The sequence below is a fragment of the Nyctereutes procyonoides genome, unplaced genomic scaffold (assembly GCF_905146905.1).
Source record: "Nyctereutes procyonoides isolate TBG_1078 unplaced genomic scaffold, NYPRO_anot_genome, whole genome shotgun sequence".
Taxonomy (NCBI): domain Eukaryota; kingdom Metazoa; phylum Chordata; class Mammalia; order Carnivora; family Canidae; genus Nyctereutes; species Nyctereutes procyonoides.
In genome coordinates, this window is record NW_026575032.1 from 12,408,623 (window position 1) to 12,480,711 (window position 72,089).

A 72,089-nucleotide genomic window follows, 5' to 3' on the forward strand; every position below is an offset into this window, starting at 1 on the left:
CTGAAAGTCTAATGAGGAGCTACCACAAGGCTATTTCTCAACAGTTGATTGATTTTCAGAAGGTTCCTTAATTTGTAGGAGGCTGCCACACGGCAGTTAACCATCTGCTTTCATGGTTCCAGTGAGGTATCGGGTTTTTTAATTTTATACCCTTTTTTAATTTTCTTCTTATTGGAGTTCAATCTGCCAACATATAGCATAACACCCAGTGCTCACCCCATCAAGTGCCCCCCTCAGGGCCCATCACCCAGTTGGCCCACTTCCCTTTCCACCACCCCTTGTTCGTTTCCCAGAGTTAGGAGTCTCTCATGTGTTGTCACCCTCTCTGATATTTCCCACTCATTTTCTCTCCTTTCCCTTTGTTCCTTTTCACTATTTTATATATTCTCCAAATGAATGAGACCATATAATGTTTGTCCTTCTCTGATTGACTTATTTGAGTGTAAGTGGAGACTATAAAGTCACTTCTCTGAAGGTTAGAATCTATCCTCTGTGCCATCTGGCTTCCCCACTTTGATCATTTTATGAAACAAGGTACAAGAGGTGCTGAAAATATGCTGATCTTGCCTATGCTATCCATTGAACTAATAAACTATATAAATACACATGGACTCACTGTTCCCTCTGTGGCCGAATCTATGGAATTGTGACAAAACAACCTAGCAGTTAAGCAGTCACTCTTGCTTAGAGACCGCTTGACTGCTTGGCATTTCCTTTGTTTCTTATGCTCTGTTCTACATTTTTAAAAATTATTTTTTCTATTCTGCTTTTATTTTGTCTTCCTGGCCAACTTGGCAATCTTGTGCTATACGAAATCTACTGTTAAACACATCAAATTCTTATTTTAGATAACATTTGTTTTCATTTCTATAATAAACTTGATTGTTTTTCCAATCTAATCCTTGTTGGACCTTATCCATCTCATTCTCTATTTTGTCCAACTTTTCTTGGTTTTATTGAACATATTAATTAGAGGTATTTTAAATTATTTGTCTTATAACCCTGCCATTTGGATCATCCATGGTCAGTTTCTACTATGAGTTGTATTCCAAGCATTCGGTCATATATTTTTTTTCTTTTTTCTTTTGCAATGTTTAGTAATATCAGTTGCAATAGCAGACATTTGCCTAAAAATGCACATGTTCCCTACCATATTTAGCACTATAGATAGGGATATTCTATCCTCTGCTATGTGTGTATGAGTACAATTTACATATGTATATGACTTGAAACATCAATTTGTTTTATTAATTCCTCATATTATCATATTTATTTATTTATGATACTATGAGATGATAATAAATCGTATTATCATGTGATATCATATTAGTAGATTTGTTTTGTTTTGTTCTTTTAGATTTATTTATTTATTTATTTATTTATTTATTTATTTATTTATGAGAGAGAGAGAGAGGCAGAGACACAGGCAGGGGGAGAAGCAGGCTCCATGCAGGGAGCCCGATGTGGGACTCGATCCCAGGTCTCCAGGATCACGCCCTGGGCTGAAGGTGGTGCTAAACTGCTGAGCCACCCAGGTTGCCCATATTAGTAGTTAGATTGTTAATTTGACTCCATTTGCTTACCCTCACACCCAGTCCAGACACACATGTTATAATGATGTTTTCTGATTCCTTCCTTTCAGCAATATTAGATAGCTTATCACTTCAGTTACATAGCCAATGGTAGGTGTGGCTTGGTTCTTATCTACCACAGTATATCCTTGTGTCTTTTTCTTCCCACTTTACAAAGTCATAATTCCCAGACATCTAGTTAATGAGGAGATGTTTCTTTTACTTTTTCATGTGAGAGAGAAGACTTAATTTCACCTTAGTAATTGGATTTCAGGGATGAGCCACATGCTCCAGCAACGTAACTAATACTTCACTACTGGCAAACTAAAGTAGAGTTCATTTCCACTCTCCAGTTTGATTGAGTTTTTGTTTTCCAGTGGACACTGAGGTTGCATCCAGTTGGATAATCTCTTGAAAATTTGATTTCAACATGGTATCTATTTAAAAAAAAGACATTTTAAAGTGAAGTCTAATATGCCACTTTAACCTGATGTCCCTTAATTTTTATTTAATTTGAAACTTACATATTAAAAATGTATGTGTGGAGATGTTTCAATAATACCTTAAACTCAATACTTAAAATTTCTTTTGCATATTTTATAGTGAATGAACAAATAAGATTGCAAAATTCTATCAATAATTAATAATTAGACATTACTCTTATATAAACTTCTACTTGGCTGAAAAATCATAGTGTGAAAATAGATACAGCAAATACCCAGCCAGCATTCACAGTATGTATATTTTAAATAAGTTATAAGACTGTCTTTTCTGAATGGATAGATATCTAATCCTTTTGTTTAGTTCCAGTGTGCTGTGATAGAGAATAAATAATTTGGATAGTATCTTTGTAAACATTTATTTGTAATCAGGTTGTTTTAGTTAGTTCAGGTGCTTTATTATTCTTCTACTAACATATGTGTTGTGACTTATCAAACATAAATAAAACCTATTGTTTAATCTATTAGAATTTATATCCTAAATCTGTTTTGAGTTTTATATATTTTACATATTCCCTTTTACCTCAATATCCTTACTAATACTGTAGAATGGTTACTTTCGATTTGATTTTTTTCTCAAACTCATCTTTATTTTAACTTCCACTTTGAAGAGATCAAAACAGTTTTTTTATTTATTTAAATTCAAGTTAGTTAACATATCTGTACTATTGGTTTCTAGAGAGTTTAGTGATTCGTCACTTACATATAACACACAGTGATCTCCGAACAAATACCCTCCTTAATGCCCATCACCCATTTAACCCATCCCCCCACATACCTCTCCTCCAGTAATTCTCAGTTTGTTAGTTATGAGTCCCTTATGTTTTGCCTCCTCTCTGTTTTTATATTATTTTATTTTTCTTTCCCTTCCCCTGTGTTCATCTGTTTCTTAAATTCTATATGTGACTGAAATCATATGGTATTTGTCTTTCCCTGACTTATTTCGTGTTGTGTAATACACTCCAGTTCCACGCACATTGTTGCAAATGGCAAGATTTCATTCTCTTTTGATGGCTGAGTTAGTTTACTCTGGGTGTGTGTGTGTGTGTGTGTGTGTGTGTGTATACACCACCTCTTCTGATCAATGTCTGATGATATGGGACATTGATGGACATGTCTCAGTTTAGCTATCAACAATAACTAAATTTCCATAATTGCTATGAATATTGCAGTGCATGTGCCCCTGTGAATCAAGATTTTTGTATCCTTTGGATAAATACTTAGTAGTGAAATTGCCGGGTCTTAAGTAGTTCTATTTTTAACTTTTTGAGGAACTTCCATAATATTTTCCAGAGTGGCTGCTCCAGTTTTCATTCCTACCAACAGTGTAACAGGGTTCCTATTTCTCTGCATACTCACCAACATCTGTTGTTTCCTGAGTTGTTAATTTTAGCCATTCTGACAGGTGTGAAGCAGTATCTCACTGTGGTTTTGATTTGTATTTTCCTGATGAGGAGTGATGTTGAGCATTTTTCATTGTGTCTCTTAGCTATTTGTATGTCTTCTTTGAAGAAATGTCTATTGATGTCCCTGCCCATTTCTTAAATGGATTACTTACTTTTGGGGTGTTGATTTTTGACACGTTATTTATAGAATTTGGATACTAGCCCTTTACCAGACATGACATTTATAAATATCTTTTCCCATTCCATCAGTTGCCTTTTACTTGTGTTGATCATTTCCTTCACTGTACAGAAGCTTTTTATCTTGATGAGATCCCAATACTTCATTTTTGCTTTTGTTTTTCTTGCTTCCAGAGACTTGTCTAGTAAGAATTTGCTGAGCGTGAGGTCAAAGGGGCTGCTACCTGTTTTTTCCTGTCTTATATTTAGGTCTTTCATTCATTTTGAATTTATTTTTGTGTATGGTAAATAAATAATTACATATTTCTACCGACAGTAATGGCATTCTAGTTAATTTATATCAAACTTCTCAAAAAACAGAACTATAAGAGATGAATAAAATGTCTTTAAGATAATCTACATGAACAAATTGAAGAGATAACAAAACATGAAGAATTATGTGGCAATTTGGACCATTCTTATCCTTTTAATGTCTGGTGACTTTGAAAATGTTACTGAAAGGCCCACAAACTGAGGAGAAAAATTGAAACTCAGATGGAAGCTAGTGATAAAACATTGACTCTAGATTAGGGAAAGAATATGCTACATTTTTTAAGCAAGGGTAAAATAGAAGTAGTCCAGCGTTTTTTTCCATAACTGACACATTTTAAAATCATCTCCATAATAAAAACTGGATTAAGATTATCTTACATTGCTTCTACCTCCAACAACTTATGAAAAACAAAATTGTACTCTACATGCAGCAAATTACTATCATCCGTAGGCTCAAATTTTTCATATATAATATATACAATTTTTAAATATAATAAGATATCAGAGAAGATGAGGACAATTGACTAAAGATCTGGAGATCTACACATATTAAAACAAAATTTTAAAAGTTTAGATTGAGCAGCCCGGTGGCTCAGGGGTTTAGTGCCACCTTTGGCCCAGGGCATGATCCTGGAGACCTGGGATCAGGCTCCCTGCATGGAGCCTGCTTCTCCCTCTGCCTGTGTCTTCCCCTTTCTCTATCTCTCTCTCTCTCCCCCTCCCCTCATGTCTCTCATGAATAAATAAATAAAATCTTAAAAAAAAGTTTAAAGAAAAAAAGTTTAGATAAAAGAGTTTTCAGACACCTTTAAAATAACATATTATTGGATTCCAGTTAAAAAGGAACCCTATGGATATCCTAGAAGTAAAAAAGTACAGAATCCAAAAATAAACCTATGAAATTTGAAATTAGAAACACAACACCATTTATATTGATACCCCCAAAAAAATCCCCAAACACTAAAATAATATGTATATATATATACAAGATCTATATGAGGAAAATTACAAAATTGATGAAATAAATCAAAGAACTGAATAAATGAAAACACATTCCATGTTCAGAAAGAGAAAGTCAACATTGTCAAGATGTCAGTTGTCCAACTGATCAATGCAATCTCAACTAAAACCCCAGGGAACTATCTTGTGGATATCAACAAACTAATTCTAAAGTTTATATGGAAAGAGAAAAGACCCAGAAGAACCCACACAATATGGAAGGAGAAGAACAAAATCAGAGAAATTACACTACCTGACTTCAAGAATTACTACAAAGCTATACTAATTAAGATAGTGTGATATTGGTGAAAGAATAGACAAGTAGATAAATGAAATAGAATAGAGAGCCCAGACAGAGACCCACACAAACATAGCTAACTAAACTTTGACAAAGGAACAAAGATAATGCAATGAAGAAAAGATAGTCTTTTCAACAAATGGTGTTAGAATAACAGAATATTGAGCATTTAAAAAACAAGCAAACAAAAACCTTGCATTCTTTACAAAATTTGTCTAAAATGGGCTGTAGAAGGGCACCTGGGTGGTTCAGTGGTTGAGCACCTGCCTTCAGCTCAGGGCATGATCCTGGGGTCCTGGGATGGAGTGCCACATCAGGTTCCCCATAAGGAATCTGCATTTCCCTCTGCCTATGTCTCTCTCTCTCTGCACATCTCATGAATAAATAAATAAAATATTTAAAAAATGGACCATAGTACTAAATATAAAATGTGAAACTATAAAACTCCTAGAGGATAACAGAGGAAAACAATCTAGATTACCTTGGGTATAGTGATGAGTTTTAAAATACAATACCGAGAAACCAATCCCTGGGAGAAGTAATTGATAAGCTAGACTTCATTAAAATTAAAAACCTCTGCTCTAAAAAAAACAAAAACAAAAAACAACAAACTCTGCTCTGCTGAAGTCAATGTGGAAAGAATGAGAAGACTTCCACTAATTGGTAAAAAATATATGCAAGAGACATTTCCAATAAACAACTGTTATCTAAGATATATGGAGGATATTTAAAAGTTAATAAGAAAATAAACAACCAAGTTAAAAAAAATGGACAAGAGATATGAACAAACCACCAAAGAAGACGTACAGAAAACAAGTAAGCATATGATAAAATATTCACCATATGTCATCCAAGAAATGCAAATTAAAACAACAATGAAGTACCACTACTAACCTATGAGAATGCCCAAACCCATTACATTGACAAACCAAGACTGGAAAGAATGGGAAGGAACAGTCTTTCATTCTTTGCTGGTAGTGATGGAAAAATGTTACACCCAGTTAGAAAGACAATTTGAAAGTTTCCACAAAAATCAGACATACTCTTATTATATGATCAAGTGCATTATTGGTATTTACCCCAAATAATTGAAAATTTACATCCACAGAAAAACCTGCAGATGGATATGCATGTTTTATCCATAATGTCAAAGCTTGGACGTAATCAAGGTATCCTTCAGTAGATGAATGGATAAATAAATGGTACTATTTAATTTAGATTATTAAATAATATTTAACATTAAAAAGAACTTAGTTGTGGGGCATGTGGGTGGATCAGTGGTTTAGCATCTGCCTTTGGCCTGGGTCATGATCCCGGGGTCCTGGGATCAAGTCTAACATCAGGCTCCCCACACAGAGTCTGCTTCTCCCTCTGCCTATGTCTCTGCCTCTCTCTGTGTGTCTCTCATGAATAAATAAAAAAAATCTTTAAAAAATAAGATAAAATAACTTAGTTGTCAAACCATAAAAAGACATGGAAGAAACAAGTGCATTTTACTAAGTAAAAGCTGCTAATTTGAGAAAGTTATATACCGCATGATTCCAACTATAAGACACTATGGAAAAGGCAAAATTTTAGAGACAGTAGAAGACCAGTTATTAATAGAGGCTAGGAAGGTGGGATGAAGAAATGGGTTGTAAATCTTTGAAAGGAAAATCATACTATGAAAAAAAGAAAATAAATATAAAATATATAAACAATAAAATCACAAAAGTAATGACTAATACTATATACTATGCAATAATATGTAAATTATTTTCATGAACTTTGTATCAGAAACAATACATTGAATAAGAAACAAAGTCCCAGTCTAAGAAAGTAGTAATAAGCTGACCATAGTCTTCAATCTAGCCATCCCATATACCTTCAGACCTTCAAAAATTCATACAATCTGATGACTACCAAATATTGATCACTATCCCAGCAAGGTGTGACTAATAGCTTAGAGGTATCTACAAAAGAATGTCACATCCTCCCTACTGCTACTTTACACAAAATACAAGTAACAATCTCTAAGGCAGTGTTCTAAGTATTTCTTCATGGTGACCAGTAGTAGAGACAGTTTTGCTAGAATAGATTATGGCAGGACATCTAACTACATGTTTAGTAGATGTTTTAAGACTAGAAATTGGATAATAAGTAAGCTCTGGACATGTAGATGTGAGAATTATCCTCATAGAAGTAAAATAACCCATAAAAATAATGGGATTTTATGGAGAAACTATAGAGTTAAAAGGAAAAGAACAGAGGGAGGATGGGTGGGAGGACAGTAGCTAAGGACTGAGGATTATCTGTAATCTAGAAGTGTCTATTTTTTTTAGAAGTGTCTATTTTTTAGAAGTGTCTATTTTTAAAGATGTCCAAAACAAAAGAAGAAAATTTGAAGATATAATTGTTTTTTTTTCACTTTTTTTAAAAAACGATTTTATTTATTTATTCATGAGAGACACATACAGAGAGAGAGAGAGAGAGAGAGAGAGAGAGAGAGCAAGAGGCAGAGACACAGGCAGAGGGAGAAGCAGGCTCCATGCAGGGAGCCCAACATGAGACTCGATCCCAGGTCTCCAGGATCACACCCTGGGCCAAACGCAGCACTAAACCACTGGGCCACTAGGGTTGCCCCAATTTTTTCACTTTTCAATACTGTGGAGAAGTGAAGGAAAATGAGGGATTTATGAGATGCATACAATCTAAAACAGTGTTGTGTTATAAGCATAGTGGATTCAGAAGCACATTGAAAGGAATTATGATTAAAATGTAAAAAAACAAGCAACAACAACAATGTGTGGCCATCTTTTAAGGAGTAAAGCGATTAAAGCAAAGAACAAGTCTCCATAAAAAGTGTCACTTGAGGTGTGCATGAATTTAAAAATCAGTTCAAGAATAAGAACATGACATTTAGGGTGCAAAACTAATAGAAATGGCAGAAAACAAGACAATACAAATATAAGGGAGGCCTGGTGGGCGCATGACTGATAAAATGATTGTTTTAAAGGAGATGGGGGGAATAAATGGAGAAGGGATAGAGAAATCACAACTGAAGAAGCATAAAAAGTGCTTCTGGGCCTAGAGCGAAAGTGTAAAGAATTGCATTGTGCTTGCTCTAAGAGGTTTGCCTAAGATCAGACAAGGTTAAGAGATGTTTTCTAGGATACAGCATGTTGCTTTAAAAAAAAAATATATATATATATATATATATATATATATATATATATATATATATATATATATGTTGTTACTTAATTACTAAGGGAAAGTACTTTGACCTTTCTGTACCAAGCCTAAAGAGAACTTTATTAATTTTTCTAAAAGAAAGTACTACCATTTTTAAAAGGTGAGAAAACACAAGATTTTAAAGGAATCCTCAACATCAAGACCTATTATAATATTAATGCTTTAAAAAATTCAGTTAGATTATAAACTACTTCATTCCAAAAAGAGATTTGAGCATCAAGTAGATTCTATCATAAAAAAAAAAAAACTAAGTCTTTGAATCTGTCTTAACAGTCTCTAGGAAGATATAATCAATATAGAACACTTGCAAATATTCCCAGGAGGAAAAAAAATTTAAAAAACACACGATGTTTTGAAATAAAAGTATCTAGATTTCTCATTTACTGTCCAGTGTCACTGAAAATACATCAAGCTAGTTCAACCATAAAGCAGATAAATCTACCTACCCTGCTCATTCTTTTTTCTATCTCATACCATTTTGGAGAAGAAAGACATAAAATCATCTTTAAGAGAAATAATATTACTTCTGCAGCGAGCAATTCCCAATGATTATATTATACCATTTATTTGTGCTATAAAAATGTTCATATTTTTTCCAAAAGACAATCATAAGGTTGTCCTCTTTGTGCTAGTCAATTACAGACTGGGGATATACTTGGCAGTTATTTCATTGTATTTACAAATTAGAGAAGGGGAAGCATAGTTAAAAATGTGCATCATATAAATATTTCAACCAATTTAAATTAGTCACTGAATAGCTCTGTATCCAAGATAGGAACAGATGCTTAACAAGGAAGATACACGCATTAATAATGTCGCTCTTTGCCTACTAAGTTTGAGTCTGAATTCATAAGTATAAATTATTTGGATGAATTATTCAAATTTAGGGTTTTTTTTTCCTTTCAACTCAAGTAGGTAAGTCATAATAAAACAAACTCAGTTGCCACAAGGACATGCTAATTGACAAATATAATTAATAGCTTCATGGCTAAAATTTAGTATGATTTTATGTGGCAAAATGTTTAGATTTTGAGAGGGGGAAAGCATAATATTGTATTACCTTTTTATCTGATTTGCCAGAATTGAGATAATTTCAATACAATACATGTATTATACGGGGTCACATGATATATTAAATACACTCAGAGGAACACACTATATTGTACTCCTTTAAACCTTATGCAAGTTCTGGATCTGCTGACCACCACCATATGGATTAATAGGGCTCATTTGGCTTAGTGTCCATAACTGTGTATTTCTTTCTACTCTGCCCTTTTCTCTTATAGGTCCTTAAAACAAGGAGGAATGACCAGAGCTCATATTACTACACAGATATGGAAGACAATGAGACTGTTTGCAAAAGAATCCTAATAGAGCCATATTGGAGAGGTGTGAGAAAGATCCCAATAGAGGAACTATGTTCCTTCCAGTTATGGCCAATAATAAACATTATTTCCTAAACACATTCCTAGCATCTTCCCTCCTTCCTAAAAGTGGGATGAAGGTATTAGGGTATATAGCAACAAGACCTTGAGTAGCTTGACATGCTGCTAGAAAGATTAGGGCCTAAATTTGAACATTTAATGAGATATCATTGAATGAACCTATTTAAAAAATTATATGTTCTAAACATATTGCCAAAAATCTAAATCACAGAATCCAAGTAGTTAGCATAAATTCTGTGCTACATAGTTCACTGTGGCAATTGACCTTAATGATATCTAAAAAAAATATCTTGTAATAGCAATAACTTTTATTCTAATATTAATTGGATGGACTTTACATTGAGAAATTTCTGGCAAAATTACTAAAAAACAAAGTTACACATTTATTGGTGGGTGAAATATCCCATTATTTTCTTATTCATGAGACCACTGTTCATCTATGTATTAGGATTTTTAGTTGGCTGCTAACTCTTATAGTCATGATTATAATTGTAATTATTTTTAGACCAAGATTAATTTTATTTTTTTATTATTTCATATTTGCACATACTTTTTTCTTTCCAAAATTACTGTTACCTTTGCTGTGAAAAAGTTTTTTTTTTTTTTTATCTTGATGTAGCTTCAATGGTTCATTTTTGCCTTTATTTCCCTTGCCTTTGGAGATGTGTCTAATAAGATGTTGGTGTGGCTAAGATCACAAAGGTTGCTGCCTGTGTTTTCCTCTAGGACTTTGATGGATTCCTATCTCACATTTAGATCTTTCACCTATTTTGAGACTATTTTTGTGTATGATATAAGGAAATGATCTAATGTTAGTCTTCTGCATGTGCCTCTTCAATTTTCCCAACATCATTTGTTAAAGAGACTTCTTTTTCCATTGGATATTATTTTCTGCTTTGTTGAAGATTAGTTGACCATAAAGTTGAGGGTCCACTTCTGGGTTCTCCATTTTGTCCCATTGCCCTATGATTCTGTTTTTGTAGCAGTTCCATACCGTCTTGATGATCACAGCTTTGTAGTACAGCTTGAAGTCTGGGTATGAGATGCCTCCAGTTTTGGTTTTCTTTTTCAACATTTATTTGGCTATTCAGAGTCTTCAGTGGTTCCATGCAAATTTTAGGATTATTTGTTCCAGCTCTGTGAAAAAAAAAAAGTTAATGGTATTTTTATAGAGATTGCATTAAATGCATAGATTTCTCTAGGTAGCATAGACATTTTAACAATATTTGTTCTTCAATCCATGAGCATGCAATGTTTTTCCATTTGTGTGTGTGTGTGTGTGTGTGTGTGTGTGTGTGTGTCTTCCTCAATTTCTTTAATGAGTGTTCTACAATTTTCTGAGTACAGATCCTTTGCCTCTTTGGTTTGGTTTATTCCTAAGAATCGTATGGTTTGGGGTGCAATTGTAAATGTGATTGATTCCTTAATTCCTCTTTCTTCTGTATTATTGTTAATGTATAGAAATGTAACTGTTGGGCAGCCCGAGTGGCTCAGTAGTTTAGCGCTACCTTCATCCCAGGGTGTGATCCTGGAGACCCGGGATTGAGTTCCATATCAGGCTCCCTGCATGGAGCCTACTTCTCCCTCGGCCTATGTCTCTGCTTCTCTCTCTCTCTGTGTCGCTCATGAATAAATAAATAAAATGTTAAAAAAAAAAGAAATGCAACTGTTTTCTGTACATTCCATATCCTGCCACTTTGCTGAATTCCTATATGAGTTCTAATAATTTGAGGTGGAGTCTTTTGGATTTTCCACAGAGTATCATGTTATCTGCAAAGAGAGAGAGGGTTTGATTTCTTCTGCCGAATCAGATGTCTTTTATTTATTTTTGTTATCTGATTGCTGAGACTAGGACTTCTGGTACTAGGTTGAACAACATCCTTGTCATGTTCATGACCTTAGGTGAAAATCTCTCAGTTTTCCCCATTGAGAATGATATTCACTGTGGGGTTTTCATAGATGGCTTTTATGATATTGAAGTATGTTCCACTCTCCCTACACTGTGAGAAGGAAAATATATATAGATAGATAGATAGATAGATAGATAGATAGATAGATAGATTTATATTAAAAATCAAGAAAGGATGCTGTACTTTGTTAAATACTTCCTTCTGCATCTATTGAGAGGATCATACAGTTCTTGTCCTTTCTTTTATTAATGTAGTGTATAACAATGGTTGATTTGCAGATGTTGAATTACCCTTGCAGCCCAGGAATAATCCCACTTGGTCATGGTGAATAATCCTTTTAATGTACTATTGGATCCTATTGGCTAGTATCTCGATAAGAATTTTGACACCCAGGGCAGCCTCCCTGGCCCAGCGTGTGCTCCTGGGGTCCCAGAATTGAGTTCCATGTCGGGCTCCCTGCATGGAGCCTGCTTCTCCCTCTGCCTGTGTCTCTACCTCTCTCTCTCTCTGTGTGTCTGTCATGAATAAATAAATAAAATCTAAAAAAAAAAAAGAATTTTGACTTCCATGTTCATCAGGGTTATTGGTCTGTAATTCTTTTTGATGGGGTCTTTATCTGATTTTGGGATCAAGGGAATGAATGCTGGCCTCATAGAAAGAGTTTGGAAGTTTTCCTCCCATTTCTATTTCTTGAAAAAGCTTCAGGAGAATAGTTATTAATTCTTCTTTAGATATTCGGTAGACTTTCCCTGAGAAGTTATCTGGCCATGGACTCTTGTTTGTTGGGAGATTTTGGAATACTGCTTCAATTTCTTTGCTGGCTACAGGTCTGTTCAAGTTTTCTATTTATTCCTGTTTCAGTTTTGGTAGCTTATACATCTCAAGGAATGCATCCATTTCTTCCAGATTGCCCAATTTGTTGGCATATAGATGCCCATATGTTCTCAGAATTTTTTGAATTTCTTTGATATTGGTTGTGATCTTTCCTCTATCATTCATGATTTTATTTATTTGGGTCCTTTCTCTTTTCTTTTTGATGAGTCTGCTTAGATAATCTGTCCATTGCTGTGAGTGGGGTGTTAAAGTCCCCTACCATTATTGTATTATTATCAATGTGTTTCTTTAATTTTGTTATTAATTGGCTGCTTACATGTTAGGGGCATAAATATTGCATGTTAGGGGCAATATAATTGTTAAATCTTGTTGGATATACCCTTTAATTATGATATAGTATCCTCCAAACCCATCTCTTATTACAGCCTTTGGTTTAAAATCTAATTTGTCAGATATCAGGATTGCCACCCAGCTTTCTTTTGATGTCCATTACCATGATAAATGGTTTCCCATTCCCTCACTTTAAATCTAGAGGTGTCTTTGGGTCTAAAATGAGTCCCTTGCAGACAGCATATTGATGGATCTTGTGTTTTTATCTAATCTGATATCCTGTGTCTTTTGACTGGGGCATTTAACCCATTTACACTCAGAATAACTATTGAAGAATATGGATTTAATGCCATTGTATTACCTATAAAGTCATTGTTTCTGTATACTTTCTCTGTTCCTGTCTGGTTTATGTTACTGTTGGGCTTTGTCTTCATTTAAAGGATCTCTTTTAATATATATTGAAGGGCCATTTTAATTATCACATTTTTTTTTATTTTCTGTTTGTCCTGAAAGCTTTTTATCTCTCCTATTTTTTTAAAGATTTTATTTATTTATTCATGAGATACAGAGAGAGACAGAGAGAGAGAGAGAAGCAGAGACACAGGCAGAGGGAGAAGCAGGCTCCATGCAGGGAGCCTGACGTGGGACTTGATCTTGATCCTGGATCTCCAGGATCAGGTCCTGGGCTGAAGGCGGCACTAAACCTCTGAGCCACCCAGGCTGCATTTTTTTCTCATTTAACACCCTGAATATATCATGCCAGTCCTTCCTGGCCTGCCAGGTCTCTCTGGATAGGTTCACTGCCAGTCTAATATTTCTATCCTTTTAGGTATGGACTTCTTGTTCTGAGCTGCCATCAGAATTTTCTCTTTGTCTCTGAGATTTGTAAGTTTCCTTATTATATGTCAGGGTGTTGACCTATTTTTACTGATTTTTTTTTATAAATTAATTTTTATTGGTGTTCAATTTACCAACATACAGAATAACACCCAGTGCTCATCCCGTCAAGTGTACCCCTCAGTGCCCGTCACCCATTCACCCCCCCACCCTCCTCCCCCTCCACCACCCCTAGTTCATTTCCCAGAGTTAGAAGTCTTTATGTTCTGTCTCCCTTTCTGATATTTCTCACACATTTCTTCTCCCTTCCCTTATATTCCCTTTCGCTATTATTCATATTCCCCAAATGAATGAGAACATACACTGTTTGTCCTTCTCCGGTTACTGTGGCCAAGTTCAAAAAGGGTGTTGCCTGAGTTCTCCTCTGGGATTTTGATGGAATCTTGTCTCACATTTAGATCTTTCATCTATTTTGAGTTTATCTTTGTGTATGGTGCAAGAGAGCGGTCCAGTTTCATTCTTCTGCATGTGGATGTCCAATTTTCCCAGCACCATTTATTGAAGAGACTGTCTTTCTTCTAGTGGATCGTCTTTCCTCCTTTATCGTATATTAGTTGAGCATAAAGTTCAGGGTCCACTTCTGGGTTCTCTGTTCTGTTCCATTGATCTATATGTCTGTTTTTGTGCCAGTACCACACTGTCTTGATGAACACAGCTTTGTAGTACAACCTGAAATCTGGCATTGTGATGCCCCCAGATATGGTTTTCTTTTTTTAAAATTCCCCTGGCTGTTTGGGGTCTTTTCTGATTCCACACAAATCTTAAAATAATTTGTTCTAAGTCTCTGAAGAAAGTCCATGGTATTTTGATAGGGATTGCATTATACGTGTAAATTGCCCTGGGTAACATTGACATTTTCACAATATTAATTCTGCCAATCCATGAGCATGGAATATTTTTCCATCTCTTTGTGTCTTCCTCAATTTCTTTCAGAAGTGTTCTGTAGTTTTTAGGGTATATTTTGAGAACCATTTGAATGGTAAATGGTTCTCCAACCTTTTATTTTCAGGTTGTAGGTGTCCTTCTGTCTAAAATGAGTCTCTTGTAGACAGCAAATAGATGGGTCCTGTTTTTTTATCCAGTCTGAAACTCTGCGCCTTTTGATGGGGTCATTAAGCCCATTCACGTTCAGAGTTACTTGAACTTCTTCTTAAAGGGGAGTTTTAAGAGTCCCCCTTAAAATTTCTTGCAGAGCTGGTTTGGAGGTCACATATTCTTTCAGTTCCTGCCTGTCTTGGAAGCTCTTTATCTCTCCTTCCATTTTGAATGAGAGCCTTGCTGGATAAAGTATTCTTGGTTGCATGTTCTTCTCATTTAGGACCCTGAATATATCCTGCCAGCCCTTTCTGGCCTGCCAGGTCTCCGTGGAGAGGTCTGCTGTTACCCTAATATTCCTCCCCATGAAAGTCAGGGACTTCTTGTCTCTTGCTGCTTTAAGGATCTTCTCTTTATCTTTGGAATTTGCAAGCTTCACTATTAGATGTCGAGGTGTTGAATGGTTTTTATTGATTTTAGGGGGGGATCTCTCTATTTCCTGGATCTGAATGCCAGTTTCCCTTCCCAGATTGGGAAAGTTTTCAGCTAGGATTTGTTCAAATACATATTCTGGCCCTCTGTCCCTTTCGGCGCCCTTGGGAACCCCAATTAAACGTAGGTTTTTCTTCCTCAGAGTGTCATTTATTTGCCTTAATCTGTCTTCATGGTCCTTCAATTGTTTATCTCTTTTTTCCTCAGTTTCCCTCTTTGCCATTAACTTGTCTTCTATGTCACTCACTCGTTCTTCCACCTCGTTAACCCTCGTCGTTAGGACTTCTAGTTTGGATTGCATCTCATTCAGTTGATTTTTAATTTCTGCCTGATTGGATCTAAATTCTGCAGTCATGAAGTCTCGTGAGGCCTTAATGCTTTTTTCTAGAGCCACCAGTAGCTGTAGAATGGTGCTTCTGAATTGGCTTTCTGACATTGAAGTGTAATCCAGATTTTGTAACTCTGTGGGAGAGAGGACTGTTTCTGATTCTTTCTTTTGAAGTGAGGTTTTCCTTCTAGTCATTTTGCTCAGTGCAGAGTGGCCAAAAACAAGTTGTATTGGAACACGGGGGAGTATCACTGGTCCGTCCAGCTGGTCTTCTGGGGGAGGGGCCTGCTGTGCTGATTTTCAGGTGTTAGCACTTGGGGGAGCTGCTCTGCCCCTGCCTGCTGCCGGGCTCAGCGGGGGTTGTTTACCCCGTGGGGCCCCAGGGAGGAACAGCCGCAGTTGCTATGGCAACTCTGGAAGCCTGGATTCAGCCTCCGCAGGAACTACGGGGCTCGGGGCTCTCGGCTCTCCGTCCGCAGGGCCTGGAGGCTCCGGGGCGGGGCCGCTGATCTGCTCAGCTCGGGGCAGGAGCGTCCTCGCTGTCCTGGGCCCTCCCGGCCTCTGCCTGTCCCGGGGGAGGCCGGATCCTGGGCTGTGTCCCGGCGCCCTGTGCTCCGGGGCCTGCGCTGGTGGATTCGCGCTCCCGCCCTGCAGCCCCCTCCGCGGAGCCGCCGCCTGAGCCCCTCCGAGCTGCTCCGGTCGGTCCCGCCGTGCGCGCTGCAGCCCTTAGGGAGCTCGGAGCACTCCCCTGCGCTTGCAGGTGCCTGTTAGTGTCCCCGGGAGCCCGATGGCATCCCCGCCCTCCTGGGTCCTGCTCCAACTCCCTGCGAGCCCCTTTCCGCCCGCCCGGGAAGGTTGGTGCAGCTCCTGCTCCTCCGGGACGGGGCTCTCCTGTCCTGGGGACACTCGCCCCGGCCTCAGCCCGGCTCCTCGCGGGGCCCCTCCCCCTCGGAGGCCTTTTGTTCCTTTATTTCTTTTTCCCCGTCTTCCTACCTGGATAGAAGCGCGGACTCTTCTCACTGTAGCGTTCCAGCTGGTCTCTCTTTACATCTCAGGCTGAATTCGTAGATTTTCAGGATGGTTTGAAGGTTATCTAGGTAACTTGGTGGGGACAGGTGATTTGGGGACCCTGCTCTTCCACCATCTTGCCCCTCCCCCCTCTTTTACTGATTTTGAGTGGGGTTCTCTGTGCCTTCTAGACTTGGATGCCTAATTCCTTTCCCAGTTTAGGGAAATTCTCTAGATAATTTGCTCAAATATATTTTCTGCTCCCCTATCTCTTTCCTCTTTTTCTGGGATCCCAATTATTTTATTATTAATTATTATTATTATTATTATTATTAATTATTATTTGCTTAACAGTATCACTTATCTCTCAAATTCTCCCCTTGTGTTATAGTAGTCGTTTACCTCTCTTTTTCTCAGCCTCTTATTCTCCATCGTTTTTTCTCTATATCCCTAATTCTCTCTTTTGCTTCATTATCTTTGCAGTTAGAGCCTTCCATTTTTATTGCATCTCATTAATAGCCTTTTTTATTTTGACATCATTAGATTTTAGTTTTTTTATTTCTCCAGAAAGGGATTCTTTAGTGTCTTCTATGCTTTTCTCAGGCCCAGATCATATTATTATAATCCTTATTCTAAACTTTAGTTCCCACATTTTACTTCTGTTCATGCTGATTAGGTCCCTGGCAGACAGAACTGCTTGTTCTCTTTTTCAAGGTGTTTTCTGTCCTGCCATTCTTGCAGAATGTGGTCGCTTTTCCATTTGTAGAGTTGCAGCTATTTTTTTCTTAAATCTTAGTTTGAGTTTGCAAGTGCTCATAATGATTTGATAGCTATGTAGCTGAATTCTTGGGACCAGATGGAACTAAGGTCTCCTACTCTTCTGCCATCTTGGATCGTATTATGTAATTCTAATTCAAGTCTTTTATTTAAATGAGAATTAAGATATTCTTCATTTTTAAAATCTACTTTCTGATTATCAAATGAAGATTAAAATTAGTGGAGCCAAAGAGTATAGAAGAGAAACATAATATATCAAAGGTTTTTACTGCACACACAAAAAATCCATAAACATGCTGATTCAATTTAATTTTAGAAGAGCCTTTTCCTTTCACCCCATCAGTGTGTTATTATCAAATGGAAAATAATTAAATTAAGTTCAACATTAAAAATATTTGGGAAATATTCTCCATATGCAAAAATAAAAACCAACAATCAAGATAAATCTAGAGACATATTTTCTTAACTATAGTTTGGGCAAGAAATATTCTAAAACATTCCAATCAGTTAAGGACTGACAAACTAGTATTTTATAGGATGATCTTATATTTTCAAGGATATCCTTCTTAAAGTTAGTATATTAGCTTTCTTCTTGTTTGTTTTTTTTATTTTTACTCTATAATATTTCTCTACTCAGTTAATTGATTTGAAAGTCTTAACCTACATGGTGAAGATTTTCTGACACAAACACTGTTTAAAATGTATTTTAGTCATCTAACTTGTGGCCTCTGATCTTTGAGAATTAGTTAATCCTAATTAACTCAATGGGTGGGATCCCATGCAGATGAACTCAGAGTACAATTTATTTCACAATCAGAAAGGAACATAAAGCTATTAGTTTGTGTGACATGTAGGCTAAACATTTTGCTACTTTCTGCCTCACTAAATCTCAGACTGGCATTTCTCAGACCAACATTCCATACCAAACAAACAAATAAACAAACAAAAAACAGACTTTAGTCATAGTTTCTTCACTGTTTTTTCTTTTAAGATTTTATTTATTTATTCATGAGAGACAGAGAGAAGGAGGCAGAGACACAGGCAGAGGGAGAAGCAAGCTCCATGCAGGAAGCCCAATGTGAGACTTGATCCTGGGACTCCAGGTTCATGCCCTGGCTGAGGTCAGGCAATAAACCACTGGGCCATCCAGGGATCCCCAATTTCTTCACTGTTAAGCACTACATATTATATAACATAAATATGTTTCTAAAGATTTCTAAATATTATATATTTTAGCATTCACTGATCCTTAGTTGGTCTTTGTTTCTTTTTTTAGCACAGGTTGTGTATTATATTTGTGACTAAACTCATTAATAGGATGGTAGGGGAACCAAAAAATGACTAGTACTTCATATCTGTTCAATAATATTTTTGAATAAGTAGCACAGCAAGTAGCATGGGAATCACATAGCAAATTATGAGGTTGAAGCTCCTTATAGAAAGCTCTAGAGATGTAACTGAAAATAGACTGAGGACAAGAAGTAAAGAGTGTCTAATCACTAATTGATTATTACCCTATAGATACTAGAAAATAATTGAAAGATTTTATGAAAATAATAACATTTTCAAATTTATCTTTTCAGTTACTAGAACCAGTAAAAACAGGACATTGCTTAAAAACAATAGGTTTTTTTTTTTTTAAAGATTTCATTTATTGAGAGAAACAGAGATAGAGAGAGTGAGCACATAATCAGTAAGAGAGACAGAGGGAATTGGAGATAGAGAAACTCAAGCAGACTCCATGCTGAGCAGAGAGCCCAATTCAGGTCTCAATTCCATGATCCTGAGATCATGACCTACGCCAAAATCAAGAGTCAGACACTCAACTGACGGAGCCACCCAGATGCCCCCAAAATAATACGATTTTACATAATTCATAATTGTCACATGAGGATTTGTGGAACATCTACATAAACATTTTCAATATTTGGTTATATATATATGTTCATATGGAGTTTAAAGGATTAATTATATTTGGAAAAACAAATGTATGAGCCGTATGCGTGGTAATACTTGAAATATTGTAAGTAGAAAATTTTTCTGGAGATAACTATTAGAGTAAAGAGATGAAGTAGTAGGAACAAATTCATAATAATTAAAGAGAAAAAATAGCAATAAAACGAACGAAAAAGAGATACATAAAGGATGGAAGAGGAAATCTGTCAATGGCTGTGATGACTAATTTGATGTGCCAACTTGAATGGACTATGGTGATCAGTTGTTTGGTTGAATCTAGTCTATATGTTGCTGTGAGGTTACTTTTGGGATCACATCCAAAAATTAACCAGATATTGCTAAAAGATAAACTGAGGCATAAGAATTATAGAATATAGGACTATTTTGGGCAAGAGTAATTTTGAATCAGAACAGCATCCAATCTAGCAGATAAAAAGGAACTCCAAAGAGCTGTACAAAATGAACAACTTTAATAAGTAGAGGAAAGTAGAAACAAGGAAGTTATATTGACAAAAAGTTATATTACAAAGCTATTTTCTTTAGGTATTGACAAGGGTCTATCAAGTAGATTACCTAACTAAATGAATACTGATCAGGAGATTCTTGACTGGGTGGCTTAAGATTCAATTTCTTGGGAAAATGAAACTGTAAGTTATGTGTCAGTTTGGTGATGTGGGACTTAGCATAAGGGAATCCATTTGGGGCCTGTTGTGATATCCCTTTTGTTTTTTGATCAACACATAGAAACTTTTCAGGATGTATTAATGGTTTAATAAAAAATATTTGCCTATTTTTCTGTGTAGAAAATGGACTGTAAAATTAGATTCAGAAGTACTCAGAATACTTACTTGTCATTGATTTATTTTACTTTTTTGTGTTTTTAATTCATGTTTTATAGGACGTCTACAGTGTTAAATAGGCACGGATAATCAAACATTGCTTGGGGATAGGTAAGAAGAAATCTAAGAGGATATAATGGCATAAAAAGGTAAAATAATTTTTACTAATTTGATTAAATTTAATAAAGAATAAAAATAATTAAAGAAGAATAAGGGTGGATATGAAAATGTGTGGATGTAGGTGGATCTGTGGATCGAAGGGGTTCCATTTTGATGGCTTTTATTTTCTCAGTGTAGTATAAAGTGAGCAGTTAAAGAATATGGAGAAATTTTGGAGCATTAAGGACTAATCCAAGATTCTCTTATTGCTAGTGACTATAAAAAATTAGCCTGGGGGATCCCTAGGTGGCTCAGCAGTTTAACACCTGCCTTCAGCCCAGGGCATGATCCTGGAGTCCCAGGATTGAGTCCCGCATTGGGCTCCCTGCATGGGGCCTACTTCTCCCTCTGCCTGTGTGTGTGTGTGTGTGTGTGTGTGTGTGTGTGTGATGAATATATAAAATATTTTTTTAAAAATTAGGCTGGTAGGAAAAACGCACAAGATGTGAATTAATATTTAGTTGGCCAACTTAAAAATGTGAGTATTATCACATAATAGTAAGTGGTGAGAAATATAGGACAAAAATTATACAATTGCAGAAAATTTAAAAAACTGTTTTTATAAAGAAAATCTTCATGAGCATGACATTTGACATATCCAATTTGAAGGGGAAGATTAAAAAAAACAAACAAACAAACAAACAAACAGGGACAATCTCCTCAAAAAGGAATATTCTAAGGGCAAAACAACATGACCCAAAGTAGAGATGGCACAGGGATCATTCAATGGATCATGAAACAATCCATTTGCTTATAGTAAGAGCACCAAAGTAGGAGATGAGATTATTTTATAAGAAGTTCTAGCTGCTTGTATTTTTTAAAAAATTTTCCCTCAATTTTCCATATACTACTGATAATTCCCCAGGAAAACAAAATTATTTTCAGTAGATAGCACAGTACAAAGTGAACATAGAAACAAATAACCGGTGTCCACAAGTTAATACCAAAGGCTCTTTCAGTCATGCCCTAAACAGTACTTAACTGGGTATAGTCTTCTTAACTAATTTTAACAAGGCAATACCAATGCTTATTTTGTTCATATTACCGTTAGAACACAGGGAAAAGAATAAAATATCAGCACTATTACGCAAGAAACACACATTTCAGAGAGAATCAAGAAATGCCTTTCTCTCTAGTATTACTTGCAACACTACTTTATAAAATAAAACTTTTGGCCTTAACTAATTAGCAAGATTAAATCATTGTAGGTGAATTATATAATTTGAACTTGTTTTATTTAATGTGAAAGGAAATGGAAGAAACAGTGAAAGGAGAAAGCCATATGTTTCTGCAAAATTTCATTTTCTCAGCATCGCTATGTTATCTCTTTGTACTACTAGTCAGTAAAGATTACTCTCACGGTGATTTTCCAATTAAATTTGACACAGAAATATAAAAAAAACACAAGAATTACTGGAAATAATTTTGTCCTTCCTTCTCAGAACTGGTTTTGTTCAATTTCTAATACTCAAATTCTCATTGAAATATCCATAGAAATATCATCACTGTTCAAGTTATCCCTTCTCCTCTACGCCCCCCATCATGATCTGTTTTGTTTCTTAAATTCCACATGAGTAAAATCACGTGGTATTTGTCTTTCTCTGATGACTTATTTCACTTAGCATCATACTCTCTAGCTCCATCCTCCACATAATTGCAAAGGTCAAGATTTTTTTTTTTTTTTTTTAAGATTTATTTATTTATTCATGAGAGACACAGACTGAGAGAGAGAGAGACAGAGACAGAGACACAGGCAGAGGGAGAAGCAGGCTTCTTGAAGGGAGCCAGATGTGGGCCTCAATCCCAGATCCCAGGATCATGACCTGTGCTGAAGGCAGATGCTCAACTGCTGAGCCATCCAGGCGTCCTGATTTCATTCTTTTTTATGGCTGAGCTATATTATATATATATATATATATATATATATATATATACATATATATATATATATACACATCTTTAGCATTCACCAATCGATGGACATATGGACTTCCTCCATATCTTGGCTATCATAAATAATGCAGCTATAAACATCATGGTGCATGTATCCCTTTTGAATGAGTGTTGTGTATTCTTTGGGTATATCCAGTAGTGAAATTGCTGGGTTGCAGGGTAGTTCTATTTTTAACTTTTTCCAGGGCCCTCCATTTTACTTTTGAATTTTAGCTCAAGTAAGAAAGCATACCTACATAACCAATGCAAGTATTGGAGTTAAGAAATAAAGCAGTATATTTGTAAATATCTTTTAGTAAGATGTGCCTTTAAAATGTTGTATCCTGATTAATAGAATAAAATATAAAGTGTGCATGTTTCCAAATGGTTTATTTAAAAATGTAAAATATTAGGGATGCGTGGGTGGCTGAGCGGTTGAGCACCTGCCTTTGGCTCAGGTCATGATCCCAGAGTCTTGGGATCAAGTTCCGCATCAGAGCCTGCTTCTCCCTCTGCCTGTGTCTCTGCCTCTCTCTGTGTCTCTCATGAATAAATATATAAAATCTTTAAAAATTAAAAAAAATGTAAAATATTATAACAGTATATTTAGCCATATGCTTAAATGTCACAATAGCAACAACCTGAGATGTATATGATAAACAATGAACTTTTATCTTTTTCATATAATGCATTTCAATAAGTAACTTATCCTATATAATGTCACGCACACGCAGACACCTGCTCTTTTGAATTAAGTACATATGTGAAATATGGCATATAAAATGCTTATTTTTCTTGTCAGTACTTTTTATATGTGAGTTAAGTAGTATCTGAAAGTAACGTAACATACCTTAAGATGATTCCATTTTTCTCTTCGGGTACTTTATAACCTTTTACATATCCATAGAATTCCTGGACATATTTAAATGCCCTGCATTTGTATAAAATAAGATTAACTTTCGTAGGTTAGAATTACTTAATAAACAACAGTTAACTATTGGCATAACTTACCAATTTGAATTACCAAAATAAGTTGGATTTTATTTACATGTGTTCAATTAATACAACGAAAATAAAATTTTCAGATTTATCTACAGTTGGAGCATAAGACTTAACTATATACAGAAGCAAGGTGCACAAACAACTGTGGCAAGAGACATAGTTAACAATAAAAGTTCTCAGAGAGGAACTGAAAGGATGCCAGGGTTTAGAAAAAAAAAAGCACAATGTGAGATGTATGGGTTTTTTTGTTTGTTTTATTTGTTTATGGTAGAGAAGCTGTATTGCTGAAGACAACTATTAAATCCAATGATGAGTTCTTTCTAATGGTCAGAAAGCAAGTTTCTAATGTGAAGATATTAGAAAGGGTCCTAATAGAAGATTAGATGAGGTTAGCCTACCAATAAGTCAGGAAAATGGTGTAGAAAAATTATGGAAAAGGAAATTTTACGGTTCTGATAAGAGTCACTGGTTTCAAGGCTACATCCATCCTTCAGGTTGGTTAAAAAGTTTAATACAATGTTATGTTCCAAGGGCTATCAGTAGGTGTGCTGGTGTTTGATCCCTACGTATATTATCATGAAAACTAACCTCAGTTACATGAATATAAAAAAAATTATAATTCTTAGAGCACCCCCTGGATAAAAGTAAAGTAACAAAAAATCAGGCATTTAGCTCAAATATCATGACTTCCAAGGAGACTTTCCAGATTTCTCCTAGCCAGAAACACTCCTCTGTTAGGGCATTCATATTTTTCAGGGTCTAAGTGTACCAGTATTTGTTTATTATTTGATTAATATTTTTATATCTAAGAAGAGATTGTGTTTTACTAATACTTAACTCTCCCTGTGCCAATATCTGAGCCTTCTTATCAGGTGCATGACATGTAAGAGTAAAATGCTTTATATTGAATTACAGTTTTTTCATTGTTCTACATCCAGTAAATAACGAGTTATTATTTATGCAAAAATATTAGATTTTAAAGTCTTCAGCATTTAGCAATTGAAAATTAAAGTACATGCTATTAATAACCTGACATTTGACAAATATATAGCCAAGAGAGCCGATTGTCCTCATTCATATTTTCAAAGGTAGTTACAAAAGTGGTATATGAAATAAAGCTTATTTTTGATATTACTATGAAATAAAATCACTCCACATTTTCTAATATGTATTTGTTTTGTTTCAATATTTAATGATTCTATAAACAATGTTTTATATTCTACTTACAAGGATGTTGTCTTCTTAAACAGTTAAATGCTATCATACAGCAAACAAGTGAGGCCTTGATCCTGCCATTTATTCCTTTTAAAGAGAAAGCATCCTATGTAAGTGGAAAAAAAATTAAATAAAAAAACTGTAAAAATTATGTGTCTTGAAAAGGATAAGTGAACCACTATATTTACAGCCTCCAAATTTATCATTTTCAGGAATATTTTACTAAAATGAAGATATAAACAATAACCTAACATCAGACACACTATGCTGACTCTGTCTTCTCCCAGGAAGAAATGCAAGGAAGAGATTACTTAGGGAGTAAAGAAAGCATTAATTACTCTTTCTGGAAAGCATGGTTCAATTCTGGGCCACATAATATTGATTTGAAATTATGCTATAATCAAGTGTAAATGCATATTTTAAGTTCCTTTGATCAAATTACAATTAATCAGAAAATGATAGGGTTACTAGTAATCTAGAAAAATCAAATTAATCCAATATTAGTTTTAGAATTCTATATTCTGACAACTGGCAACTTGATACTACAGGTAAAATTGCAATACGCTAAAAAGTTTTTCTAAGTCCCTGTGTCTACTTTTGAAAATTGGAAGAGATTGTCTTGTAAATTCTGTGCCTTCTAATGCTCATGGCCTGTGATAGTATCAGCATACCACTTATCAGCAAGACAGAACTCACAGAAATTTATATTATAAACATATTTTGCTTCTGCTCTATTTTACATACAACTACAACTAAGCCATTTGAAGTGATGCTTTCTCCTGAGGAGCATCATTCATGCATAACTAACTGATACATGACTTTGTCTTGAATTTCTAGGGCAAGCCCACCTTCACGCAGTAGTAACTACTATTTTTTTCACCTTCTTATATATGCGATTAAGTATGGTTTTTGTGTTAGGAATTTTTTCTTAGTATAGTTAGTTAGAAGTTGCTTATCATAACTTTCTGAAGAGTCAAGAGAAAGTAAAATCAGAGGATTTAAGAGTAACTTGTCTCTTAGTTGTAAACACAGAACAATAAATTACTATAGAGTAAACTACAGGTGCGATATGTCAAAGGCTCTGCTAAAATAAGATGATTTAAAGGAGAAAAAGTGATTATTAAAACATCAACATTGATCCCTTAATTTTTCTACCCAAATCTTATCTATGTATCTGTCTGTTTGTCTGCCTTTCAACTTATTTGTGCCACTCTTCAAGAGCTCTAACTTTATGGCCTGGCTTTATTCAGTGGTATGTCAGGCATTTAATTAGATTGGGAAAGCCTCTATGGTTTTTAATCACATAGTGTCCAACATCATATTAATATGACCTTGATTATAATTGACAATCACTTCAAAAACATAATTCACTCAGTTATGTTTGCATTTTAGCAAGAATTTTAAAACAAGAAATTGTCATTAACATCAGCCTAGTATACTTAAGTGTATCAGAGGTCAAGTATATTGCTAATACGATATTTCTAAGGTTAATGTGTGGTTTTAGAGCAATGTTTCTGTATCTAGGGAGTGAAGTAATCAGATCTCATGGGAACCAACACATGCAGATTCAATATTCTAACTGTAGGTATATATCCATATTCTGGAATGGAAATGTAAATAGGGCCAGGACAAGAAAGTTTTCCTTTTTTTTATTTTAATGCATTATTTGCATTTTACAACGGATATGCATTTATAGTAAACTGAAATGAATTTTTTTAAGACATATTGATACAGAAATCATCCCTTCCAGTCTAGGATGCTATGATTGCATTTCATTTTGTTATACTCAACAAAGGCACATCAGTCCAACTCGATAATTAATACATTCTACATCCTCTATGGAAAGAAAGCTAGTAACTGGTATAATCTAAGGAACATACTAGAATTGACCCCAGCAGGGTTGAAGTACAGGAAAGGAAATTTTGGAAGGGGTAAAGCAGAAGACAACCAGGGAACTGCATAAAGGACACTCCAGGACAGATATAGGGTAGTGGAAAAGAGTGTGCTACTATAAAGAGCAAGCTTTACTTTCTCCTCCACTCTGACAAGGGCCATCTCTGAATTTTGCTCTCCATCAGGCTGGGTATATGGAACTGAGAATTAATAAAATCATTTTGATTCTCTTAATGGCCATTAAAAGCATAAATTGACAGCAATTTATACTTAGAAAAATATAATAACAACACTTACCAGTAATGGGGTGTATTTTATCTCTATGTGCAAACTTCAATTGTAGTAACTACTTTAAATAAATTACTTCATTTAACACCAAAACCACTTGAAATGAAGAGTATTAGACATTTTAGAGGAAGAACCCAAAAGTTGAGGGATTTTTCTAATATTAAGCAGCTATAAAATGGAAGGAGCTGGTATTTAAACTAGACAATCCACTCCAAGGTCTTGGATACTTACAATCCTATGCTAAATAAATTCTGGAACTAATGGGAGACTATTTAAAAACTGAAACAAGAATTTAGTCTTACTGGTACTGAAATTTGAATGACACTTTGGCATTTCCACGACAACCACCACCCCCACGAAAATCATTTAAATCGATCCTTCATTAGGCAGTATCTCATTGGGTGGAATTTAATTTCAGGAAATGTATTTTTAAAAATGTATACATACAAAGGGGAAAGATTATAATAATGAAAAATCGGAAATGACTTCGTTCTTTCTTTAGAGAAAAGGCATACCTGCTTTATGGACTATTAAGTACTCATAATAAATGTGAAGACTTTTTGGCAACACGGCAAATTGCATACACATCAACAAAAAGTAAAACATAAAAAAGATAGGATTCACAATTGTTTATAAACTATATTTTAACTGTATATAAAGTTTGTAGTTAAAATTTGGATTCAGAAATACAAGATAAACCAGATATCTTAAGGTAGTGAAAACATGAATGATTACTTAATTTTTTCTATGTTTCTTTTTCTAACATGAAATTTTACTTTTAATAGGATATTATTGAGTAGAAATTCAGATCATTATTTTCTTAAAGGTTATTTGGCAATATTTTTCTGTTCTTTGACCTTTAATTCCACTTTTAGAAATTAACCCTGGGGCACCCAAAGACTTTGAACATCTGTGTTCATAGTGGAATTATTTCTGGCAATAAGACATTGACAACAAACTAAGCATCTAAAATAGACATAATTCTTGAGTCTAAACTTTGGGTCACCTATACAACCAGTCATGAATATTTAGTTGAAAAATATTTAATAACATAGGACCTTGTCAAGAAATACTGTAATTAGTTTAACTATCTTATCTCTGTGAGTTGAATTTATGGGTAATTAAACTTTTAAATGATGTCTATTTGTCAATTTTTCAGTGGTCAGCATACGTAGTATTACTTTGATCTTTGCAAGAAGCAAATATGTATGTCTGTGTCTTAAGAAATCATTTTGCAAAAAAAAATAATTTTGCTAATGTTCAATATCAAAGTTTTTATTTTTAGTGCTTCATTATTTTTTGCCCATAAAATTGTATGATATTAAACCAAAAGATATTTGTATTTGATAGCAAGATCTATTGTACTCTATCAAATTAAATCATTTTTTTCAAATTTTTATTTAAATTCTAGTTAGTTAATGTATAGTGTAATATTGATTTCAGGAATAAAATTTAGTGATTTATCACTTATGTATAACACCCACTATGTAATGCAATAAGTGTCCTTCTTCTTTTTTTTTAAGTGTCCTTCTTTATACCCATCACCATTTTAGCCCATCCTCAAACCCCATCCCTATAGCAACCTTCAGTTTATTCTCTACAACTAAGAATGTCTTATTGTGTGCTTCCCTCTCTGTTTTTTTTTTCCCTTCCCTTATGCTTATCTGTTTTGTTTCTTAAATTCTGCGTAAGAGTGAAATCACTTAGCATAATACTCTCTAGCTCCACTCATGTCATTGCAAATGCAAGATTTCAGTACTTTTTATGGTTGAGTAATATTCCATTGTATATACTTCCTACCTCTTCTTTATCCATTCATCAGTCAATGGATACTTGGGCTCTTTCCATAATTTGACTATTGTTGATGATGCTGCTATAAATATCAGAGTGCATGTGCCCTTTTAAATCAGTATTTTTTTGTCCTTCAGGTAAAAACCTAGTAGTGCAATTGCTGAGTCAAGCTATTCTCATTTTGATTTAAATTACACTAAGTAAAACAGCAGCTAAGTATTCATATACTGAGTAAGATTTATATTTGTTATATGTACCTCCATTTATTTAAGCCCTTTTCCTAACTCTAGCTCTACTTAAAAAATATGAGTAGTAATTACAGCTTTATAGGATGACCCTTCCAACAGAAAGTTGACATATATTTGTTCAATAAAAACGCATTATTAGCTCTGCAACCTGTACCTTGTCTACTGTGGGCAAACAGAACAATTTAATCTCAAGCACTTTCAATTATTCTTCTAAGTAGTGCCTTAGATGACTTTTTAATAAAAGATTCTTTTAAAATTAGGACCTTCTGAATTATAGTGTGTCAAATTTTCAACACACAGAAAATTGGTACTGAAAAATTCATATAAATATAAAATAAATATGTCTACATATATTCTAAATTTGTTTGCTGTGGCATCAGCAAGACTTAAGGTAGGGATGCTCTATCAATTTTAAATAAATGTATTTAGAATATAATGAAATTAAACTCCTTTGATTTTTTTAAAGGTCACTTTAAGTTATTTTTTGCATTATATCTTTATCATAATATTATCTATGAACACTATTCAAAAGGCTATTCTATCTTTAAGAATGTCTTTTTTTATAAGTCAAGATAAATGACATTTTTATTATAATGTTTATGTAAGTTCTAAGTGATTGGAAGCTTTTACTATTCAAAGATCATTTCTATAAATAGCTTTATGAAGTGATATTACTTTATCACTTGACTAGCACTGTAGCATCATTTTCAAGGAAGCTATCCTTGAAGTCCAATGCATTTTAAGAAGGTTAATTAAGGTCAAATTTATAACAGGATGGAATAGAATCAAGCTAAAGTAACTTAATATCAGACTATGAAGTGGTTCCCGACAGAATACATTGATATTTAGGAAAGGAGAAATAGAATGGATAAATAATTGTACCATGCATAAAGGAATGTCTGCATATACAGAGATACTGATGTATCTTTAGCTCAATGACCCTAGCTGGAAAATTCTTCAGATTGTGATATTAGTTTCCTCGGCCTGCTGTAACACATACAACAAACTGTTTAAAGCAACAGGATTTATTGTCTCATAGTTCTGAAAGCTCAAGATCTGAAATGAGGTGTTGGTCAGGCCACACTTCGTCTGAAGCCAATAAAGGGAATCATCCTTTGCCTCTTCCATCTGGTGGTAGCTCTCAATCTTTGGCATTTCTTGGCTTACAGCTGAATGCTCTGTTCTATTTTGTCATCACATAGAATGCTCCCTGTATGTCTGTGTGTGTGTGTGTGTGTGTGTTTAATATCTGTGTTTTGACCATCTTTTTTATAAAGACACCATTCTTTGGATTAAGGGTACACTCTATTCCAAAATGAGCACATCCTGACTTAGTTGACGTACATCAGAATGGCCCTATTTCCAAATAAGGTCACATTCTGAGGTACTCTGGTTTAGAATTCCAACATATCTTTTGTAGGGAGGAGACTGGGGGACATGATGACTATTACATGAGGTTTCTTAAAAAAATAGCAACCTATCTATACTGATTGTTGACAATGCTCTACAACTCAAGAGATATTTAGAAGCCAAAGCATAACACAGCATTTTACCATAACACATCTAGAGCTTTGCAGCATAAACAAGCAGCAGGGCCTCAGGAAGTTCACTGTCACTGTGACAAGAATGCTCCTTGTTCAAATGGATGGCAGGAGTTTTCCCACCACAAAGAGTTTGAGAATAAGATCTAAGATTATCAACAGACAGTGATCACTGCTAGTAGAGGTTCTGAGTAGGAACTTTCTACATATGAAACACTCTTCCTCCTACACTGCTCCTCCTAAGTCTCAATCGAAGCTTCCTTGTAATACTTAGATTATGCAGTTATAGAAATTTATAGAAATTGAATGATTTTGGATAAAAATATTACACCGGGGCACCTGAGATTCTCAGTCAGCTAAGTGCCTGACTTGGATTTCTGCTCAGGTCATGATCTTAGTTGTGAGATCAAACCCCACTCAGGCTCTGCCCTAGGGAGGAACCCACTTAAGATTCCCCCTCTCCCTTTCCCTCTGCCCATCCATGCCCTCTCCCCCACCCCCACCCCCCAAAAGCACAGATTTTTATTTTGTCTTTTCACTATTTTCACTATTTCCTTTCTGTTATCAGTTTTCACATTTCCCAAGTTGCTATTTGCATTATTTTCTGTAGACTTTGAACATGAGAATAAAAAAAAAAACCTCTCAAATATTTATTTCTATTATAAAAGTATAATCAAGCAAAAATTTACATGAGGGAAAATATAATTTAATTCTTATTTAAAAAAATCCCATGGATATGGGATGTCACAATTCCCACATTTGTTTTCAGACAAAATCTACAATCATGAATGAAGATAGGGTTATCTTGAAACCACACCAAAATAAGAGCAAAAAGAATTCTTTCATGTGATACTATTTCAAAAAAGTCTGTAATTCCACCATATTATAGTTCCAAATATTCACGATTTCTGTGTTAAATGGAAAGCTTATTGCCGTATGCCATTCAGTCATAGCTTTTTAACAAGCTAATTGTGTAGAGTCCTTACAATGTGCCAAACACTGGTTCAAGTATTTTTTATATGACTCATTTAATCCTCACAATTATCAGTACATGTTTTATATGCAAAGAATTTTAGGGGGTATATAAAATAGCTGAGTGGCTTCAATTCCTTAACTGACAGTTTAAATTCATGGAAAATGGCTAATATTATATTGTGTTGAATATTTGACCCCAAGCATTAGTGAGCTTATTCACAAGACTGCAATAAATATCAAGAAATGTTATAAATATATAAAATATGCAGGAATAAATCCATGGGCACATTTCCCTCAGGTTCCTTATAATGGTTTCTTCCAGTGTGTATTTTATTTCCCTTGTCTCTTATCTAGAAATAGAACTGGTTAATAAATTTTTTGAGAAATTATTTTGAGCCATGCTTATTTTTATGTCTTTCCCACCAAAGTGATCATCTTGCCTATTGCCTTCAAACTTGCTCTTTCTTATGTTCAGCTTGGTCTTCCCTATTCCTCCTCCATCATCAGACTAAAATCTCTAGGACCTGTGCTGTACTAATTCAGTGAAACATTTACAGATTCATAAAATAGATTGAATTCCCCTGTTCTATGTCTATATGTTTTTTTTTTTTTTTTTGGTTTCCCTTAGAGTGGACCCTTTCTTTACTCTAATTTTGGTATAATGTATTTCTCCCAAGATAACTTGAAAACACGAAGAGGACAGGGGATGACTGATGTCTATCTTCTTTATTCCTATATCCCAGAAGAATACACAGTATTTGTTTCTTCATGTGGGAAAATACGGAATATTTGTAGATCTGATGAATGAATCAAAGAATAATTTGTTCATCTAATTTCCTATCTTTGACATTTAAGTGATTTATTTTTTTTCAATATTTGTATAGAACTGCATTGAATAAATCTTGCTATTATATGTCTATGTATATCTATAACTATTACCTTTAAGTACATTCCATGAGAGCACTATTTGGCTAAATATATATAATATATAATATAATTTCTAAAACTTTTGTATGGCATTGTTTTCAGAAATATTAACAGACATACATAACTGTCTTGTATATTTTGTGAAACTTATTACAACTAACATATGAATATATATGCATTTACAATCTGATCATCAAAACACTGTGTTTCTTAATTATTGGATTTGCTTACTTTAAAATGTTGAATATTTCCCTGATGTCAAGTGATGCGGAGCATTTTCTCATGTGCTTGTTGGCCATGTCTATGTCTTCCTCTGTGAGATTTCTCTTCATGTCTTTTGCCCATTTCAATTTGGATTGTTTGTTTCTTTGCTGTTGAGTTTAATAAGTTCTTTATAGATCTTGGAAACTAGCCCTTTATCATTTGCAAATATCTTCTCCCATTCTGTAGGTTGTCTTTGAGTTTTGTTGACTGTTTCTTTTGCTGTGCAGAAGCTTCTTATCTTGATGAAGTCCCAATAGTTCATTTTTGCTTTTGTTTCTCTTGCCTTCATGGATGTATCTTGCAAGAAGTTACTGTGGCCGAGTTCAGAAAGGGTGTTGCCTGTGTTCTTCTCTAGGATTTTGATGGAATCTTGTCCCACATTTAGATCTTTCATCCATTTTGAGTTTATCTTTGTGTATGGGGCATGAGAGTGGTCTAGTTTCATTCTTCTGCAGGTGGATGTCCAATTTTCCCAGCACCATTTATTGAAGAGACTGTCTTTTTTCCAGTGGATAGTCTTTCCTCCTTTATTGAATATTAGTTGACCATAGAGTTGAGGGTCCACTTCTGGATTCTCTATTCTGTTCCATTGATCTATGTCTCTGTGTTTGTGCCAGGACCACACTGTCTTGATGACCACAGCTTTGTAGTACAACCTGAAATCTGGCATTGTGATGCCCCCAGATATGGTTTTCTTTTTTAATATTCCCCTGGCTATTCGGGGTCTTTTCTGATTCCACACAAATCTTTTTTTTAATTTTTATTTATTTATGATAATCATCAGAGAGAGAGAGAGAGAGAGGCAGAGACACAAGCAGAGGGAGAAGCAGGCTCCATGCACCGGGAGCCCGACGTGGGATTCGATCCCGGGTCTCCAGGATTGAGCCCTGGGCCAAAGGCAGGCGCTAAACCGCTGTGCCACCCAGGGATCCCTCCGCACAAATCTTAAGTCAAAACCACAATGAGATACCACCTCACACAGTGAGAATGGGGAAAATTAACAAGGCAAGAAACAACAAATGTTGGAGAGGATGTGGAGCAAGGGGAACCCTCCTGCACTGTTGGTGGGAATGTGAACTGGTGCAGCCACTCTGGAAAACTGTGTGGAGGTTCCTCAAAGAGTTAAAAATAGACCTGCCCTACGACCCAGCAATTGCACTGTTGGGGATTTACCCCAAAGATACAGATGCAATGAAACGCCGGGACACCTGCACCCCGATGTTTCTAGCAGCCATGTCCACAATAGCCAAACTGTGGAAGGAGCCTCGGTGTCCATCAACAGATGAATGGATAAAGAAGATATGGTCCATGTATACAATGGAATATTCCTCAGCCATTAGAAACGACAAATACCCACCATTTGCTTTGATGTGGATGGAACTGGAGGGTATTATGCTGAGTGAAATAAGTCAATTAGAGAAGGACAAACATTATATGGTCTCATTCATTTGGGGAATATAAATAATAGTGAAAGGGAATAAAGGGTAAAGGAGAAAAAATAAGTGGGAAATATCAGAAAGGGAGACAGAACATGAGAGACTCCTAACTCTGGGAAACGAACTAGGGGTGGTGGAAGGGGAGGAGGGCGGGGGTGGGGGTGATTGGGTGACGGGCACTGAGGGGGGCACTTGACGGGATGAGCACTGGGTGTTATTCTATATGTTGACAAATTGAACACCAATAAAAAATAAAAAGGAAATACAATGTTGAATATTTATTAATGACCATTGAGTATTTACTTTTTAAATATTTTATCTATTTATTCATGAGAGACAGAGAGAGAGAGAGAGAGGCAGAGACACAGGCAGAGGGAAAAGCAGGCTCCATGCAGGGAGCCCGATGTGGGACTTTATCCCAGGACTTCAAGATCATGCCCTGGGCCAAAGGCAGATGCTAAACCTCTGAGCCACCCAGGGTTTCCCGAGTATTTACTTTTTATGTTAGAATATGAGGACAGGGAATGAATGTTTTTATTTATAATCTTATTTTCCAGATAACTTAATTGTACCTTTAGATCCTGATTATGATGATGATGGTGATCACTATCATTATTGCAATTATACAGGTAGCACTTGCAGAACCAGGACCGAATCTATCTTCTAGCTTCCTTAATTCTGTAGTTACTAGACATGAGATAGAGAAAAATATCAACCATTTTCTGTTTATCTCTGAAAATCTATATCAGAATAGTTAGCAACACTCCGTTAAGCATAGGTTTAGATTATATTATTGTGATCTTGGGGCTTTATTTGAAAATGTAATAATTAATAAAATATCTCATTTCTAAATCTTCTCATAGCAACCATAGAAACATGACATCAAGGTCGAGTGGTAAAGCCCCCAGCAGTGTCATCTGATATGGGGGGGAGGCTAACTCCCATGCCAAACTTTCAATGTATCATAGAAAATATTGAATTACCTCAGTAGGTTTATGTCTGAGGGTGGAAAAATAATAGCACATTTAATTTTGCAGTGCTGCAATGCAAAGCATCAACTATCACAAAATGACTTCAAGAACATCATCAACTTCTGCAAATATTGTCTGAAAGAAATTCAGCAAATATACTGTATGTCATCCAAAATAATGAGATCTCCTATACTTTTACTAAGTTTCACTGACTATAACAAATGACAATATCTAATGCAAAAGTAGATTATCAATTATACCTCTGCATTGCACTAACCAGTATTGTCAAACAATTATCATATTTTTTTAAAAAATCACATTTATTTAAACTATAGAGTTATCAACATTGTTTGGGTGCCATTACTGCCCCTAAATCTAATAGTATTTTTTGTTTTTTTATTTATTATTTTATCCCTCCATGTGTTTGTTTCAAAAGACAAAGGTTAGTATTTCCATTTTACAGATGTGGAAAATAATGTGTTTCTAACAACAAGCAGTCAATCACAGTGTCAGGAAAAAATACCTACATCTCTATGCTTTTTGGATAGTGATCTATAATTGCACTATACATATAATATACATTTTTAAAAATGTATTAACTATTACTAAATACATCAACCAACTATAGCTAAATTACCTTAGATGTAAAATTGTCAACACATTTTTAGTAGCACTAAAAAAAAAAAAACTTACAAACTTAAAATTGTGACATGTAACTATCAAAATTTTAAGAGCCCAATTTAATCAGTATGCATTTAGTTTATATAATTTATAGTACTAATAGTGGTTGGATAAGTAACAGAATTGCTCCTCATGATTCATTTGACTTCTCAATTTGATGAAATCCTCCCTGTCTTATAGACCACTTTTTAAGAATCTCATGGTATTTTTTGTTTTCACTATGTGGAATTTTGGTAGACTTATCTACATCTAATACAAAATAGCAAAAACTATTTTTTAGGAGAGATTCAATAAGTATTTATTTAATGTTTAATGAATGGTGTGTGCATCAAAGTGTATATACGTGTTTGTGTGTGTGTGTGTGTGTGTGTGTGAGAGAGAGAGAGAGAGAAGAGAGAGAGAGAGAAAAAAAATTATTGGGAGGAGCCGCTGTTGGCATGGGGAGTTTTATGAGAAAAGAAACAAAGACAGAGCAAACCTTATTACATTAGAAGCCTTCTAAGTGTCATGGATTCTGTAGATTTTAGGTGGCAGTGAATATGGGGTGGGATAGAAGAACCGAACAGACGTAAAATAGAATATTGGATTCAGTAGTGGCCTGAGTTTGGCTTCATGTGTTCTTGGGTAACATCTCTTCACTAGCCCAAGTTCACTTATGTCACTGTTGGCTGCCTGAAATCAGATATTTTGGGAATATTTTAATCCTGAAAGTTAAGAAATGCTATACACCAGAACTTTTTTTTTTTTCTCACAGAGTGCCAGTACTTAAACTTTTCTCAGCATGCTACTCCATGACCTGAAGGGTCCATTATGCATTAAGATAATGTTGAAGTCTTTAAAAGAATGAAAGACTATTACTTGACTTTTTAAAAAAGAGAATGATTCAAAGGGAAATACGTTTTAAGTCAAGTTGAAGAGTTGAACAAATATTTCTCTATTCTGTGTAAGAGGTTATAGAGGTGGCACTGGATATGAGGAGAGGAACAGAGAACAAAAATGTAAATGGATGGTGGTTTAATCTTCTAGTGATTATATCTTTTTATGCTCTGCATTTACACACAGGTAATAGTGTGATGAAGGTAGGTTTTGCAAGAAATACTTGGTAAATGACAGTTTATTTATTTTAAGGCAAGCAGAGAGCTATTCCACGAGGTAACAGTAAACCTATAGTCCCATTTATCAGAAGCAAACATGGAAGCTTACATATATAATAAACTGCAATGGGGTTAAAGACTTCAGACACAATCACTAAAAAAAGAAAAAAAAAACAAAAAAACAAAACCGAACAAATGGAAAAAAAAAAAAAACACCTATGCATGATGAATAGCAATTTGCCATGTAGTGGACATGTAGATGATAACTCAAATATCATTTTATATTTTTAGAAAATTGTACCTATAAAAGTAAATCTGGTTGTTCTGAGTCTATTTATCTTATTTCTGTTCTTTATCTGAGTTATCATTTCTATATACTTAAAACTACCTTCAAAAGTCTCCTCTTCTAATGAATTTTTATCTGACTATGTTATTTCACTGTTGATTCTATTTCCACATTTTAGAACTTGTGAACCTTGAGACATCATTCACACTATTGAAGGTTATCAGGACTTTGAATCCTAGATATACATCCACCCAGGGAGTTTTTCCAAGGTGAAAACAAAGTATTGAATCCATACAAAACTATGGCATTATGGACCTATGTGCCTTTGAGACAGATTGTGTCCCTGTTAAATAAAGTTTAAACTTTTAAGAAAAAAAAAAAAAACTTCAAAACCATTTTCAAAAGGTATATTTAAAGTGCATTTTATACAAGATAAAATTACTGTAAATTATATTAATTTTTAAAAATTAGAGAAAAAAGTGTAAGGATGAGTTAATGATTCTCTACTCTAGGAACAGAGCCTGATGCAATCAGTAAAGTGCCAGTAAGCATAAGAAGTTTTAAAAGCTTTTTTCTTAAAAAAAAACAAAAACAAAAAAAAAAACAAAAAAAAACTTTTTTCTTAGCATGGAAGTATTTTCTATATGTAGAACTTTGAAATATATATTCCAAAGTCTTGTTTATAGAAACCTATATTTAAAAACCTAAATATCTGTTTTAAGGTATTCCTTAAATCCTTGTAAAATATAATAATAAATTACATATAATGGTTTTCTGGATAGAATTCATTCCTTCTGTGTTGTAACTCAGTCTGATTTCATTTTGAATAATTTTTCATTATTTAGTCCCATAATATATAAAAATACATAAAGCAACAGAATCTCCATAGTACAGTTGAATAATATAGTTTAATTTAAATTTGTTTAATGTCTATTGTATTCCCACTGTGTTCTTTAGTAAACTTGGCATTGATTCTATCCATTAGATTTCTTTTATCCTAAAGATCCATTAGTTTTATATTTCATAGTATTATTTTTAAAAATTTGAGTTGTGGGGCACCTGGGTGGCTCAGCGGGTGAAGCACCTGCCTTTAGTTCAGGTCATGATCCCAGGGTCCTGGGATCGAGTCCCACAATGGGCTCCCTGCTCAATGGGGAGTCTGCTTCTGCTTCTCCCTCTGCCCCTCCCCTCTGTCCATGCTTGCTCTCACTCTCACCCTCTCTCTCTCTCACACATAAATAAATAAAATCTTTAAAAAAATAAAAATTAAAAAATTAAAAAAATTTTTGAATTATGAATCACTTTCTTATGTCTAAAAACAATACAGTATGTTTCAAGTAAGATTTTACATCTCCTTAGCTGTGTATATCCAGAAAGAAGAAACTCATTTTACATGACAAAGAATAAGATCACAGAATATTGGGCAAAAGTATCTTTGAGGACATGCATAGTTTTGTTATCCATTATTTTTGAGTATTTCCTTATTATAATATTATAAATATAAAGAAAGTATAATCCCAGTGAATAGACTGAAAGTAATAAAATATTTTTTATAAAAATTACCCTTTTCCCCATCATCAAATGCTAACAGCAGATAACCATGTGGTACACTTCTTTCTAGTTTATTCATTCATTCATTCCTTTTAATGAATATGCTGTTATGTTTTAATTTATGCTTATACTTTGTGAGTCCATTGAATTTTTATCATATTTACATCATTATAGATAAGCATCATTCCATGGTTCTGTACACATTAATGAATGTTTTTAAGTCAACTTATCATTTTTAACTGCTTCTGTAAAATACAATAATGGCTATTGGTTTGAAATAATTTTTAATTTTGTTAAAGATTCCTTTTGATCTTTTCAGTATTATGGGGGAATGTATAATTTTTATTTTTAAAAGTATTTGTTACAAAAACAAAACAACAACAACAAAAAAGTCCTTTTTACATCTATTTAGATATTTGGCTTGAGGCCATATTATGTCATCTACAACATTCTTGCACTAAGGAGACAACACTTTTTTTTGGTTATGATATATTTTCTTTGAATATAATTTAAAATTTTTGTGTTAGCACTTCATTTGTTAAATGGCACCAATTTTGTTGGTTTCTTTGAGTTATTGAAATGTAATGTATGAAAACCCAGTTGTAAGGTAGCCTGAGAGAATAGAGAATTTTTTGTAAAAGCTGAGCTACATCCTGGGAACTTGATCACTGGAACTATCAGCTAAACCATATTACTACTCATTTTAAGTGTCTATAATAAGGAATTTTATTTTAAGGCTTTTAATGATATTGCTTTATATTGTATTTTGTACTTATACTTTTATTATTAGATTTTGTTTGTTTTACACTTTTGCCCTATGTTAAGATTTATGTTTAGGGATGGCCGGGTGCCTCAGTGGTTGAGCGTCTGCCTTTGGCCTAGGGTATGATCCTAGAGTCCTGGGGTTGAGACTCACATTGGGCTCCTGCATGAAGCCTGCTTCTCCCTCTGTCTCTGCCTCTGCCTCTCTCTTTCTCATTCTCTCTCTCTCGCTCTCTGTCTCTCATGAATAAATAAATAAAATCTAAAAAAAAAAGATTTATGTTTACATTTTAAAATATATTGAATATTGAATATTGGATACATGCCATTTTCTAACTAAAAGTCAGTTCTTGTATACCTCTGCTATTTTAAGGACTTTGACCATTCACTCTATGTCATATAAAAAATAAATAAAGGACTTTAAGGCAGAGGAGTGACATGATCACTGTGGTTGTAGGCTTGAGACAGTGTGGATTCAGGGTGACAAGTTAGGGTGCTGATGCAGTATTTCTAGAGAGAGATATTAGCTTCTCGAAGAGGTCAAAATAACATAATTGAGTAGAAATAGTAAAATGTAATTAGTTTCTGTGTGTATTTTGAAGGTAAAACTAACAGAATTTATAGTGTCTTGAGAAAATAGATGAATTAGGCATCATGCCAAAGATACTGTCTTCAGCATCTAGAAGGATAGACTTGCCTGGGATGGTAAAGATTGCAGAGATAGCAGAATTCAGAGCATGAGTTCATGACATTTTAAATTTGAGATGTCTCATAGTAGAAATAGCATATGTTAAATATGATAATAGCTAAAAATTTGAAATAATCTTTACAAATTCAGAATATATTTGGCATGTCTTTCAAAGTTTTTTTTTTGATTTAGGAATATTTGTATTTTTATGAGTGGTAAAATTAGGAATATAGATTGTTTTTCTCTTGTTTGGAAACAAAATACAAAATGTTGGACCATAATTCTCATAAGTATGGAGTTGTGCATGTACTTCGAAATACAGTGTAGGACTCTGGGCTGAAGGCACAAATGTGGCACTTATGTACATATTTATAGATGGCATTTAAAAGCAATAACTTGTATAACATCATAAAATGAAAGAATGTGGGTAGAAATGAGGAGAGTTTCAAGAACCACACCCTATAGCCATTCAACGTGGAAAAATGAAAGAGAAGTGAAAAAATCAAGAAAGGAGACCTAGAAGGAATACTCAATGAGTGGTAGGCAAACTGATAAAGAAGTGGTGACCTGGATCCAAGTAATATATTTCAAGAAGGAGAAATTATTTATTTCCGTTAAATTCTGTCATAGGTAAGGTAAGATAAAGACTGGCAAGTTACCATTTTATTTGGCAGTGTGTAGGTTGATAGAAATGGTTTCGAGTTGAGGGGTAGGGGGTGAATTCTACTGAAAAGGTTGATAAAATTAGACACAACCTGTAGAAAGGATCTTTTTAGGAATTTTCTAAAAAAAAAAGATTTGAGAAATGGAGTTGTTCATGACAGGGGAGGGGATAATCATGGAAAACTGTGGCTATTTTTCCACGGAAGAGTTGGACAAATCTTGCAGAGCATAAAAACTTGGTGACATAGGAGAGAGAAAGGGAAATTTATTTATTTATTTATTTATTTATTTATTTATTTATTTATTTATTTGTAAGAAGTGATGGGATTGGATTTAGAGAAGAGCAAGATTAATATATCATGAGTAATGATTAGAGTCTCTGGGCACATAAATTGATAGGCACGACTGCCAATTTTGTAACTCCAGGGTGTATCTTTAACAGTATATTCTGCTGGAGTTTTGTTCTACTAAATAGCATTCACATTAAAAAAAAAAAAAGTGAATTGTGGCTTATGAATGTGCCCAATGCGAATGATATTGGCAGTTGGATGTTATGATAGTGGAAATCTGTGGAAATCCTTAGATGCCTTTGTCACCTGGAGGTGAGAATGGATTGTCAGTTGGAGGAGAGAGTGGAATGTACAACAGTCATTTGGGAGATTTGGACAAAGGAAGTGTAGGAGAATTGCAGTGAGGCATTAATGACTTGCTAGAGGCTAGTAAGCAGGAACTTAAGGGGAACCTCCTAGCACTTTACTGTGTTGCTTTTGATACATTCAACTGCCTGGGCGTAGAAGCAATCGTACTTCAAAAAACCTAAAATTTAAGACATTGATTGTTTTCATGGAGATGTGAATTGTCATCAATAGTAATTGATTTTAAAATGGTAGTTTAAGGAGCCCCTGGTGGCTCAGTGGGATCCCAGAGTCTTGGGATCTAGACCTGCATAGGGCTCTCTGCTCAGTCAAGAGTCTGCTGCTCCCTCTCCTTCGGCCTACCACTCTCCCTGCTTGTGCTCTCTCTTTCTCTGTCAAATAAATAATTTTTTTTAAATTAAATGATAGTTTTAAGACAACCACCGGTAATTTGGAAATTGCCTATAAACTATTTTCCTTTGAAGGAATGTCTATATTCTGGAAAATCAGAAGGGACACCTAAGAATTAATATAGATATTAATTAATATATATAGATATTAGATATAATTTTTCTGGTGTACAAGTTCAGATATATCAACATTTTCCCTCAAGTTTTATATAAAAGCTATATTCAAAAATGTATTAGTAAAATAGCAAAAATATCAGGTTTTGTATTTTAAGAATCAAAATTTAATTTACTCAACTGTAATTAAAATTAATATATTTGTGAATTCATGTTCTTGTGAAAAGTGATTATATATAACCCCATTTAATATAGCCTTATGAGATGTGTTGCACAAATTTAAATGCAGACATTATTATTTTTCCAAAAGTAAGAGTAACTAAAGGAAAAACTTAAGGATTAATTGTGGTAAACAGACCAAATCAGAGTTTTTTGTGTGTTCAAAATGATGCCAAACAATACTTTTGGGAAATGCAGTTTCTGTAACACTATCAAAATGTATATTTCCACTTCTTTGAATTTTTGTGTTTTATCTAGGAATAGAGCTAAAATGCCATTTCTCATATTTCTTTGACATCCCAGGCAGATACATGATCAGATGAATTCCACAGGCTTCTTCCAAAATGGAAAGTTGATCCTCTAGATCTGAATTTAACCTCCTTTTTATTTTCACACAGACCAACACATACTTAGACAAGTCAGTCCTATTATAACTTGAAATATTTCTTTTTTGAAAGTGGTTTTATTCTTCTAGTATATTGTTGATTGACTATCTTTAACATCCACTCATACAATCTCTTTTTAAATAAAATATATATACAAGTTCTAAGAAACAATTTGTTCTATTCGATGAATAAATCAAATTGGGCATTTATATAATTTTGCCTTAGTTACAGTCTAATTAATAACTGATCAAAATTCTCTTCCAAAATTTCCTATTAATCCTCCTCTGTGCATATTAAATTCTCATGATCTTTCATTTAATAGGAAAACATGTTTTGATACTTTTCATAAGGAGAATAACAATAGCAGTGTTTTGAAGTGGATTTTACATGTCATAATTAATATTTTCACTGTGATTTTTATACATTGTAAGCTACATTGACTTTTTTATGCGTGTGTGAAGTTTACTGTGTATGTCATTAAATAAGTGAATATATAGAAGTTGTTTATAAGTGTCTGTCATCAATATTTAAAAATGTTACTTAAAATAATTGTTCACTGGAATTTCCAGCATGAAAAATATCTTTGAAGCAGGACAAACTAAATTATTAACAAAAATCTATCATAAAATCAACTGTAATGAATATTACAGTAATGGCTAACAAGAAGCATTGTATCATGGGGGTTAAATTCATAATTAGGGTGTCCAGTGGAATCTCATTTGAAACCTAAAGAGAATGACTATTATATATTTGTTGAATCATTATTGTATTGTTTATATTACTGAATTTTTAATGAACAAATTAAGATATGTAAATTAGGCTAAGTGAACTTGGTTCATATTTAGTTTATTCTGTTAATATTTAGTTTTCTGTATCAGAAATACAGATAATTTCATAGAACATTTGTGACTTTTTTAATATAATAAATTTTAAGGGATTTTTAAAAAGTAAATATTTTAGCAATAGGAGGGACCATTGGGATACCCATTTGTTGTATATGGGGGAAAAAAACCCACAAAGCGTCTGGAAAGAAGTTCACATAGTTAGTGGTAAAGCAAGTATTAGATCATGGGTGTCCTAACACAAACTCTACTTATCTCTCCAATCTATGTAAATTTATGTAGAAATGTAAATTATGAATCCACCATACATGCTTTGTTAATTATATCTATGCTCTCCAAGAATAACATCTTCTCTGGGCCTCTGTTTTATCATTTTTAAATTGAAGATTTTCAACTTCATAACCATCAGATTTGGAAGGCATCTGATTTTCTACACATTGAACAGTTTAATTCTATATTTCAACTTTATTGATATTGAAATAAAATACTGTTGTAACTTCAAACTATGAAAGGATATCTTTCAGGAAACAAACAGAAAATTAGTAATATTATTATATATAATATTTCAAAAATAATTATGATTAAAATTATAAAATAAAAATGCACTGGGAAATTCTCAGGGAATTCAGTGACAGAAGAAGAACTACAGTAAAATAAGAAAGCTATATTTAGAATAATAATGAAAATTTATGAGCAAATAATATTTAAATGGTTAACATGAAAAGGCAAACCTCTAATCTGTAAAAGAGAGAACTTTCAAGCTTTTGATCATGAATTACAGAAGGAATTGCTAAAATGTTATTTTTAGGTACATACCAGCTTACTACTCTAATTGGCCATAGGAAATACACACATATACTCTGTGAGTGTAAAACAAGAATCTGAGGCAAAAATTACTTTTATATTGTTAAAGAGCATTTTAGTACTTTGATTTAATATGGAATATTGTTACACACCTCAAAAATTCATAATAAAATCAGCATGGAAGAAAATCTTGTAAAAACAAAAGAACATAAGAGATCAGTGTTCCTCGGTAGCTGGAGTGGATGGATTGTAGGGATTGATTACTAAAGGCATGAAAAATTTGGTGGGACAATAGAATTGTTCTAGATCTTGACTGTGGTCCTGATTACACATTATATGGCTTTATCAAAAAATAAAAATCAGCCAAAATGGCTCAGTTGGAGATTGTTAGACTGAAGATTCCTTTAAAAAGAAATAGAAATACGTACTAAAAAGGATGAGTTTTGTAGTATGTAAATTATTCCTCAATAAATCTGAGCTAAAAAGAAAACTTGCAAAAATTTTTGATTATATAAATGTATGTTCATAAGTATATATATATATTTATACACACATATATAAATACAACTTACTCCATTTTTGTAAGGGTATATCATATGCAAAGGAATTTTGGTATTTCTTAATTTCTATATATTACTATATAAATTATGTAAATATAATATTTTAAAGATTTTATTTATTCATGAGAGAGAGAGAGAGGCAAAAGGAGAGTCAGGCTCCCTGCTCTGTGGGGAGCCTGGTGCAGGACTTGATCCCAGGACCCTGGAATTATGACCTGAGCTGAAGGCAGATGCTTAACCAACTGAGTCATCTAGGTGCTCTGTAAATATAATTTTTAAGGTACATTTAATTGACTCATATAATGTCAAAATTAAGCAAGAACTTAGAACTATATTTTTGAATTGTTTATTAAATTCAGATGTAAGACTATTTTAATTGCATTGTTTTCTTTCTGTCCTCCTCTAAGAATTAACAGTTTTCCTTCTCTCTTCCCTTTAAAAAGTTATTGATACATTAAATTCTGAATTTTAACATGTGAATTATCTTTTTTGTGTTTATTTGTTATATTGTTCTTTGTGATATGACACTGTCATGTTTGACATTTGTAATCTTTACTTAGAACAGTAAATGTTACACCTTCTATTAAAATTACCTTTCCTTCCTGAATTCTGTTATATTATCTTTATAGATATTAACTCTTATTCCAAATATGAGTGAAAGAGAGTTGCCCAAGAAGTTGCTTAAGAGTCCAAAAACCAGATAATATATACGTCATCATTTTAACTGTTACAGATATGTAACAATTCCTACTCAAAGTCTACCATTAAATTTTAGCTGATTTGATATAAGGTTGAAGAACTTGCTTGTGATGAAACTAAAACTACATAATTCATAAAAATAGATCATCATTAATTTTTTATCAAACAACAAAATAAAACATCATTTGCAAAGTTTCAGTAAAATAGACAACGTGTTTCCTGGTTACTTTATTAAACTCTGTTTCATCTATAATATCAATAAAGACTGGAGAAAATGCATTCTCTTATGTCTGTTTGTAAGAGATGAATAAAGATACATGTTTTAAAGTAATAAAAACAAGATGTCAGTAATTCGGCAGCTAATAACTTATCTTCAGTTACCCCCCAAGTTCTTTAAATTTTATGTGGATACTTCTTTCAGGCTAATATTACTATCACTATTATTTTGTAAATTAGAAGACTTAGGGAAATATTGAAACAAACTTGCATATTAAGAGGTAATGAATTAAAATTTTTGTTATCTCTTAATATGGATATGGAAAACACTAATTTGTTACTTCAATTAGGGATGAGATCGAGCAGCAAACTGCACAAATCATATTTAATAGGTAGAATTATTTATTTTAACCCATAAACAACCCTCTCATCTACAGAGCTGCCTGGTACTTATTTTCACAATTATCTTTCTTATCAGTGCATTTACCAAAGAAAATTAGCATCTCAAGTGTTAATATAAATACATATAAGCATATTCAAAATGTAAATATGACTATTTTATTAATACAATCTTATATTTACATTTCACCTTCACATAAAAAAATATAGGACCCATTAAGATATAGAAAACATAAAATAACTAAAGGGAAGAGAAATGTGTTGATAAATTTTCCTGTGTTTATTTTGCATTTATATTTATTTCATGTATACTTATATTTATCACTGAATAAAAGAACACTAATGTATGAAACTGCCTTTTAAGTATATATAAATGCTTCAAAGTAGTTATCTCTAATTTTTTAGTATATAATACAAATGTATGATTTTAAAACTTAGCAAAGACAAATTTTTGCTTGCAAGGAGGAAAATATCTTATGTCTTCAATCTTTGCCAACTAGCAGAGTTTCTAGTATTCTGTAGGAGTTAATACATTTTTGTTGACTCATAATTAGTTCAAAGGAAAAAAAAACAAGGAAAATGTTTAATCGATTCCAATGAATAATTATGTTGACTATTCTAGTGGAATAAATTCCTTGAAGCTAGAAAATGGCATATTTGTCATGTGTTTTGCAACATCTAGCTCAGAACTAAGAGTAAAACAAATGACAAAAATAGGCCTTAGGAACAATTGAGTCAGTAAATAATTTAGGAAAGATATTTTAATACAGGATACAATGGAAACCAGAAAAGACTATGGAAGATATATGGAATCTCTACTCGTAAAGTTTAAACACGATCCATCTTAAAGTAAACTAACTTATGAGTTTAAAATGCATATCTTTGTGATGAATATTCATTGACAAATTATAGTCAACACACACAAGATCCTATCAACAATAGTTGTCCTTCACATAAATACCAGATAAAACTCCTCTTTCTGAGGAAAAGGTATCTTTTGGAGAAAGGAAGTTCTGAGAACTTAAACTACCATTTTCTTCTATAAATGTGACACTTTCCAACAACTTCCAAGAGCAAGAACTAAATATACAGTTCCCAATCTTAAAAGTGTAGCAGCACATTAATCAGAAGGATGTGGTTTTTGCACAGATGGGTATATCTATATAGGACAGAGCTGCCCAGGAGGGACAAGGTCAAGAAGAAATAACTTATCCATTTTACAACAAAGTTGGCAGACTATTGGGATAATTGTTCAGTGAGTATAAAAATCACAGTGGAAATGGACTTTTTTCTTTTATAGGTGTGTTCTTTGTTTTGTTAATTGGTGTATTCTTTATCTAGGCATCACTAAAATTGGAATTCACAAATAATAAAATCAATATAGTGGCTACTCAAATATATAGATTTAAGGAGGAAAACAAATTTCAACCTATTGTGTCAACATGCTTCTCTTTTTGTTCTTGTTCTTTTTAGCTTTATTATATTCTGCTTCATTTAGTTATGTTGTTTATCAGAAGTTAGAGTAGCTGATTTAATTTTTTGACAATAAGGTCTCAGCACACATCTTCCTATGGATAAGAATATTTTTATTCTTAACAAATTGGAAAAGTATTTGAATACTAATAAAATCTTAAAAAGGAAACAACAAATTTCTTCACTGAAATTTTTTATCTTGCATAGTCTGAACAGTTTATGGAAAAAAATGTAAGAAAAAAAGACATCTGTAGTGAAAACTTATTCAATTTAATGAGCAAGTAACTTAATGTTTACTTTCCCCAAAGCATTGAGTTTACAAATATTATCCTTACCAACTCATCTTTTATATAATTCCTTGATTTTTGCCTTTCTTTCTCAGCTTTACAAAATTTTGCAGTTTTTATTCCTTTCGTGTCTTCTAATTAATATACACTTGGAAAACTTAGCTAGCACTAGCATAGATGCCCACAAATTTTATGAAAATAACACATCTACTCAATATTTCAATGAAACATTTTATTTATTTATATTTATTTATTTATTTATTATTTATTTATTTTATTCATGAGAGAGAGAGAGAGAGAGAGGCAGAGACACAGGCAGAGGGAGAAGGAAGCTCCCTGCAGGGAGCCCAACGTGGGACTAGATCCCAGGTCTCCAGGATCAGGCCCTGGGCTGAAGGTGGCGCTAAACCTCTGAACTACCCAATGGCTCCTTCTGAGCTGCCCAATGAAACATCTTTAAATGACAAATGTGTTAATTACTCTGTACACTGGTGAAGGACTAGATTGGGTAAACATATCATAACAAAAACTGAATAATTGCATAACTAGGTATTCACCCAAAGGATACAAAAATATAGATTCTAAGGTATACATGCACCCCAGTGTTTATAGCAGCATTATCAACAATAGCCAAACTATGGAAAGAGCTCAAATGTGCATAAATTGATAAATGGATAAAGAAGAAGTGGTATATGTATGCAATAGAATATTACTCAGCCATTAAAAAGAATGAAATCTTGCCATTCTCAACGATGTGGATGTGTTCCACCATTGGATGTGCCACTCTCAATGATGAGAGTGTTGTGCTAAGCGAAATAAAGGCAGTTAGATAAAGACAGACACCATATGATTTCACTCATATGTGAAATTTAAGAAACACAACAGATGAACATAGGAGAAGGGAAGATAAAATAAAATAAGATGAAAATAGAGAGGAAGGCAAACAATACGAAATGCTGAATTCTAGAAAACAAATTGAGGGTTGCTGGAGGGCAGTAGGCAGGAGATAGGGTAAGTGGGTGATGAGTATTAAGGAGGGCACTTATTGGGATGAGCACTAGGTGTTATATGTGAGTGATGAATCACTAAATTCTACTCCTAAAACCAATATTACACTATATGTTAACTAACTAGAATTTAAATAAAAACTTTAAAAATAAACTGATGGGGTACCTGGGTGGCTCAGTAGGTTAAGCATCTGTCTAAAGCTCTGGTCATGATCCCAGGATTCTGGGATAAAGTCCCACATCAGGCTGCATGCTCAACAGGGAGTCGGCTTCTCTCTTTACCTCTCCCCCCTGCTTGTGATCTTTCCCTCTCTTATGCTCTTAAATAAATGAACAAAATCTAAAAAAAAAAAACAAAAAAACAAAAAAACAAAAACAAAAAAACACCTGAAGAGTGTTCTATGTCTCTGGAGAGGAAAAGCTATTTGCAATAATATTTAGATTTTGATGTCACCAAAACATCACAAATGCCAAATGCTTTTAAGAATCTTCATATTCACCTGCCTCTTTGATATGTAATTAGGAGGTTTTCAGGAGTTTGAATAAGGCTAATGTTCAATGGTGAATGAAACAGGAGCATAAGCAATTTAATGAATTTGGTACCTGATAATTTTATAGAAATTGAAACACTAAAGAATCAGATTTTGGTTGATCATTCTTACATTAATTTTTGGTTAATTATTAATTTTTGTTCGCTTGGAATTATATATGAGATTTGAGCATTACACTACAATTCTTTTAACACTTTGATTCTGATGGAGTTGTTCAAAAGTGCTTTGGTATCATTTGTTAAGCAAGGGAGTCTTTGTGTTTTCTCTATTTTGGTACAATGGCTTCTTTTTTCACTCATTATACACATATTTACACATATATGCATGCTATAGTACTGGTATTGTAAGCTAATATTACAGATGACCAATGGCAATGTTATCAATTAATAAATAATTTGAAAATAAACAAGAGTTTAAGAATCGTCTGAGGAAAAATAGATAAGTGCCCTATATCTGTCTTTTCTCAGAGACACATTTTCAATTGCAATTGTCTTGTGGTAGTTTGCCCCATTTATCAGTATAGATAACAACTAAAAGTTTAATGATTTTGTGGGATAAAGTGGAATTGGGTAGGAAAGGAAGAAATCTGTATCAAGATTTATAAATATCTATCTCTAAGCAGATGAGGTATAATTTAGTGTGAGCAAACACAGTGATACAAAAATCTAAAGAAAGAAATGAAATACAGAGGAACATGTAGAGCTATGAAATAATTTCTTCCATCATTAAAGAATCTTTTTTCACATAAGTATGTCTTTTCATGTCCCTTTCTTTTTCTTAAAACTTTAATTTTAAAAACAAGTCTAATAATTTGGCTTTTGTGAAAATTTGTGGGCACAATTTTCAGCAGTAGATTGCAATTGTAAAGAAGACCATATGGATATTTAATAATAGAAATAAAATATATCTTTTAAAAAAAGTGTTGCATTTAATAACAAAACCATTTATTAAAATCATACATGCTGAGTTACAGTATGAGATATTGGGGTTTTTAGATGTTATGTTTATATAGACAATTCCTAAATGAGATACAGCAGAGTTTTCCCCTTGATGTGTTAAGCATTTGAACTTGATTTAGATTTCCTAAAAGTACTATATCTTTGATCATGTATGTCAGGATTTTAAATTTAAAGCAATTTAATTTGATCAAAATTGAAATAAAAAATATCATACCACATCTGAAGTTTTGCAAAAACATTTCTATAATGCATTTGGTGAAATCACTGCACATATTTGTTTAATATTCACTTCCTAGTATATTTCACTTTTTTTTTTACCTTTTGGTCTATTAGATACTTCTTTTAATTAAATTAATTTTGTATTATCCACTTTGATTTTATATGTATAAATTGGCCCAAGTATTTTATTTGAATAAGAAATATACAGGATGGCAAAAAAATTTGAAGAACTAAATGGGATGAGACATAATTTAAAAAATTAAGGACTAGTCTCAGATTCTGCATACTTATTTTTTAGCTACCAAGTTGTGCCTTTAGTTGATCCTTAAGTCCTGTAGGGGTTTAACTTCCTTTTTCATTAGATACTGCCTTTGACTACTAACCATAACACTTTAATCGCGGAAGTTCCTATAATGACGTTGTCCTTCTATTGTTGTTGATTTGTTTGTTTTAATTGCAAGGATTTTAGGGTTAATATTTATTTGCTTTATGGAGTAGTGCTCTCTGAATCTCCCCAGGTAATGTGCCTATCCTGTAAAGAACATAAAAAGAAATATACATAGCTCTGTGTGGGAATAGGGTTTGGAACTTAAAGCTTTCAAGTCAAGATATCTATCCATGGAAAAACATCAGTAAGTTTTATAGGCAAGACTTAATATGGCAAAATACCAACATTCTCAAATCATTTTGAAATATTAATGCAATGTGTTTTACAACCTATAATTTTGGAAAAAGATTTTGAAGTAGCCATTCTAAATTTATACTCTATGTAAATTTAGGTGTATATAATATATTAATATAAATGATAAAATAAATATATATATTCATATACACATATGAATTTTAAAATTAAACAGTAAGGGATCCCTGGGTGGCGCAGCGGTTTGGCGCCTGCCTTTGGCCCAGGGCGCGATCCTGGAGACCCGGGATCGAATCCCACGTCAGGCTCCCGGTGCATGGAGCCTGCTTCTCCCTCTGCCTGTGTCTCTGCCTCTCTCTCTCTCTCTGTGACTATCATAAATAAATAAAAAAAAAATTTAAAAAAAAAAAATTAAAAAAAAAAAAAATTAAACAGTAATATGAAAGTGAATTATTTGAATAATTGAGAGACTTTTCACTACATAAAATTACCATTTAGCTTATATTAGTGACATAGTCACTGTCATGACTGACAAAACAGATTATGTAGAATAAAAATATAAGAAATTCAATGTATAATGATAATTCAGGTTTATTATAAAATGAAATTGATTTGAATTAATGAGAGAAGGATAGCTTATTAAATATATAATATTGGGAGACATATCTAGCACAAATAATAAAGCAAAGTCCCTTCTAAATGAGCTAAAGAATTTGAGAGGAAAAATAAAATTTAAATTTAAAATTCAAGGTAGATGTGTACTTTAATTATATTGACAAGGTAGATGTGTACTTTAATTACATTGACATGACATTATATAACATAAAATAGTTAGCAATTTGACGAGGTACTATTTTAAATTGATGCATATAAAATTTATTTATTTATTTTTTGATGCACGTAAAATTTAAAGTAAATACCAAACTGAAGCAGAAATTTTAAATTTACAAAGTTCTAAAAACCCACATCACAACTACAGAGCACTTGCAAAGAAATGATTCTCCAGAAGACAAAGTGAAAAAAAGTTCATGGGTATATGTCAAATCTTACTAATGGACAATATATGGGGCATGCAATTTTTTTTTAAATATTTTCTCTTTTAGAGAGACAGAGTGAGATTGGAGGGAAGAGACAGAAGAAAAGAGAGAATCTGAAGCCGATTTTGTGCTGAGTATGGAGTCTGACTCAGGGTTTAATATTATGACCCTGAGATCATGACCTGAGCCAAAACTGAGTCGGATGCTCAACTGATTGAGCCCCCCAGGTGCCCTCATACCAATTTTTAACTAAAAAATAGGTTGCAGGTATCATAAGTGCATGCGTTGTGAAAGGATGAATACAAGAAACATTTTTATAACATAGGGATATTTATTAATCATCTTAAAATGTGCTTTTTACCCAATTAATTTACATCTATAAATATATCCCTCAAATAATGAGATCTTTGCATGAAGATGAAAGTAAAGCATGTTAATTGCATCCTAATTTATAATAACAACAAAACTTGAAACAAGTTAAGTGAAAATAACAGAGTAAGCAGAAGTAGGATGACTTTAGGCCACAAAGGCTGTGTTTTTGTTTCCAATACGACATGGTGTCTGTGGCTTGATGGAGAGGCGGGCCAGGGAAACACAGGAGAAGGGCCCCCACCCTGTACTGTGCTATGCCAGCGGTGAAACAGAAGTATTCAAAGAATAACCAAGGCAGAAACACGTTCCAGTACAGTATCCCATGGGAAAAGAAAAATAAATCTGGAAGGGAAACTTCAATCAAATTAAAATATGTGGAAATAGAGATAAAAATACCATTTTATAAACAGGACTGAGAGTTTATAGTTTTAAAAAATAGTAAGAAAAAAAATAGTAAGACATTTGGTGCTGTTTCTCCAACTCATCTTTAGATGAGGGAGCTTTTGCATCATGATAGTAACATCGTTCCAAGGACACAGCGACCTATTATACTAAGAGTGTTATGAGGTTCAGAAGGAAACTAATAGTCTGAAGGCATAGGTCTGCCCTGCTTGACAGGAACCACGTTAGCTCCTGCCAGCTGTTGGTCTTTGCCAAGCAGCAAAAGTAAGAGAGCAGGGCTCACATTTAGCTTCTCATAGTTTGCAGACGGCACTTACTCTTCATGTAGCTTGAGTTTTGTCCCCCTAGATGATTTCCATTCTCTCTCACACTTTCCCTTTCTCTTTCCCTCTCTTTGCTCCATTCTCTCTCTCTTTTGTCTAGGATTGAGGTAGCTCACCTAAATGCCACTTTTATAGCTATGTCTTTTTTCCCTTATACTTACACTAATGAATTGGAAGTGTTTCCAAGTATTTGCAGCCTTTACTTTCTGATTCTATAGTAGATGAGTTATTTGGGCTGTATAACCCAAACAGAGTGTAGAGAAAGACTTTAATGATGATAAATATATAGATAAAACATATTGATACAGATGCATATATATGATTGAATATATATTATTATATAAATTATAATATTGAATATGATTGAATATTTATTATTATGTATTTTTGCATAAAGATAAGTAATATGTATTATACACTACACCATGTATAAATATTGGAAAATCCATAAATGATAGACCCTTCTGAGTGTGGCAGGCTGTAGACAAGCTTATTACATATGATTCGGCAACCAATTCCAACATGTGGAGTTTGTCTCAACACAAAGCAATTCTCTGATAGCCCTTGTGTGTCCTACAATTTAATTCAGTTCTGGTACTATCTACCCAGAAATACAAGTAGACTCAACAGGTTAAGTGTTCAGTCCCACAACACTGCCCCACTCTTCGGATGCCAGTCACAAGCCCAGGTTGTTATCTGTGCTTCTCATAGACTGGGTATGAATCAGAGGTTTCCATAAGGCAGTTCTTGGGTTATTTTAATTTGCTGGAAGGCTCACATGACTGAGGAAACAGGTTTCTTCATTAGATGGCTGTTTTTTTTTGTTTGTTTGTTTGTTTGTTTGTTTTACAAAGGAGGTTCAAAGGATACAAACCAAAAGTTAGATGAAAGATATGTACAGCAAGGTCTTGAACCAAGGAGCTTCTGTCCCTGTGAGTTTGGACCTGGCGTACTGGCATGTGGAAGCATTCTGTTTCACCAGCCTGGAAGCTCTCCAAACACATTCCTTTTGGTTTTTGTGGATACTTCATGGCATTGGCATGACTGATTAAATAATTTGCCATTGGTGATTGATTCAATCTCCAGCACTTCCCCACCCCTCTCTGGAACTCAGGAGCTGGAACTGAGAATTTCAACCCTCTAATCCTAAGGTTGGTTCCACTGGCAATCCCCCTGCTCCTCAGACACTTTCTAAAAGTTTTAGTTAACATAACAAAAGATACTTAATTTCTCTAGCTCCCATTCCTGGAAATTCCGAAGTTTTAGAAGCATTGTTCCAAGAATGAGAGGAAACTAAATTTATGTTTCTTATTATAAAAGATAATATATACCAAAACACCTAATGAACCTGATAATATAGCAAGAAACAGAATGGAAAATCCATGTAACTGTGGGGTTTTTTAAAAGATTTATTTATTTATTTGAGAGAGAGAGATTGAGAAAGAGTGGGGGAGGAAGAGGGAGACAGAGAACCCTGAAGCAGACTCCCCACTGAGCCCATAACATGGTTGTGGAACTGGATCTCAGGGCCCTGAAATCATGATCTTAGCCAAAATCAAGAGTCAGGTGCTTAACCATGTGAACCAACCAGGTGCCCCAGAAAACCACATAATTATGACATAAATTAATATCCTTTAACTGATCTTGGCTTGACTTTCTTCTAAGACTGAAATTAAATTCAAGGCACTGAAGCTGAGGATTTCGGTATCTCTGCATGGTAGATTCACTCTAAATGTATTGCTAAATCTACTGCATTTTAGTCCCATATTCGTGAAGTTGAAAAATCAGAAACATTGGGAGCTAAGGCCACCTTCTTTTGTCTGGGATCTTAACTAATTCCTTTTCTCAACTTATTGACTAGTTTAACAGTAAACCAAACTGAAAGCAACTTTCAAGAGTCATTCCTACAAGTTTTTAAAATTGTCCCAAACTTAGTGCTGTAGCGAACTCTGTAGACATATGAGTACTACTTATTTTCTTCTCTGAAAGTTAAAAATTTGTCCTGTAAAGATGCATTATATTCATAACCAGCAAAAGGATATCCTTGAAATGAAATCAGTGTCACCAAGTACAATCTGACATTTTATTGGATCATCTTGTACAAATGCAATTTGAATGAAGAGTGTATGTTAAATTTCTATTAGAAATTTCTTTAGACAAAAAAATAAGAAATTTCTTTAGACAGGTTGAATAGCCATAAACATTTAACTTTAGAGACCTATCTCTAATACAATCCAGTAAAAAAAAGGGGGGGGGCATTATGAATATCAGTTATTCAGTAGAAAATTTCTTCTTTATGAATCTTCTAAACACGTCTATTAACTATTACTTTTTTTTTTTTTGAAGTGCAGTAACAGGGGTGCCTGAGTGGCTCAGTCAGGTAAGTATCCAGCTTTTGGTTTTGGCTCAGGATATGATCTCAGGGTCCTGAGATCAAGTCCCATGTAGGGGGTCCAGGCTCAGCAGGGAGCCTGATTGATTCTCTCTTGCTTTCCATCTGTCCACACATCTGCTTGCACTCTCTCTCTCCCAAATACATAAATAAATGCATATATATATATAATATATAATATATATAATAAATGCATATATACTAAAAAATAAAGTTCTTAAAAATTTAAAATTTAAAAATGCAACACCAAATAATCTCACTGTCTTGGTATGTCCTCTCAAGTTGCTTTTCATTGTAGATCTATTACTTAAGGACTGTTCCCCAAAACTGGTGGGCAGTGTTACTGACATAATGGGTGACATAATTTCTAATCAGATTAAATATAAAAATCATTATATTTATTCCAAACTTTTAAATATTAAATTCAACAACCTTAAAATGAGCATGACTTTTTAGTAAATCTTAAATGGTAAGTGTTCATGCTTTCTTTTTCAGAAATAACCCGAATTAGCAACCTTCTGATTTTGTTTTAGTTAGCCCTAAGTAAAACAAAGAGGAATAGACCTAATTAATTCTATTTAAATTCTCTCTCTCTCTCTCTCTCTCTCTCTCTCTCTCTCTCTATCGTGGAAATGGATGCTTAAGATTACACATTTCCAGAGAGTTTATGTGATGTATGCTTTAGTAAAATTTAGCACCATTACCAGGATTTTTTTTCTTTTTTAAAGATTTTTAAGTTTATTTGGGAGAGAGAGAGAGAACACGCACAAGGGGTGGGGCAGAGGGAGAAGAGGGCATCTCAAGTTGGCACAGAGCCAGATGTAGGGCTTGAGCTTAGCACCCTGAGATCATGACCTGAGCCAGAATCAGTTGGATGCTTAACCAACAGGGCCACTCAGGCACAATGAACACATAATTTATGTGTTATCACATAAACACAACAAAATCAATGTTTTGTTTTTACAAAATTATGTTTTAAAAGACAAACTTTGCTAAGCTACTTCTACCATTATTTACTTAAATAAATTACAGTTTTGTAAGCTAGAAAACACTAAATCATCTTTGATGCTTCCTTTTTCCTTAACTCTTCCCATTTCTTACCAAGCTCTGCCTAACGCACATCATAAATATCCATGCAATTTTAATATCCTGCATTTATTAGTGTACTAATTTATTTCCTTAGATGCTCTTCTGTTCCCTCCATACTCTGTTCACATCACATCTAGAGTAATCATTTAAAATATAACGTAAAAATTTCTCTCTCGAAAGGTTGCTTGAAAACCTTTGGTAGTTTACATAAAGGGCTCCAAATAATAAAAATCCCACATTGCGACGCTAATCTATCATGGCATTGGGGCATTCCACATTCCAGCAAGTTTTTCTGAGTACATTGAACTTTCCCTGGTTTCTCCCTCTCTAGGGATTTTCAATATGGTGGAAATGAATGTTGTACTTCCTGATAAATGGTGCCCTACAACACACACACACACACACGCATGCACACACACACACACAAGCAGATGCAGAGGTAAGTGGGGAGAAGTCCTCCTTAACTTTCAGACCTCTTTTCAAAGATAAAAGGTTTCATGGCTTGCACACACAACAGTCATCACTCCCCATCAATTCAGATCCTGCTGCTTTCCCTATGCATGATTGCATGGACTTTTCTATCTGCAATCATAATCTATAATTAAATATTTGATGTTGCCTCCCACTTAACATTTTATCCTCTAGAGAAAGATATTTGGCTGAATAAATACTTATGTTTACTGTAGGTATATAGAACTATTTAAAGAATGATAAAAATTTACAAATGAAAACAAAAGACTGTCTAATTTTTATTATATTCACAAAATATAATTATTTGCTACCACAAGTAATTTTAAAATATTTATAGCCATACCTCATGACATATATAAAAAGTAACTAAAATGAATCATAGACCTAATTATAAAGCCACTTTAAACTTAGAAGAAAACATGATTAAACATAAACAAATATTTCTTAGCTATGATATCAAAAGCAATATCAGCTCGATTTTGAAGATTTTTAATTTATTTATTTTAAAAGAGAGAGAGAGAGAGAGGGAGATAGAATGCCCAAAAAGTCATGATGGGGGAGAGTTAGGGATAAGCAGACTGAGCTGAGCAAGGAGCTGACATGGGGCTCTATCTCATGACCCCAAGACAATGACCTGGGCCAAATTCAAGAGTCAGACACTTAACTTACTAAGCCACCCAGGTGCCCAAAAATCAACTCAATTTTTAAAATGATGAATTAGACTTAAGAAAATTTCAAACCATTCATTCTCAAAAAGAACTATACAGGAATTTAAAAAAAAAAGTCACTAAGGGAAAATATCCATAAATCACATCTTTTTAAATGGCTAAGATTAAAACCTCCAGTAATATCCAGTGTTGGTGAGGATGTGGAGGAAATGGAACTCTCACACACTGCTAGTGGAAATGTAAAATGATACCACTTTGGAAAGCACTTTAACCATTTCCTAAAAGTTAGACACTTATGATCTAATAATCCCAATCCTAAGTATTTAGTCATATTGCCCCAAACCTACCGACACCAAACTCAGATTCTTTACAGTTAATTTATTTAAGTAGATTGCAGTTAGACATCTATTTAGTCATTTAGATTGGAACTACTTTTCATACCCTGTAAACTGCATCCAACATTTGCTAACCATAAATAAGCCAAACCCTATAGCTATAAAATACTTCAAAATTCTGCTGCTTTAATGGAATTGTATAACCCAGAGAATTCCTGCCTTGCTGCTAAGTCAAATTAGCCCCTTCTCTGATTTTGTTTCTCCCCACAATAGCTTCTATTCCTCTTGTAGGAAAGAGCCTCATGCAACTTCATGGAAAATATCTTGCTGGGAGGGACTTCCTCTCTCATGCAACCTTGCTTAAGTGTTGTTTCAAAGCTTGTTGTATATTACTGTTTCACGATCCTGTCTCTTCTTTGATTAAGCCAATTTCCAATTTTTTAAAGACTTTATTTATTCATGAGAGGCACAGAGGGGGAGAGAGGCAGAGACACAGGGAGAGGGAGAAGCAGGCTCCATGCAGGGAGCCAGACATGGGACTCCATCCTGGGACTCCAAGATCAGGGTCTGGGCTGAAGGCGGCGCTAAACCACTGAGCCACCCAGGCTGCCCCGATTTCCAATAAAATTGATATATCTAGTAGTAGAATTAAATAGAAGAGGTTTATACAGATTAGTCCTGAGCATGATGAGAAGACAGAAGTAAATTATTCAAGCTTATGATTCACAATCCTATGGCATCTTCTCTTGTTAGGCCTCTTCCTAAACCCAAGATTGATGGTAACCTCCTTCTGACAAACTCCTTAAAGAGTATGAGTTGCAATTCTGTTTATGGATAGACCTGAATAATCTCCAGTCACCAGGATCTTCTACTTTATAAAAAACCCACTTTCCAAAGGTCAGAAGATGAGACAAGTTTGGTTGTCCATTTCTCATAAAAAGAAAAAATGGTCTAATATATGGATCTGCATGGACTCTTGGACAGTGGCTAACAGGTGGGCAAAATTTGGAAAGTTTTACATACAATAATACTGGCAAATTGGTCCTAGGAAATCTAAAGAAATGTAGGGATAGTTCTTGGAAGAGAGTGAAGACATCTGTGTATCACATGAAATGTCAAATCAGAAGGTTTCTAAGGTAGAAGGAGCTTTCAATAGTTGGCTGTTGAACAAAGTCTCTGTGGCAGGAGACAAAACAGTATGGTCTTCTTTTCACCATGATCTGGGTGTTATTACTGACATAATGACTCTGTGACATAGTAGAAATTCCTGGGTATCCAGTTAATGATAATGGTGACTGGCTAATTATATTACATTTCTTTCATCATGGAGGCTCAGCCCTTTATCGTCATATGGAAAGTAAATATTTCAGATGTGGCTTGCCCATAATGCCAGTCGGGGTTAACCTGATTGGACTTCACTGTTCTATACCCAGTGCTACACTGTCCCACACGACATTGACTATGGTGTGCTGCTATTTCCATGCCCAATGAGACATGGCTTTACTGAGACATGCACACATACCCTACAGATATTAATATTGGTTGCAAATAACTTAGAGCTATACCTTTCTCTGCAGAATTGAACTCAGCAACCACTGTTAGATTGATATGGGGTATAATGGACTATTTCCTTGTCTCAAGACAAAACAACCTCTGTGCTTATGTTTTTACTTCAAATCCTCTCAGTGTGATCAACCTGAAGCTATGTTTCAGCTGAGACAACACTGCTTGGCTTACTTGCCCTTTACCCTGCCTGCCCTTTATCCTCTTGAATAATTTACTATACAAATTAATTTTACAAGCATCTTCAACTTAGGTTAGATTTCTCAACTTTCAAACAGGATATATTTTATAGCAAAGGAATTGTAATAATTGGTTCCCACACAAAGAATTTACTATTTTTGCCATGAGTTCCATCACTGGGAGGTAACTGATGTGATTATATGAGAAGATGGCCAGCTAACAGATGAGTTATTATACCTGCTTGGAGGACATACCTTTGAGATCTAGGCTTTTTTTTTTTTTCTACAAGATTTGGCATATTGTTAAAACCATGGCCAGTAAATGCTATTGTCCTCCCTGTATACTGAATTCACAGACATGGGATCAAAAGATAGGAAGTGGGGCTCTCCCCTTGCACTATTATATCTAAAAATCCATTTGAAGGATTTTTACTTCTTATCTCTGATCCCTTATGCTGAGTGGGTTTAGAATTTCTAAGAAAAGAGTTTTTCAAACAGGGAAAAGGTCATGGATTTGGTCAATTATAAACAGAAATTTTCCACTTACTATTTTGACTTTCTTATGAAAGTAAACCATCAGGAAGAGAAAGAGGATCATTCTTCCAGACTTATCTTTATAAATCTAGTTGGTTTCACCTCTCCTAAGATTAAAGAAGGAGCAAGGCAAAGCTTTCTATGGTCTGACTGGATATCTCTGCTGGTGTTTTGCAAGCACAGACCTCTACAAATCTTCATGCAGAGAAAGTTACTTTAAAACTGTTGGCATTATAATTTTTTCATTATTTTCTGCTCAAGAGCGACATAACATCACAACTATGTCTGGTAGATTAAAAAAATAAATTGAAGTCATGAGTCTCCCCATGTCTGTATAATTTTTGACACTGCATATGAATTTTGTCTATAAATACGTGCTCATATAATGTCTAAATATTATTTATGTATATTTATGTACATACCTATGGTTCATTGAACATTAGCAAAAGTTATTGTGTAATTTGGAGATTTCCACAAAATTAAGTATTAAGAAACTTAATGCCTACCAAAAGTTACATATCAGTCTGCACAACCATGAATGCCAATTCACATATGCAGCTGCCACTAACTGATTTTTAATTCCTCTACTGAGCTTTCTAATATTTTGGTAAAATACTTCATACCAGGTGAGTGGGATTCAGTCGTCTCCTATCAATACAATGAAATAATCATCAAACCTTGAGCAAGTCAATCAACCTATCTGGCAGATAAATTCAGAAATAATAAGTCTTATAAGTGAGTTAATGAGTTCTTGGGTAGTAAAATATAGGAACAATGATTTTACTTCCATGTTTATTACTAACTAGCAACATGTCATTTTATTTCTTTCAATGAATGAATAAAAGGGGAAAATATATTTATTAAAATTTTACTTAATTTTTTGATACTGTAAACTTTTTAACATTTATCCCTCACAAATTATATTGGCCTATTTCAAATTGATATACAAAATTTGTTTTTCATTTTGATGGTATTGAAACTTTGTTCTTTAGCTATGTTTGCAGTAAATCTATGACATATCAGGTAAAACATTAACTCAATATATGTATTTTTCACGTAAAAATGCACACCTGAACTTACTAAACAACGATGTTTATTAAACAGTAACGTGTTGACTGGTTTTAGAAGTTCTTTTGCTAAAATAGGTTCACATACAACAAGTCTTGCACGCAAAGCTAGCATCAACCCACCATAATGAAATAAAATATAATCAAGTGGCTTTGCTTCATTGTGAATGAAATAACTTCTGTAGATTTCTAAAATTACTATCAATAGATATTCTCATGGGTTATGTTTAACTGGTGACACATTCGAGTAATTTAAACCACTTTCATGAGCAGACACAATACAAGGGAAAATACATCATATTATTTTTATTTCCTTTGTACTCTTCTCATTTTTCTGGTCTCTAATTTCTACAGACACTAAAAGTAACTGAATTCTTCTGATTGCTTTTCAGAGACTCAGTGTTTCTATAACTAAGGCACAGTCCCAGCAGTTGTGTGGAAAGAGAACTTGTTGATATTGAAGAAATTTGAGAGAGGTGCAAATTAGTTTGCTTTTCACTAGGCAACTGACAGATGGCAATATTTTGGAGAAGATAAAATAGCAAGGGGATTAGCTGTTGGTACCTCAAACTTCTTTCCATGCTCTATTTCCAGAAGCCGATATTAAGGGCTCTCCAATCTTGAGAGTGATCTGAAAGAAACAAACTCAAATAATGACCACTTTTTCTATATGATCTGAGGTGCCCTCAGAATGTCTGGAATATTCAGGCAATAACTCAGCTGGGAAGGCTCAGCTCAGGTATATACTTAGGTAGGAGTCAGGGTAAGTCAGTGGGGGCTACTTATTTATTCAGCTTAATATTAATATTTTACAATGTTCATATATTTATTACCCCATATTTAAGTGTCCTCACGGAAATGCTGTTGTGTCTCCCATGAATCAGCTGATATCCAGTTTACCTTCAAAACATTCTTTATTTTTTTTCTCCACATACTTTCCAATTAAACTAGCCTATTGACCATATATTAGCAGTAGGACCCTGTACCTCACAAGGCATTGAGTAAATATATTTTGTATTTGTCATGTACTTTTGCCAACTATTTCATTTGGGTGGCTCAATAGTTGAGTGTCTGCCTGTGGCTCAGGTCATGGTCCCAGGGTCCTGGGATCCTGTCTGGCATCGGGCTCTTGCTTCTCCCTCTGACTGTCTCTTCCTCTCTCTCTGTGTCTCTCATGAGTACATAAATAAAATCTTTTTTTAAAAAAAAGACAAGAATATCATGATGATGTTGGAAGAATATCATGATGTTGTGTTCAGGGATTCTGTTGGAAGATTTTAGAACCTTGAGCTCTCATTTCCTCTCAGAATACTCAAAAGACACTGAACAGAACTGTGGTGACAGATTGGTGTTTGGAAGTGTTGCTGTTTTTATTATGAAAGTGATTATGAAGTCAACTTCCTTCATATAATGAGCTGCATATTTTTAAAAAGCATTCAACTGGAGAGGTAAACGTATGAATGACTTAAGAATGACAATATGGGGATCCCTGGGTGGCGCAGCGGTTTGGCGCCTGCCTTTGGCCCAGGGCACGATCCTGGAGACCCGGGATCGAGTCCCACGTCGGGCTCCCGGTGCGTGGAGCCTGCTTCTCCCTCTGCCTGTGTCTCTGCCTCTCTCTCTCTCTCTCTCTCTCTCTCTCTCTCTCTGTGACTATCATAAATAAATAAAAGTTAAAAAAAAAAAAAAAAAAAAGAATGACAATATGAAGGATACAGTTTTATTTTTAAGAAAAATATGTCACTTCGATTTAATTAAATATATTTTGAAAAAACAGTGTCATATTAATCAATATAGAAACCTCATATTAACAAATGGAACTAATCTTAATGTTCTTTTAGGATTCTATATAACATTTTCAACTATTTGTTTTACTAATTTTTACTTAGATCATATTTTACTCCTCAAATTTGATTTTGAAACTTTCTATTTTTTATTTTTTAAAAAGATTTATTCATTTATTTTAGAGTCAGAGCATGGGGTGGGGAGGGGCAGAGACAGAGAGGGTCTCCAGCAGACTCTAAGGGAGAGGCCCTCCATGGACTTGATCCCAGGACTCTGAGATCATGATCTTCACTGAAATCAAGAGTCAGATCCTTAATGGACTGAGCCACCCAGGCGCCCCTTGTTTTGAAACTTTTTAGATCATTTAAAAAAAAACCTCTGCAATCAAAAAATATTTTAAGCTTTGGAGCAACTGAGAAGCATTCCTTATACAGAAAGAAACAAATAAATTCAATTCTATTTCCCTTTTATGTATTATTATATTACAGTTTATCATTAAATTAATATTTTATTCATACCAAAAATTAACTGTAATGAAATTAGCTTACTATTTATTTTTTACTGGTAGTAAAGAGATGCATCAGAACATTTACTGAACTTTATTGGTCATTAGATTACTGTTTCATTATATTTTCTAAATTATCCAAAGAGTCCAAACTTTATTTCAGTTACTGGAAGAAAATGACAGCAAAACTGAAAATATATTTTTAGAAATGTGACTCATGTTTAGTACTTTTGCAGAAATGCTTAGAAATTAACAATACAAAAATTAAAACTGATATGACTAAGGTCTTTGCTATGGTTAGAGTCCCATCCCAAGATTTTTATATATTCTAAACCAATTTATGCATATGCATAATTCAGTCACAGAAGATACCCTATCTATATAACGTTTTAAGCATATGTTGTTCTCAAGAGGCTTTTTATTGGCTTAAGAACTGAACAAAACTTTTAGTCAGGATGTCTATAGGAAACATTTCGATAGGAAACTTGACTAATCCCTTCAACACTACAGAAAAGTATTTTTGAACATTTATTACCATCATTTTGAGCATATCCTAAGATAAACCATTTTATCTCCAGTGTACCTTGATTTTCATACAATTATTTTCACATTACAATTTATATAAATTAATTAGTAATCCATTATTAAATACAGATTGGCTGGTGAGGAAGAGACAGAGTAGGAGTTATGAATCTACCTGACTTATGTATATGTGTTTTTGCAACATGTTTATGTGGGTGGATGGAATAAATGGAAAAATCACTGCTTTTTCTTTGTTGTAGTGCTTATGTTCCTTCCAATGGCATCAGAGTGAGGACTTGAAAATGAGGATAAAAAAATGTGGGTTAAGATGAGTTCTCAACTTGATTTCCTTCCTCATTCACTTTCTCCCTCTCTTTTTCTCTTTTTCTTTCTTTCTCTTTTTCTTTCTTTCTTTCTTTCTTTCTTTCTTTCTTTCTTTCTTTCTTTCTTTCTTCTTCTTTCTTTCCTTTTTTCTTCTCTTTCTTTTTCTTCTCTTTCATTCTTTTATTTTTTAATTTTCTTTCTCTTTTTCTTTCTCTCATTCTTTTTCTTATTTTTTCCTTCTTTCATTTCTTTCTTTTGAAGTCCTGTCTTTTCTTTTTTTTTTCTTTTCTGAAGTTCTATATCTAACCAGACATTTTTAAAAGCCAACAAAAATACCCCAATATTACTAATCTACTAAGACATGAATATTAGTGAGAATGCAATCTTTATAAAGTGCTTTTTGGTGCTTGTCACAGATTCAATATGGAGTCTCTAAAGTTGTTCTAGCAAGGAACTTATATGACTAATACTATGATGATAGTGCTATAGAAAGTCTGATCAAAATAAGACCTTTAGCATATCTGTTGGTTTAGAAATAGGAATAAGATATAGAATATCACTGTCATTAATCAGGCATATAACAATGAGAGCCTTGAACTTCATTCAATGAGAATGAAGAGTTTTATATATAATTTGTGATATATTATTGAATAAAAATTTTGAGAGATAGTGTGCACAAATAGAATGCCTTATTAAATATAGCTAGTGAACTGAAATACTGTATCATTTATCTAATAGAAGAGGTTAGGGATTCAAAACTGGCCGGATGAGAAAATGGATATATAGGGGGGGTCATGAGAACATGATATTTTTCATTGCCAGGCTTACTAACACTAGCCTTTTTCCAGATTATACTGGAGAAACTCTCACATGAGGCAATAAGTTAACATTGTCACCTAAATTTCTTGTCCTGACTCCTGCTCTGAGAACACTGTTATAAGTCAACTGACCATGTCTTAATTTGGGTTCAGGGATGGGAAAACTGCTTTGGTTTTAGAACTTACCATCTTCTAACCCTGGGCACACACAAAGCATGGGAATCTGCTGATTTTTGCTTAATGCTCTAAATTACAGAACCAAATACCATAATGGAAATCTCAGGAATATGCATTTTATACTTCATCCACTTGACATCTCTCTCTTTTTAAAAGTTTTTTATTTAAATTCCAGGTAGTTAACATACAGTGCAATATTAGTTCAGGTGTACAATATAGTGATTCAACACTTCCATACATACCCAGTGCTCATCACAAATTCACTCCTTAATCCCCATCACCTATGTATTTATTTATTTATTTATTTATTTATTTATTTATTTATTTATTTAATGATTTTATTTTTTCATTCATGAGAGACACAGAGAGAGAGACAGAGACTCAAGCAGAGGGAGGAAAAGCAGGGTCCATGCAAGGAGCCCGATGTGGTACTTTATCCCGGGAATCCAGGATCACACCCTGAGCCAAAGGCAAATGCTCAATCACTTAGCCACCCAGGTGTCCCTCCCCATCACCTATTTAACATATCCCCCTATCTGCTTCCCCTCCAGTAACCATTAGTTTATTCTCTATAGTTAAGAATCTATTTCTTGATTTGCCTTCTCTCTTCTCTTTTATTTTCCCCTTTGCTAAGTATGGCTTAAATAACCAAACCCATGTCATCTTTCTATTTTTTTTATATTACTTTCATTGATGAGAAATAGAAACTCTTTTGATGTTTGAAATTTGTATTACTTTACTTTTATTAGATATTTTTTAGACATGCTTCAGACTCACAGCACCTATAGTTAGCTTATGCACCAGGATAAGCTTCCCTAATAGCTGCCCTAAAAATTAAAAAAATAATAATAATAACTTAGATCCCAATACATTACTCCCCCCCACCCCCATCTATATTACCATGATTATACAATTACACATTTCTGTGGTAATGAAGATATAACAGAGCTAGGAAAGTGCTTGAATTTCCTGAATCTCAATTTCCTCTCCTATAATTTAGAGATGATAATTCCTACTTTACAGAATAATATTAAATATTAACATAAGATAATGTATGCAAACATGATTTATAAAGTGTGAATCACTATTAAAATGTGAGAAGAAATTTTATAAGCAATAATAACAATCTTTCATAATTTCTACTTAACTAAAAACTCTCAAAAAAGAAAAGTATGTGTAAAAGAAATAAGAGATGTCTTTATGGTCTGATCAAAAAGATTATGTTCAATCAAGATATGTCTACATAGCATGCTGTACAAAGCAGCCAAATCTATACCTTGGTACACAATATAATGTTATTTTTATTCTTCATAAAGATCTTTCCCCTATAGAGCTTAGTTCTTTGATTGGCTCTAATGGTTTGTTTCTGCAATAAAACCCGACTATTGCTCAAAGTAATACTGCTTTTTCCTTAAAGAACTATTATTAATATAATTATTTAGTGTATCTAATGAGTGAGAAGTAACTCATGGATTTTGTTATTATTAGGTTTATAGTTCACTTGGGGAGACAAAAAAAAAAAAACCAAATAGTCATTTATATGACAAATCAGATTGATTTAAGTGTTCTAATAATGACAAACATTAAGAAGAATATGAGCAAAGAGTGATTATTTAATTCCAAGAAGGAAAATAGACCTTTCCTCCTGGAGGAGAAGAAAACTGAGTTTTTAAGAATTTATTTGTGAGTAGAACTACAATACTAAAGGAAGTAAATAAAGGATGAAAGATTTGACATTAAGGTTTGGCATTCACTTTTTCAACAAATATATATTGATTGTCTACCTGTAACAGGTACTCTGTTATAAACAGGAGATGGAAATATAAATAATAAATGGTCCATATCCAAAAAAAGGCAGAAAAATAGGACAGTAACTACAGTTCAGTGAACTAAGTGCTGCGATGAAGTCTGTTACTGGAGCGCGCATGCACTCACACACACACACACACACACACACACGCACGCACGCCAAAAAAATCTACATGACAACAGAGGGTGCATTGCAATATTGAGCTGCATTTTTGAAATATAAGTAAGTTTATAGTTAGTTCAAAAAAGAATCAAATTAACAGCATTTATGAAACAGTGTTGTTATAAAATAGATTGACAGGTTAAGGGAAAAACAATCATTTTGTATCACCAGAGCAATAGAGGACATTAAACGGTCATAGATGATGAATTTGAAATGCTGTGTGTTTTGTTTGCTAGGCTAGCATGCTTGAAGAATGTTTGTAAGTCTTTTAGAAGTCTTGGGATAATTTGGGATTGGAAATTACATTTTCAAATTTCACTCTATTATTTTCTTCACTTGATATTTATAGAAGACATCCTATGTACTAAAAGCTGTTTTAGAACCATGGTGTATAAAAGAGGCCGTTGCTGTCACGGATCTTATATTCTGGGATCCTGACACTGGAGCTACATATGAGCGATTGAAAAAGGACAGGGCCTGAAAGATAGCGATCAGTTAGAAAATCTCTACAGTACTGTATTGTAAAATTACCAGGTTTGTACCTAAGAGTGTTGGTGAAATAATGAGAAAGAGAAGCTGTATTTGAGAGTCATAAGAGAAGTACTAATTATATCTCTCAGTGAATTTTTAGTGTGAAGGGAGTAGAGGGAAGTAGGTGAGTACTGAAGAGTAATCCAGTAAATATCCCAGCTTTCTGGGCTTGCAAGTGATGAATAGTATTTGTAACAGTTAATTTCATGTGTCCGCTTGGCTGGACCATGAGATGCCCAGATATTTGGCTAAACATTAATTCTCTACGTTTTTGTGGGGATGTTTGAGATGAGACTAGCATTTGAATCAGTAGACTGTGTATCACAGATTGTGTTCTCCAGTGCGATTGGGTCTGATCTAATCCATTGAGGGTATGAGTAGAACAAAAGGCAGAGTTAGAGAAAATTCATGTTCTTTGCCTGATTGCTTAGAGCTGGGACATCAGTCTACTTTTGTCCTGGGTCTGGGACTCACACCACTGGCTTCCTGGTTCTCAGGCTCCTGAACTTGGACTAGAACTGAAACTGCAACTTCTCCTGGGTTTCAGGCTCTAAGACTCAGACCAAAACTACACCACTGGCTTTCCTGGGTCTCCAGCTTATAGATGACAGATCAAAGGAAAAATGAACATTACGTGTCCCCTGATATGATGCACATTGAAAGATGTAAAATATATCCTGTAATGTTCCTGCCAACTGGTCTAACCTGCACTTAGTCACCAGGAGACACCAGCCAAGCTCAAGTGAGGGGCATTTTACAAATTAATAGCCATGTGTTCTGACACTGACAGATAAAAAAAAGTCGGGGAACTGAACACATGCTTTTGGGTTGGGTGATTATTCTTGCCTATTTTCTATAACTCCTAAAATGATAACAAACTAAAAAAAATAATTAAAACGAATGAAAAAAAATTGAGCAGGGGAGGAAAAACACTGAAGGGGATAAAAGGAAGCAAAACTCACAAAAATGAATATATGAATACTTGATTGAAGAATGAGGGGTTGATGGGAAATCTGCCTGAATATGTTAAAATTAAGAATTCAAATCCCAAATTTTTCCACGATACAGTTAGTGATCATTTAAATATATAATGTATGAAAAAATAAAAAAGAACTACCACAAGTAATGACAATATGGTACTTTGTGTGCTGGAAAGCTGATCTTGGGAATTGAGCCAGTTTCTCCCAAAGTAAATTGGACTTTTTTTTTTCTTGTCTGTAATCTATTTTTAAAGATTTCAAGATTTCAGCATAGTAACATAGACAGTATGTTAGTAAGTATATACCAGTTATTTTAAGCTTCATATCTATGTAGGGGCAATTAGAAAAACATCCTACAGGAGTGATTAGCTGTTATCATTTCAGAAAGGCTATTATTCAAGGTAGTACCGGCTGTTCCTACTTCGCACAACTAGATCAATGGTTGAGTATTTCCTCGTTAGAGAATTTGAAGTACAAATGAGTTTTTATTAGTGAAAGCACAGATTTGTTAAATAACATGATGCATGAGAAACAGGTTCTCAATTTTAAATTCATTAGGCTTGGAAAAGTTGATTTTTTTTTTTGAATACTCATCATTTCCTTAAGAATCTAGGCAAGCCAGAAGCTTGATCCCTACACATACTTCTCTCCAGAAATTGATTTTGAAGAATTTCTATTTCCCTGATGGTAATCTTAAGGATAACAGAGTCTTGCCTCCAGAATACTATTCTCTGCTTATCTGGACTTTTCATATGAAGTTGTCAAGTTGGGTTTTGCCAAACTCCTAGAATATTTCAAATGAGATGTTTTCTATTCCAACAATGTTTCTATTATTGTCTAATAAATGTTTGTTGGCTTTTTATGCACGAGACAATGTTCATTCTGAGATCTGCTTTTATTTTATTTTAACATGGTAGTGAATTTGTGGGGTAGTTAACTCTCATTTACATCAAACATCTTTGGAAACCCTCAGAAAGACGGTAGGAGATGAACACTATTAAAAGGACTTTGGTCAGTGAGCAACATACATCTTGAGAGACAAATCCCAAATTTATTGCTGAGCCTGAGAGAGCTTACAGATCATCCCAGAATAGTATCTGATGCCGTGGCAAGGTGACTAGAAAAGAAATGGGAGGTATATTGAAAAATTACTTCTAAACTCTAGTTAAAAACAAGCAAAGCACAATCGCTTCAGTCCACTCTTAGTTTCAACTGATTTAAACAATTAGTTTCAGACAATTTAAAAAGCAGTATAAGATGGGAGAGAAGGCTAAGAAAGAAAACCTATAGATTTGCTTCTCTGTAAAATGTAGCTAACTTTTCAACAGGACAAGGGAGAAAGAAAAAAAAAAGTGGAATTCACTGCTAAGGATGGTCTTGGTCAGATCACCAGAAGTAAACGTTAAATCACTGCAGGGGACAGGAACATTCAAGGCTTTAGGGCATTTTCTACTTATTTCCTTCTACACCAGAGCAGAGAATTATTCTGAGAGAGAGTATTCATGAGGAAGATTTCAGAGAAAATGGGCCGAAGTCCATGTGGCCTACTGACCCAGGTCTTTAGTCTGGTCCCGCACTTAAACCACCCTTCAGCAAACAGCCAGCTCAAAAAAGTAACCCTACATTTCAAAAGTGAACAAAAAAAAAAAAAAAATCACAAAGGAACCAGTATAGGATCTTTGAAAAGATATTAAAAGACAAGAGGAAAAAGAAACATTCAGAAGGAAAGGGGGTAGGAGAATATAAAATATACACCAAAAAATTACGTATCAGAAAAGCCATCTCACAGATTTGTGGGTAAATGCTATAAGAAATCAATCAAATAAATAAATATTATTTGTTTAAAATAAACATGCAAAGAAAATATACAAAGGTAATATGAAAAGGATGGTAGAAGAGTTCAGAAAATAATGGAAGCAAAAATAAAATAATCATAGAAAGGATCCTCATGTAGATGCAGCAGAAAAGGAAAATAGGCATCAGCTTTAAACAGTCAAGGACATGGAAGCTAGGCCTAAAAAACAAGGGGAGGAAAAAATTAAATCAAAAGTTACAAATTACTAGAGAAAATATATAGTGGTGACAGATAACTCTAAGCCAATACAACTACAATTTGCATTCTTCAAAGAAAAAGAGAAAAGTTGAAACAGAATCACATTTGAAAGCAAATCAAATTAACAATTTCCTGAAATGAAAAAAAAGCATCCCTCTTGCTCTTCATGCCCCAAAGCCAAAAAAGGTCAAGGTAAGTGTAACAGGGGTACTGTTGGGGTTGGGTCCTAGGACCCTTGGATTCAGTGGCTCACTGGTAGGACTCAGGGATCTATAAAAAGCTGTTTTACTTACAGTTATGTTTTATTACAATGAAATAATACAAGTTAAAATCAGCAAAGGAGGGACACCTGGGTGGCTCAGAAGTTGAGTTGGCTCAGGGCGTGATCCCAGGATGGGGGATCAAGTCCCACATCAGGCTCCCTGTGAGGAGTCTCCTTCTCCCTCTGCCTGTGTCTCTGCCTTCTCTGTGTGTCTCATGAATAAATAAATAAAATCTTAAAAAAAAAAACAGAAATAAAAAAATAAAATCAGCTAAGGAAAGAAACTCCTAGGTCAGAGTCTAGGAGATACCAGGCAAAACTACCAGTTTCCTCCTCCCACCGAAGTTTTGCAGACAATAGTTGCTTTACCCAGTAATAGTTCATATATACGGACATACGGCAACACATATGGAGTATGGCCAACAAGCAAAGATCACATGGGCCTTGGTGTCCAGGTCTTTTGTTGGGAGGTCACTCATATTAGCATGGCTGACTTTCAGACTCCTATCCCTGTAGAAGTCAAGCTGATGCTGCATGGCCTGAGGCCCCCATTATAAACCACATTCTTAGCCTAGTGTGTGCATCCTGGCCCA